This window comes from Melospiza melodia, chromosome 1 (genome assembly GCF_035770615.1).
Source record: "Melospiza melodia melodia isolate bMelMel2 chromosome 1, bMelMel2.pri, whole genome shotgun sequence".
Classification (NCBI taxonomy): Eukaryota; Metazoa; Chordata; class Aves; order Passeriformes; family Passerellidae; genus Melospiza; species Melospiza melodia.
In genome coordinates, this window is record NC_086194.1 from 8,869,563 (window position 1) to 8,941,651 (window position 72,089).

Sequence of the window (72,089 nt, forward strand, 5' to 3'; positions counted from 1 at the left end):
AGGAATACAGCCTGGTTTTACACCATGGACACCCCAGAGAGGCAGGAGGGTCCCCAGAATCCCTGACAGGGCTGGTGGGGCAGGCAGAGGGTCAGGCTGAGACAGTGAGTCTGGAAGCTCCCATTGCAGAACTCCTCATTTCCATGTGAAGTCCTTCTGAAGTGTGTCTGAGGAATGTCTCAAATAGTGCAGCACTGACCCCAACAAGGGAGCTCATTCCATTGCAGTGGCTGTGGCTCAGCCTCCATGAAAATTACAGGGAATGCAAAATCAGCCCTGGGAACGATTTAAATTGCATTTTGTTCTGGAGAGCTGACAGCAGGGAGAGAGAGCAAGACAGAAGTAGCGTTCCTATCATCTTTTCTGCAGATATCACACCTCATGGTCTTTAATGGACATAGAGATAGGGCAGGAAAGAATAGAGGTCAGAGATTAATTCTTCAAAACATGAAGGAAACCAAAGCAGCTCAGTGGGTTTTCTTCTGGTAGGAATAGGGTCCTGGTTTTCACCCAGCTCTGATTCAGAGATTGACACATCTGATCTATGAAAAGCTTGTTTTTTAAATATCTATATTCTGAGTCCCAGCAGAGCTCAGCATCTCCTGAGCATCTCCTTTGTGCCCATCCCAATCTCCTGTGCCAGAGGAATCAATGATTTTTTCTGCCTTCCCCAACCCTGAGATATCCCTGGGGAATGCAGGGACAGAGCTCACAGCCGTCTTGCTGCTGACAGATCTTCTCCTGCATTGCCTCTGAATGATGACATCCCATTTCTAACCCCCTTTGGTATTGATTTTCGTGGTAAACTGACATAATTTGGCTGATACACAATTTTCATTTCCCCCACCGCTGATGAATTGTAACATCCTCTCTCTCTATGCTCTTTTTTTTTTTTAAAAAAAAACCCCTTATTAGTCTGGGAGAGGGAAGATGACCTTGCAGAGGTGATAATCTCTGGTTGAACCTGGGGATGGGGATGGCTTAGCCCCACAGCAACACTCCCTACACAACTGGTAATAATTTTGTGATCAGCCTGTGACTGTTCCAAAAAATAGGAACAAATGAGTTAAATCACAAATCTAATGCACTTCCTATCCTGTCTATTCCTACAGAACAGCACGTCAGCACTGCCAGAAGACACATGGATGATAAGTTACTAATAAATTCATTGTGTTGCTGATTTTTAAGCCGACTGATAAAAACACTCCTTTTAACAATGCACAGCTTGCATGGAAAGGAACGGTAGAGATTGGGAAAACATTCTACACTTGAATTGTAAGAATTGCTATTGTAAAGGCTGTTAATTGCCGTAATTTTGCATTAATCAGGTATTGATTGCATTTTTACCAGCTGAGAGAGCAGCACACATCCCCTCTCAGCCCTGAGCTCAGCGCAGGCAGCTGCCAAGCTGCACGGTTAGCAGGGAATCACTAGAGGTCACTTCGATTCCACCTAATGCAACAAAGCCTGAAAGGTCTGAGGGTTTGTTTCTGCCTTTTTTTCTTCTTGTTGTTGTGAGACGCTTTTTAAAAGCAGACTCTTTTTGCACATGTGGATAAGTGTTCATAGAAACTCCCTGAGCTGAATTTTATTCTGGTGCAAAGAGTGAAACTTTGAAGAAGTTTATAAAGCTGTGTCTGTATTCATCAAGAGGAAATTTGGCCATGGGTTTCTATTTTAATGTGAAACATCTTCTACTGGATTTGATATTCCTGATAGCAGATGTCATTATTTAACTCTCAATAAAGAGTTCTGTCCTGTCAAGATCCATATAAATAGGAAAAAAATAGCTCCAATGTATAATCTGCAGGAAGATATTCCATTTTTCCTGCATATTCAGTTGCACCCAAATGAGAAGAAACGTTTAGGTGTATTTCATTCCTTGCTTCAGTTGATAAACAATGTTCAGGTATTGATAAACAATGTTCAGGTATTTCCTTGCTAAGAGAATAAAACACCCCTAAAAAGGAACATCTTGTGATCAGACAAAACACTTCCCTGGTGCAAGGAGCAACTCAAAGGGGAGTCCTGACTTGGCCTTTTTTACATTTGTAAAGCAGCAATTTGAGGACCTATAGGATGAAATATGACTTTTCTCTCATTTTGAACATTTGGAACACTCTGGTCCTACCCTGCAAGCTTCTTTAGTCACAGGTTCACAGGAGCCTGAGGCCCAGGTGAGGAACCCACGGCACATCTCCCTCAGGAGTGGCACCACTGCTGTCCAGATGTCTCCATGCTGAGTCCCTGGTGGGGCAGGGGCTGCACAGAGACATCCCCCTGCCCTGAGGAGTGGCAGCCTGTTTCCTGCCTGTTTCTAAATGCAGTTGGTTTAATCCTGGTTTGGGAAAGGCACAAACACTTGGCATGCCCAGAACCTTGGTGGTGCACGTAGGTCAACTTTGGCTGCAGCCAGCAGATCCCACAAAGCTGCAGCTTTTCTTCTGCCCCTCGTGTTGTTCAGCACCTGCTGGAAGGCACCAGAGCTCCCGAGGCATCTGCACTTGCTCCCTGGGAGCCCTTGCACATCCACACACCGCTGAGGCAGGCCCCAGTGACTCCTGGAGTGTCCATGAGTGACTCCTGGTATGTCCCCAGTGTCTCCTGGTGTGTCCATCAGTGACTCCTGGTATGTCCATCAGTGACTCCTGGTGTGTCTGTGAGTGACTGCTGGTGTGTCCATGAGTGACTCCTGAAGTGTCCCCAGTGACTCCTGGTATGTCCATCAGTGACTCCTGGTGTGTCTGTGAGTGACTGCTGGTGTGTCCATGAGTGACTCCTGAAGTGTCCCCAGTGACTCCTGGTGTGTCCATCAGTGACTCCCATGAGTGACTTGGGAGCAGAGGGTGGAGAGCTGTGGCTGTGGCTGTTCTGTGTCTGGTGCCCAGGACAGCTCCTGGTGGCAGAGTTGAGCCACTCAGACACACCAGAGCACAGACCAGGCCGTGACCTGCCCACACTCAGGTGCTGGGGATTTCTGCTCTCCTTTCCATGAGCTGCCCAAAAACTGGGAACTTGGGAGGTTCCCAAGACCCCCAAAAGTCCCAAGCAAGAATCCTGTGTTGGGTAAGTGTCAGGGCAAGCCTCCATCCGTGCCTCCTTGCCTTGGGGAGCAGGTTTTTGGTCTCCTGCTCTCTCTGCTGGAAACACATCACTCCTTCCCTTCCACACTGCAGAGATTAAGGGAAATTTCTCTCCAGGGACAGCTCTCCATGGTGCTCCCTCAGCCCCCCACAGCACAGCATGTCCCACTCCAAATCACATTAAGCAATGTGATGAGCACCCCTCCCATGAGCATCTATCTTCTCCCTTCCTTCCCCTCTGGGAGAATTGAGTGGGAATAGTTTTTAATTAACTGGGCTGTATGTGCACAGTGTTTATACCTACACAGGCAAGGCTGAACAAGTGTGCCCTGCTCTTGGAAAGAGAGGCACTGAGGTTTGTGGCCTCTCTGAAGTTCTAATCCCTCAGTGGAGAGCCAGATCCAGAGAAAGCTCTGGGTTTGGGCTGCATTGGGCTTACCCCAGCCCAGAACAGAGAGGGGTGAAGATGTGGGCCCAGAGCTTGGTCACTGTGCAGAGCTAAGGAAAATCCATATCCACTCCACATGGGAACCACTGGATGAAACAGGGATGCTCCCAATGTAGCCTGGACTCCATGGGGAGCCTCTGCAGAAGGCTGACATGACATTTTAGGCAGGATTCAGAAGTAAGGTTAGGACACCTACATTCAGACATATTTGCATCTCTCTCTGGGAGCTCTTGGTGTCTCAGCTCACTCATCAGTCCAGGGAGATCCTGTCCAGTCAGCAGGAATCTCCTCTCCATGGCGGAGACACAATCAGAAGCCAAAATTATTTCTTACTCTTGATCTGACTAAAGACTTGTTGGTCCTCCTTGTGATGTATGTGTGTAATGCAGAGTTTAGCATCATGTATAAAATCATCTGTCCTCTTTTCCAAAGGTATTTAGAATGGAATTAAAAATCTGGCAGGAAGCACACTGGCAAGAAGCACACCACCATAGAGGAGAACCCTCAGAGTGCCACATGGGCAGTAGATATCTGATATCGGATCCACTGTGTTTCCCATCATGTTGGCCCCACAGACTGTGGAAAAATATCCTCAGAAATGTTTTTTCTGCCCATCTCTGGTAAAGCCAAGGGGACAACAAGCTACTTGCTCAAAATCAGAAGAAACCCCATCAAAGGGACAAGGACCAAACCTGCTTCACTCAAAGTCTGGAATTGTTGGCAACATGTTTGTCTGCAATGAGGAATTTTTTTTACTGTTTTCTCCTTCCTGCAGCTATTTATAGTTTCAGTTCATAAGCAGTGGTTAATATTTTCAAAGTAGTCAAGCACGTGGTCACCCACACAGAAGATGTAACTGATTCTCTGCTGCCTAAGAGGTGTTGCCCGTGATATTCAGGATCTTTCTGCAGGGTTCAAGGGGAGCTGTTGGCAGAGGGCAGGAAAGATGCACTGCTGCCTTGGGAAGCAGCTCTTGCTGAGTCTGCTACACTCTGCAAGGCTCTGGGTGAGTTTGCAAAGCTGTTACCTTCTCCTGAAGATTCCCCATTTTGGATTTTCATGGATCTAATAATATTTTTACTGAATTTAACCCTCCCTTTTTGAAGTGCAGCTGAAAGTTCCTGAACACACGGGTTAAAACTCACTGCACTCTGCATCAAAGACTGGCATTTCGTGCCTCCTCCTGCACAGTTGTGCAGTGACAAAGTTCCTGGTGACTTAAGTGGGAGAGAGGCTGTGTCCTGGGAGACAAAACTTAATTGAGTGTAATACCACAGGGCACATAAAGTAGGGCAACAGAGTCTGACCTCATTTTGCCCATACATAACCCTGCTGACATCAGTGGGAGCTGCACATTCTCAGTCAGGAGGTGAAATGTGCCCACTCTTGGCTGCTCTAGGAAATACTTACTGGCCTGATAAATCCTATTATTTGATGGTGCAATATGAGAGTGTTGGATACACCAGGTAAAGCTGAGCAAACACAGCTCAGCTCCCTGCTTGTTTGAAGTTGTGGAAAAACTTCTTTTGACGCTGGTGGTTGTTGGATTGAGCCCACAGTACACAGTGATTCATAATCATTTTCCTCAATGAAAGCAACCAGCTTGGTTTGTTGTTATTTGTGGGATCACATATTCATTATTTGCAAATATTTGAATGGCAGTTGGACTTTCTGATGCCTGTGAACCCCACAGCTTCCATTGGTGTTAGCACAAAATGGTTGTTCACAAATACTCTGCCAGAACAGACTTGTTTGATACTGAACATTTATTACACTCCTGTGTCCAGAACTTTGCTGAGTAGAAAGGACATCATTTGGCAAAGCCAACAAAGCTTACACCCAACCAGTGACTATTCCAAGAGAATTGTCCATGAGCAATCCCGAGACTAATATTTATTTGCATTCATTACTGTCTAATAATTAAAACCAGTTCTCACTGCTGTAGAAAACAGGATGGGGCTGACTTACAAGGAAGAGGTGAGCTGGGTGAGTGAGGTTTCAGCTCTGTGCTCAGGGCAGGCTGCAGGAGCAGCAGCAGAGCTTGGCAGAGCTCTGAATGTCCCAGATTCTGAGTCTGGGATTTCTTAAAACCAATCTTGTTTTAACTCTTTGCTCTCCTTCCTCACAGAATAAATGCAAGAAGATTGTAAAGGAAGATTCTTGGTGGATGGGATGCAAGGCTGCTCTATTTAGGAAAACTGCTAGCTTTTTTAACAATACCAGTTGATCAGAGGGATGGAGCCCCTCCATCCTTGCAGACATGTGGCACCTGACAGAGGGTGGCCTCCAGCAGATTGCTCAGGATGGGCTGAGGTGAGACCTGGAACCACCAGGGGCTGCTTACAGCCTGAACTGCTAAAAAAAAAAAAAAAAAAAAAAAAAAAGAAAAAGGAAAAAGGCCCATGAAATGCACTAGCCAAAGCCTGATCTGTATCCTGCCTGTAAATAAGTTTCCTCCACCCAGGGAAAGCCTGTGACAGGTCTGTGACACAGTGTCTGTCTGTCATGAGACCAAAAGGAAGTCGCTGTAATTGCACACAGATGGATCATCCACTCCCTTGCAGACAATGCCATCAAAAGTCTCAAAACTTGGAATGATCCAGCATTCCCAAGTATGGTTTCCCTGTGAGCACATCTCCTTTCCAAGGGAGCCATCATGATGTCCCACAGGTCTGGTCCAGGCAAGCTTTGCCCCATGTCCAACCCCTCCTGCCCCTGGGCAGCAGCCAGATGTGAGTTTGGTGGCCAAGGAACCCTCCACAGTCCCATCCCTTGTCACCTCTCCTCCCCAGTAATACAAACAGACATTTGTTCACACCAAACTGAGCAAATCTAATATTTATTTCACATTTAGGTCACAGGACATCAAAACAAATATTTTTACCCCAAACAGATTTCCTGACCTTGTGGTTTCATTCGTGATTTGCAGTAATATTTGTCCAAAGAGATGTCTTGCTCTCACTTAAAAATGAAAGGAAAAGAAGTTATATGGGGTCCTGCACTCAGCTTTAAGGTGCACAATTGCTTGTGCACCCAAATCACGTCTGGATTCCACTCCTGATTTCACTGGAATCAGGACAAGATCATTAAAGTCATATTTCCTGCATTTGTTCACTCCTTTTCATCCCTGAAAACCAAAATTATTTAAATATGTAAGTCCAAACACCCCAAACGCAAAGCATTAAAAATTATATTTAACAATCTTGGCCCCAACAGTGGCTGTGGGGCCCCTATCAAATCTGAGACAATCCCATTGCTTGTAAAGATGCTTTTTTTACAGATTATTTTTTCCCCTTTCAGCCCTCCTGGGCCAAGGATCACATTAACACTGCTCCTTTGAAAGCTCTGAAGGGCTCTGCACACGGAAAATTGACCTTTTTTTCAGTTAAGTTTGAACTAGTTTTAAGGCAGAAACTGCTGAAGAGAGAATTTCAAAAGCTTAAGAAATCTAATGGTCCCTTATGGCTTGCAGTAATGAGTAAGATAAAATGCTCTTTCTGGTTTCCTTCCCCTTGTAATTGAAATAGTTGCTGTACTGGGGCTGCAAAACTGCTGCCCAATTATCACCCAGCTAGGCTGATTTACATCTCCTGCTCAGCCTCAGCATGGTGGGAAATGCTCAGGAGGGCCAGAGTAAACATATTTATGTCCTGATGGGATGTGCTGAGCTCTTAATATCAGGATAATAATATTATATATGTAGACATATATGTGCATATATGTCTAAAGATCCAGCTAGGCAAACTTTCCCTGTGAGGGCACAAAGAGCTGAGGCACAGCACAGCTACAGGCTGGGAAACACCTGGTTCACCCCAGTGCTTGGATTTTAGTTGTGGATGTGATCCTCTTTTACTGGCACATCCCAGCTTCCCTTTGGAGGGTTTGAGCACCAGGGCACTGCCTGAACTATTGGTCAAGTAAACACAGACTAGCCCCAGTCTCATTAGGGTAATTTCTCACATTGGCTGGGCTGGGGGAGGTGGACACGACAGGCAGCTGCTGGTGGCTGCCCTTCAGGGCACCTCTGCCACCCCACAGAACCCTCCCAAATGAGTTGGCTTTGCAGAGCCACGCAATATTTCACAGGTAAATGACAGACTGCCCACGTGGCTGTGGGTGGGAGGAGAAGGAGGCTGTGGCCACCACATGAAGCCCCACTGGCACAATTCCTGGTGTGTTTGAAGAGTCCAATACCAAATCCCACAGGATCCCCTCTGCATTTCAATTTCATCAGGGTAAACTCCTCAGAGGTGTGCAATAGGAATGCCATCACATATCAGACATTTCAGGAAGTCTCTGTAATTTCTTTAATTATTCAGACAACAGAGCACAAGGATAATAGCTTCAAGTACATTCTTATACATTATTTTGACAGTAATAGATATGTATTTAGTCATAAACTATTCTGTAGCCACCACTATGTGTACATTTTATACAAACTATTGCCATACTCGGACCCTGAAAACGGACAGTGACATCTCCTAGATGTTTTGCACAAGGTTATGACAGTACATCCTTCATACAAGAGCTGTGGCTGTGGGTTGGATTGGCCCATCTAAGGAAGCACTTCTAACACACCACAGAGGGGTGATCCCGATGAGAGGAGCCAGAGGGAGAGGTGGAATTCAGACACGGTGAGAGGAAGACGTAAAGCTGCTTGGAGTACGCGCAACAGAGAATGTGGCACAGCATTTCTCTGCTCAGTGAAACAGGCTGATCCTGGTGTAAGAGCATCTAAGCTTCTCTCACACCACAAAGATCTGAGCTCATCTCGGCCTTTGGGTGAAGATTAAATGAGGCAATGTCTGGTGTGGTCCCATCCAGGCATGTGCCCTGCCCTGACACAAGTGTGGGCTCTGGTCTGATGGCTCTTAAACTTCTCAGTTGCAATTTAGATTTAAGCCCTCCAGCCAGTGGCTTTCAGTTTGATCATTGACATCCCTAAACACCTCCACCACCCGACCTCTGGAGAAGGCACCTTCCAACACGGTCATTTCTTTGAGTGTAGAGGCCTTAAAAAATGGCAACCACCTCTCAGAGACAGGGTAAGAGAGCTCAGACACCCAGACGCTGCCAAACTAAGGCCAGACTCTTACAGCAGAGACTCATTTGTTCCATGATCACATTCTCACATGCCCCAAATCATCTGGGTTTGCAGCCCTCAGCACACCCCAAAGACAGGGAGGTGGCAGAGTCCAAGCTGGGGTGGGCAGCAGGTCCTCAGCACCCACCAGGCAGTCCACAGTCCCCCGTGATGCCTCTCATTGGGTAGACATGAGGGTGGCTTTGTTCCTCTCCTGGTGCTGCAGCACACTGTGGTCACTCCAAAGTCTCATCACCTTGGCCATGTCCAAGCTTTGGAGGTTGGAAGTGGGGCTGGACTAGAAGTTGACAGGAAGGAGAAACCACATCCATCTGTCGGGGCTTCACACAGCAGTGCTCGTGTGGGGAACTCGGCCTCCAGCTCCTGACTGCGCTCCAGAAGCTCCTGGGATTTCAGCGTGGAAGGGCATGGTCGACACTCTCTGGAGATGGCCCCAGCAGGGACGTTCTGGGAGGCTGTGGAGCTGCCATCCATCCCAGCAGAGAACATGGCTGTGTCTGGAGCAAAAGGCCTGGTGGGTGAACATCCTAGACTGGCAAGTAATGGAAACCAAAGAAAAGGTGAGAAGACATTCAAGGCAAGCTCCCTTCCGGCATGGTCCCGTCGCAGACGCGCACACACATGCACACACAATGTTTTGCAAAATTTTTAAAGGGATCCTGGAAACCCTCAATGGAGGAGCACGTGGTGCAGCAGAACCTCACTGATCAGCACCTGTCAAGGATGATCCCCTCAGGGTGGGTTGGGGCTGGGACCAGGCAGGGGATGCAGCACTGGCCCCACCACTCAGCTCCTAAAACACATCTCCAGCACATTCACCCATGGGTGGGTGGGGACAGACTCCTGCATTACAGCTAAGGAATGTCTCTCAGCATAAATGAACAAATCTTTATCCTTTTGTTTGTTTTGCAAAGGGTGCTTTGCTCTGTTGTCAGTGGCCACAAACTCTGTGCTGTTACTCAAAGCAGCCAGTGAAATCTGGTGGATCTCATGATCCTTCTTCCAGCATCAGCCACATGAACCCCTCTAACTCACCAAAGCCAATGTCTCTCCCTCAGATTTCCATCTTCTGGGCACCCAGATTGAACCCCACTGAAACCCCGGGGTTGCCACAAGGCAAAGGCAGCTGCCTCCCTTACATTAATGCACTTCAAAGAGAAAACTTGATTTAGCATCCTCAGAAATCAATTCTCAGAGCCATCTACAGTCTCCATTCCAGACTGGGAAGTGAGCATGGAGTCAGGGCTGCAGCTGGAAGAGAGGAGCATTGTCTGAGCAGGGGTGGGGAGCCAGGGCTCTGGCAAAGGGAAACCCATCTGCTGGTCACTCGTGCAAATAAGTGAGGTTCTACTGTCAGTACAAGAGATTCCAGGTTATGCACAGATGTGATGGATTTGTTTCCTTAATTAAAGTACCAAAATTAAATGTTATAAGCAACAATCTAAATAAAATAAAGGGCACTCATTTAGGTATCATGTTTCCTAAACCAACAAGCAAAAAGGAAAAAAAAATGGGATGCACCAGGAACTCTTAGTTATTATATACTAACCAAACTGTGCATGGCACATTTTATTTCTATAAAACTATTAAAACTATTACAAAATATTCAAAAATACATTTTAGTAAATTTACAGCAGTTATTTCTCAATTTATTAATGCAAAACATCCTTTTCCCCCCTCTGTACAAACTACCATCTCCATCGTCACAGAATTGCCGCCATGTGCGCTTTTTAAAAAATATTATTTTCTAATAAACTTTTTCTGAAGTTAAAAATAACAAAGTTTCTTACGGTTTTTGCAAATAAAAAGTTTGTGTAACAGTCTCGACTTCCATGAACTTCCATGAACGTGGCCAAATGATGTTTTTACAAAGCAAAACATGGAAAACAATACAGGAAATGATGTTACATTTGCAACTATTTAAATTAAAATAATATATTCTCATATTTTACACTATTTCAAAAAACGAAATGTGATTCAGTTAAGTATTGATCTCTCAAAAAAATCTAATTTACAATTCTGTGTATAAAAATATAATTTACGGACCCCCATGAAGTTTGTCTTTTGTGTGTGTGTGTGTTTGTTTGTTTGTTTGCTTGTTTTTTAGACTTGCTGAAATGAAAGAGCAATGTAATGGAGAGATGGGAAAGTACAGAATTTTGCTTTCTGAAAGTCAGGACACACGTGACATGTAGAAAAATAGACTCTGCGCAGTTTTGCTTGGCCTCACAAAATAATTTTTTCTCCTGTGAGTACAGTTCACATGATAATAAATTATCAAAGAAACTATTTAAGGCTCTTGAAGGTCCGGTTCATATCATTTAAAACATCTATTCAAAATACCAAAGAAATAAATATCCAGGAGAGGAGGAAAAAAAAAAAAAAACAAACAACAAACAAAACAAAAGAACAAATAAAAATATATATATATTTATAAACTAAACAGAACAGAACTTCCAGGGGTCTTTGTTTCCCTTTAAGTCTACTTTGGACTGTCCTACTTAATTATTATTATTTTATTATTATTATTTTTAAGTCTTAATCCGTGCTCTCTTTTAAAAATATGTATTTTTTCCTTTTTTTTTTTTGTTTTCTTTTAGCGTATTCTTTTCTTTTTTTTTCTCTCTTTTTTTTCTCTCCTTTCTCTCTCTCTCTCTCTCTCTCTCCCTCGGTGTCTCTGTCTCTCCGTTGGAGCCTGGCGGGCTGGCGCGGGGTGCCCTCAGCTGGACGACACCATCATGCCCAGCGGGTGCAGAGAGTCACTATCCAGCACCCAGCTGCCGATGCGGTAGAGGAGCCGCGAGTACCAGTGGATGCCGGGGGCCGTGGGGTCTCCCATGGGGGACCCCATCCCGGCGGGACAGAGGGCGGCCAGCAGGGCCTGCAGCAGGCGGAAGGGAGCGAAGGCCCAGTGCGCCCAGCTGTGCTCCTCGATGACGGCGTAGCACGAGGCCAGCACGCGGTCGATGAGGATGGTGCCCTGGGCGGTGAGCGGCGCGTAGGCTCCCGACGCCTCCTCCCGCAGCGACACGCGGTGCACGGCCGCCGGCAGCAGCCGCCGCCCGCCCTCGCCCAGCACGAAGACGCGCTGGCCCGGCCGCACGCGGCTGGCGAACAGCGCCCGGCCGCCGGCGCTCCCCGCCTCCGACTGGTTCTGCTGGGGGGCCACGAACAGGAGGTGGGCGGCCGTCAGCAGCAGCCGGGCCCGGGGCTGCCGCGTCTCGATGACGTAGAAGAGCTTGTGGGAGCCGTCCTCGCGGTCCAGGAAGGTGAGGAAGTCGCTGTAGAGCAGACGGCCTTCGGTGTCGGCCACCAGCACCCGGTCTCCAGGCCTCAGGTCCTTCACCAGCTTGGTCCCACCTTTCTCCAGGTGCACCGTGGCCGAGCCAGGGAAGCAACCACCGGATTTGGCTGCCACTGAGTTTTCTGTAAAAGGAGAGAGGCAGAGTAGGGTTAGAGGAGGCACATATGTATTTTTTTTCCTTTTTTTTTTCTTGCCCAGGATGGGGCATGGGAGCATGCAGGAACTTATTCCTTCCCCAGCCACCCCAACCCACAAAGAAAGCTCAGGACACAGCCTCTGAAATTCCTCCACCCTCATCTATGAGCACTTTCCATTTGCACTAAGTGGGTCAAGTGAAAATCCCCTTCCTGCCAGATTTGAGCCAGTGCAAAATCTCCTCTAGGTTAGGAGTTACAAGAGTGATTTGTCTCGTAAGGGAAATGAGCCAAAATATTTCCACTGAGAAAACTGTTCCAGAACAAAATCTCTCCTGGAAGAGCTTCCCATTTGGCTACTGTTTACCCTGCACTGACACCTGATGCCAGATAACTTGCAGGCTTTTAAAGCCGAGTCATTTTGCTGGCATGAAGTTTCTTCTCTATTCTATTCTCTAATTCTTCTTCTTGCCTGTGCTCTTGATGCTCAGGGTCCCCATTCAGCTCTTACTCAGGGAGCACATCTAGGGCAGCAAACCGCAAAGAACAGGAGGAGACTTTGCCCCAGGTTGCACACAAATTTTGCCACTGCAAAGCCACAACCCAAATTTCCCAAATCCCCCTGCATAGTGCTGCACAAGCCCCCATGCTGCCTCCAGCCTTCCTGCTCAGCATGGTGGCTACTGGGGCACATCTCACACTCACAGCACCTTGCCTGGCATCTCCAGCACTTTGCTTCAATCCTCTCCCAAAAAAGAAAGAAACCTCCCCTCCCTTCTAGGAGAAGCATGCTCTTCCCTGCCTCATAGCATGTGATCCCAGAGCAGCCCAACACTGTGCCAGGCCCAGGCAAATGCCTCCTCCTGAGTAACTCTTGGGAGTTACCCAGAGTTTAGAGCAGCTTTTGCTGCTTTCCTGTGCTACTGAGAGGAACAATCTCAGACTTAAAGAAAGCAAGAGTAGCAATGAGACTCTGTCTCTCTTGTAAATCACTTTTTGGAAGTTCAGCCACCTGTGGGGTGGTGGGAAAAGAAGTCTGCTGTGCTCCAGGCTGATCTGTCTTAACAGAGGGACTTGCAGTGCTCCTAACCAGTCTTTTTTTTTTTTTTTAATATTGGTTAATATCCCACAGTATGTCATGGTAGCAAGTGTTGAGATTCCTCATCCCTCCCTTGCCTTTCCCTGCTTTCTCTCAGTTACTCCCTATACCAGTCAAGACACCTGCTGATTTAGATCCTAAAGATGGACAGATTTTATATTTTGTCTCTGTGACTGCTACTGAAATTCCTATGATTTAAACAAATCCTTGGAGTGTCCCCTAATGACTTTCTCAGGAAGGACAGGAAGGGTGAAAATTAGACCGTTATTGATTTGCTAATGACTTTATCACTTCTCCTTCAGAAATGAAGCAGCAAGATCTCCAAGGCCTCCCTCTTCAGGGAGGACATGGCAACAAACAAGCTATGTGCTTTATGTGGAGGCCTCTGCTAGTAAACTACACCTTCCTACAAGCTGGCAGTAAAGGTCTGGCTAGAGCTTTGTTTGCATATTCAGGGACTTGATGAATAGATGTAGTAGTGTAGCAGCTCTACAAACATGCCAGTGAATTGGCAGAGGTGTGAAAATCTGCTTCTTTGAGCGGCGCTTGTTTGGGTTCTCTAATTAAAATCCAATAAAGGATCAGCATTGTCATTCTGATTCATGTAATAAATGCAGACACTCTTGGAAGAGAGGACACTTCCATTTTTTTCCCAGCTTCTTCCCCCCCTTTTCTCCCCCTCCCTATTTGTTCAGGTGCAGAAACCCTATGTGCCAATTCACACACATACTCTCCAAAAACCCAGGACCTTCCAAGCACTATTTGCACAGCAGAGCCACTTTTCCAAGGCACTCAAGATCTGTATTTGAATTTTAAATGTAGAAGCTTGCTCTAAATACTTGCTGTAGCGCATTATCAATGTCCCTTTTACCACCCCTGCCTCTCCCTCCTCTGTTCTGGTGACAATAATTCAGGCCTTGGGGGAACTCTTCTTTGCATTCCAGTCTCCTGGATCATACTTTTTGCAAACAGAGATCTAGATAAAGAATCTTCCTGCTGGCATTATGGGATTTAATCTTCTCATGAGATGCTCTGTCATGAAATGAGGTTTGGACAGTTTAAGATCAGGCTGAGAGAGTGGAATTCAAGCCTGCTCCCTTCAGCCTGCCTCGTACAGTCACACGACCCTGCCTGACACCCTCCAAATATTGCCCCCGAGTCCTTGTGTGCCGAATCTCAATGAGCAGCTTGGGGTGGCTCCCGTCCTGTGAAACACCCCTGGGGTGGATTAGGAGGTGCTCCTGGGCTAAGGTCACCACACACCACAATCGGACACCTTGCGCTACAAAGCCCATCTCGGCTATTGAAAGGGGAGTTTCAGATCTCCACACAGCTGACAGCTTTGCAGGGCCTCTTTTCGCCTAGAAAGGACCCAGGAGCTGAACAAAAGCAGTAGCAGGCTCTCAGGACAAAGCCCACATGGGCCAGGAGAGGTGCTCAGCCCCTGGGGAGCTCTGGGATGGAGTGAGGGACGTGAACCCCTCCTGCAGGTGGGCACGGCTGCTTCCCTGCCATGGGTTCGAAGCAAACAGCTATATTTAAAGAAAGCCCATTATTTTCTTTTGCAGCCAAGTGTCTCCTGACACATCCAGCAGGTTGCTGGGCTAGGGTATGCTCTTAAAAAGAGCTTTCGATGTCATACAGCTGGACGGAGGGAGGCGGTGGAGCTGGGGGCTGTCACTCGCTGACAGATTTTCTCCACCAAAAAACGTGTCAAGTGTCAGGAAAAGAAACTCTGCGAGTCGGGGATTTCTTGCGAGCTGTTCCCGGGTTGAGACAGCGTGTGGCGTTGTAAGCACAGGGGAGGGGAGGGGAAAAAAATTATGTGTATGTGCATCCCTATCTGGGAATTTCCTAGCGGCTACAGCTGAAGGAGGCTGGGGACCACGTTATTTATTTTCCTGGCCGGCTCCCACTCGGAGATTAGCGCTCGCGAGTAAGGCGTGCAGCCAGCGGGGCGGCTGGAGACGGCCACGAGTGTTTGTGTTGAACACGCTCCTTGGATGGGGAAAGCAACAGACCCCACTGGGGGAGGAGAAGGGTGTGTGGCTGCGGCGCAGCTCTCGTGGGGAGGCTGGCCAAGCAAATCACCCAAATAAAAGTGCTGTGAAAAACTGCTGCAGCTGGCTGGGCTTTGTTTCTTCCTTCCCCCTCGCTCTTTCCTTTCCCCCACCTCTGCTCCGACGGGGTCGCTAAGAGGCGGGGGAAGGCCCCCGGGGCTCCGCTCCCATCCCCTATGGGGACCCTGCAGGGACGGAGGAGGGAGCCCGGCGGCAGACACAGGCCACAAAAGGCTCTAGGGCGCTGAGTCGCTGCCCTGGGATGTCTCCCCACCTCGGCACGACCCTTACCTGCTTTGACGGAGCAGTGGATGTGCGCCTTGGACTCGTAGTAGACCCAGTCGAAGCCAGCCTCGACGGCCAGGCGGGCCAGCATGCCGTACTTGCTGCGGTCCCGGTCCGACGTGGTGATGTCCACGGCGCGGCCCTCGTAGTGCAGGGACTCCTCGGAGTGGTGGCCGTCCTCGTCCCAGCCCTCGGTCACCCGCAGCTTTACCCCGGGCCACTGGTTCATCACCGAGATCGCCAGAGCGTTCAGCTTGTCCTTGCAGCGCTGCGGGGACACGGCGGATAGGCAAGGGTCATTGTGGGGGTGCTGCAGCCAGGGGAACACCCCCCCTTCGTTATCGATACCCTCCTGGGCCGCATCCCGCTTCCCTCTCCCGCCAAAGAGGCGGCATTCCTGCCCCCCCTGCCAAAGAGGCGGCATTCCTGCCCCCCCTGCCAAACGCGCCCCAGGATGGGCTCAGCCAGGGCTGAGCATCTTCACCTCCGCTGCCAGGGAAGGACGGGGAGGTGGGCGAGGAGGGGGAGAGTGAATCTGGGCACACGGGATGAACAGAGACTCAAACACCCCGAATACCCACAGGGACGGACCTTCTCCCTGCCCTGGCACCTGCTGCGGGGACAGGGGGACCCCCCTCTGCCGGAGCTGGCGATTCAAAGGCACCTGCACGGAGCAAATTCCTGCCGCCAAGTGCCCTGTCCCTTCCCGAGAGCAAAGTTTCTGCCCAGAACAAACACTCGCCATATATCTCAGAGTCACGGATTCCCCCCCGGAATGTCTCTGCGGGTCTTTTCAGCTTAATTCTGTGTTGAAAAGGGTATCAATACATGTTAACAGCCTTTATGTGCTGGAGGGAGGGGTGTTTTTTTTCTTCTCTCCCTTCGCCCATCACTCATTAGAGCCCTCAAAGCTGCATGGGCTGGGAGCATTCACTCCGCTTCAAACATACATCGGCGCTCGCCTACAAAGCCGAGCAAATCCATACAATAATATAGCTCTTAGTGGGAAGATGAAAAGCAAGGGAGGGCCAAGGAGGGAAGTTAAGCGGAGCAGGGATGCTATGCAAGCTAGGAGCCCCTTTGTGTGGAGTGAAACCCTTCCAGCTCCGTGGAGAAAGTACTGCAGGGTTTTTCATTGACCATCCAGAGCCACCAGTCTTCCCTGGGCTGAACTGGGCCCAGCAGCACCGGGAGCACGTAGGGATCGAGTAATGAGGGACACAGGACAGGGGAAAGTGAGGAAAAGAGGTGAGCTGAAACCCTGAAAGTTTTAGGGAGATTCCCATCTTAGCCAGGCGGGGAATAGACACAGTGGCGACAGGGGAAAAGGACTCTCAGCCCGGCAGAAACAGGAAATCAGCACCGAAAGCATTGAAAAGCACTTGACTAAAGGCACAGAGTTAGAAACAGACACGCTGCCAGCTTTCCCCCTCCTCCTTTTTGAGAGGAGAACAACTCAGGTGCATGTACCCGACCTTGCTCTCTTGATGCAAATAGCGATGTGGCTGTAAGCCACGGCGGGATGCAGTAAGCTGCTCTCCCCACACTTTTGCTGGCCTGACTGCTGTGCTTGGCCTTCTGCAGGACCATTCTCCCCAGTATGCTCAATAAAAGACCACAGAGTCCCCTTTCACAGCTCCCAGGAACGCAAACCCCTCCATTACTCGGACGACGCTACTTTTAGGGACGTGACAAGGTTGCTTAGCAAGGAAGTTTCCATGTGTTCACCAACAGCCATAAAAGTGATTCCCGCAACACACAGGTTGATATAAAGAGATATAAAAGTCCCCGAGAGATATAAAACACAGTCACGAGCTCACTTTGGACTCTCTGGCCTACCGTTTTATGGAGAGAGACGGGTGTTAGGGTTTCGGCGCCGTTCCCGGCAGCAAAGTGCAGCGGGACAAGGAAGTTGAGTTTGATTTATTTTATTTTTTCCCCTCTCTCCCTCTCACACCTGAGTGGATAGATACGCTCCATCACTGATTTACAGGGGAAAGGGGGAGAAGGATCAAACGTCCCAGCTGCCGATAAGGCGACAGCGCTGCGCGACACGGCGATGGCGATGGCGATGCCGTGCCCCGCACGGGCGCTCCGCGGGCAGAGCCGGGGGGCTCCTCTGGCCGCTCCGGCCCTGCCAGCACCGCTCCCCGGCTCCGGGCTAAATAAAGAAGGAGAAACGACCTCCTAAAGGACTTTTCTCCCTTTTATACTGCCTGAGCTGGATTGTCAGAGTCAAAAGCCGTGAAGCCCAGACTATTTATTAATTCATCGGGTCGTGTGCCACAAATCAAGCCCAATTCTGTTCAGCCACCGTGAAGCTCAGCAGGGCTGCCTCCACTAACGCTTTGTGTGGAGGCAAAGTTGTTCAACAAGCCCTCTCCTGCCAGCTCCTAATCTCTTCACAAATGAATTGCTTGAAGGAAACACTTAACAGGTACCTGTCAGTGTAAACAACCTGGTGGGCTTCCTAAATGCCAAGTTGATCTCTAAATTCCTCACATCACGCACTGGTTGTGTGGCTGCATTACACGAGATTGCTATTTTATTTCATACAAATTCCAGCTTTATCATACTGACCTGGCCTCCTTATCTCTCTCCCCAATCCAGCCAATGGCCGGGGTGGGGGGGGGGAGGAAAGGGAGGAAGGGGGGAGCCCTTAGCAAACTGCTGGTGTCACCTGCAAAGTTGAGAACCTGACTTACCTACCTCTGTTTGCGTTCCCCCCCACCCTTCTGGAGTTAATATTAACTAGCGACTAATGCATTCGGCAACCACTCTGCAAGTTTAACGATTCTGTCCATGAAAGATCTCTCCATGGTTGAAGGACTCCCGAAGCCGGCGTTTAAAGGCTGGGATTTAACGAGAGGTTGCCGGCCGAGCGGGAGAGGGAAGGAGAGGAAAGCAAGGCAGGGAGGCCAGGGGCAGGACCGCACCCCGGGCCGCCGAGGACCCTGCCGTGCCCGGGAGCGAGGGCAGGCAGCGCTCGCTGCCCGGCCCCGCTCCGCTTCCCGCTCCCTGCCCGGCCCGGGGTGCCGGAGCCCCGCTCGCTCCCCGACCTCGCTCCCCTCTCTGCCCGCGGGTACCCGGCCCTGCGGCCTCCCCGGCCCCGCCGCTCTCAGCCCACCTCCCCCCTTTGTGTCTAAGGCACGGGAACAAGCACTGAAGGAGAGGGGGGGGGGAAAGTATTTGTTTTCGTTTCGTTCGTCTGAGGGAAGTTGACAGAAGGTCAGGAGTTCAGACGCTGCCAGCTAATGCAGCGGGAGCGGCCAGCCGCGTAGCCGGCGCGGCGTGCCCCGGGAGAGCCGCGGGGCCGGGGTCAGCCCGCAGTGCGCCCCCGGCCCGCAGCGCCCCGCTCCCGAGCGTGCCCGGCTCCCCCCGCGCCCGCCGCCCCGCTCCGCTCCGCTCCGCTCCGCCGCGCACACGCACCGGCGCAGCCGCGCACGGAGGGATGCGCCGAGCCCCGGCGGGAGCCCGTCTCCCGCGGAGCCGCCGCCGCCGCCGCTGCCGCCGGGCTGCGGAGGGAAGGGTGAAACCCGAGCCGCCGCGATCGATATGCGAGGGGAGTAAGTGGAGCTGAAAATGCGAGAGATGCGGCTCCGGAGGCAGCGGGGGCGGAGGAGCGCGGGTGCGCGGAGGGGCGCGGGCCGCGCCCGAGCGGGCACCGGCACCCGCTCCGCTCCGCTCCGCAGCCCTGCGCGGGGCGGCGGCGGCGGCGGGCGGAGGCGCCGCCGCGCTCCGAGGTGCGGTGCGATTTAAGGTGGTCGGGAGGAGATGGTGGCGGCCGCCGGTCCCTCGCCCCGAGAGACCCGGCAACGTGCGGAAAATCAGGCCGAGGAACGGGGAGAGTTTGGGAAATTCCACCCCCCACCCCCCCTTCCCCGCGTCCACTCCCCGCCTAGTCCTTCCAGGCGAGTCCTGCTCTAGCACTGAAGGTGGGGCTTAAATGTATTAATATTAAAAAAGCGCTGTTGACCTATATTTGGAGGAAACCCATTTCCAGTGTCTAGATTGCATGTAGTTTCTGAAACTCCGGGATTAGCAGAGCAATTGACTTCGCTGAGCTCTCTGTTGAGCATGAATTATAATTACGAGGTGACTCGGAGCGGTTCTCTTTCTCTCTCTCTTTCTCTCACCTTTATCTTTTTTTCCCTTTCTTTCTTTTTGTTCATAAAATAGTTCCGCAATCCGATTCCACCCGAAATCCAATATTTACCCAGTTGTAAACCTTGTGCCATCAGATTTTTTAAAACAGAAGGTGATGCAATGCCGATAAGTTGCAAGTCCCTCCCCTATGGAAGTACCAGAGCATTGGCGGCGAGCATCCTTAAAGAAATATCAATATATTTACGCTCTGATGGGCACAATTGCAAATGATGGTATTGCAATACGAGCTATATAATACGGAATCAGATGAGGAATGGTCGATCCGGCTTCAGCTGCCTTTTGTGAGTGCACGACTGCATGCCTACTAAATTTAGAATACGCTCGCGACAACAATAATAATAATGAAGGTTAAAATGAAATGAAAAGGAAAAAAAAAAGAGAAATTAAATAAAATAAATAGAGAAAAAAATCAAGTCAGCCGGCGCAGCAACCGCGGACTACGTTTGTAATAATGAGTGGGTGGCCTGGCGGTCACTATACACTTGGGGTCCTCTGAGCTGTATGCAATTCGTTTGATCAAAGTGCATCCTTGGGGACAAATGCAAACAGCAATCTAACCAAGTTACAGGGAACGCCATGGCACGGTAATGACTGTAAGTATCACACAGATTCCCCCACCAAATATCGAAACAGCTCCGGCTCCAGCCCCGGCTAACTTGGCCGGATAGATGCTATTTACATTCAATGGGGAAACTAGTCGAGTTTGGAGGGGCGGGGGGAGAGGGGGAGAGGGAAAGGGGGGGGCTTTCAAAAATACTAAGACAGATGCGTCCTTTAGGATTGCTCAGAGAGGTTAACAAACACAAATACAGGTATCTCTGTGGCTCTACCTGAGTCATCAGTCTGTCAGCTCCCGTGTTCTCTTCATCCTTAAAAATAATGTCAGGGTTGTAATTTGGGGTTAGTTCTTTAAATCTCTCGGAGTTTCTTGTGATCTTCCCTTCATATCTTCCACTGGCCCCTAGGGTCTTCTCTGCCACATTGGGAATAAACTGCTTATAGGCTAAAGGGGTCAGCTTTTTGGGGTGTCTCCTTTTTCCAATGCCCCTGCCTGGTCCACAAGTCAGCCCAGAGGAGACTAAAAGAGCGCAGATGAAGCCCACCAAGAGAATTCTTGTCAACAGCAGCATTTCGTCCATTGAATCCAATTACTTCAAAGCTCTCTGTGCCTATCCCTGGCTGTCTCTCTAGAGCTCTCTCTCCTCCTATGTCCTTGTCTGCTTTCTGAATCGTATACTATCCACCGATCCCTAGCAAGACAGGTGCTGGAATGGCAGGCTTTAGGTCGCTGATAACGGAACACATCGGAGTTTGGTCGGGAGACAGCAATCGAGAGACAAAAAAAGGGTCTGATTTTAATGGTAGCAAAGCAAGACGCTAGTGAGAGGAGTCTGCCTTTAGTTCTATATTATAGCTGCCAGGGCCGAGAGCTGATTGGCCAAGGCGAGGCAAGCTTGTCTTCTGATGTTAACCCTCAAAAAGGCAACAAATTCTTGAAAGATTTTTTTTTTCCTTTTACCTGAAGGGCTTGGAGCTGAGAGGGGTGGAGATCGCGCTTTCTTGGGATAACATCAATTACATGCCTTTTTTTTTTTTTCTTTTTTTCTTGCTTTTTTTTTTTTTTTTTTTCTTCTCCTGTTTTTTTTTTTTTTTTTTTTTCCTCCAAAAACTTTCTTGGCAGAATGGTACATTTGTCAGCAAGAGGAACAGATGCCTCTCTGAAAAAGGGGAAAAAATTAAGATTAGCAGGCTGCTTCAGTGCAAATCAAGTTTCTAAGGGCAGTTGTGGTTAAATAAAATGCCGAATTATCGGGGAGCCGTGCAAATAGGAACATACTTGGGTAATATTAACGCCCCGGGGGGGAATAATGCCATTTCAGAGCGCACCCACCTAAATGGCTTTGTAACAGGTTTCTTGCCCCTGAAAAGGGAGATTGCTCTCCCTCCCAAAGACATACATTTTTAAACACACTCGCCTTTTAGCTGATAAATGACCATTTAACAGCAGAAACAGGTCTGATGCGAAGCGGCAGTTAAATGAAGTTAGTGTGTCTGACCTGTGTATCACACAACTGCAATGTGGCACTTTTTTTTTTTTTTATTTTTAATAAAATCAGGACTATCACCCAGTTTAAAATAACGTTGTATCTTCGGAAGTGCACGAATAGTCAACTGATTAAAAATAGATGGTCTCCTAAGCACGCTGGGGCTATATTCTTTGTTTCTTTGGTCGAAGTCGGAGAGGAGCGTTTTAGACTCTTACACCTCCTTGCGGGGTGTCATTAAGTTTTTAAGAAAAGCATAGTGTTGAAAGCATCCGCAAACACAATTAACAGAGATCGATCCAAGCAAAGTGAATGGAAAGGGGATAAGTTTAATGTTAAATTAATTGTTATCTCATGCAGCGTGGCAAGTGATGTCTTTATCCCGATCTCCAAAAGCTACTAATCAGACAAAGGTGTTGAGAGACGAGCAAAATTGCAGAGATGAGGCTGATAGAGCAGGTTAGACAGAACAGTAGAGTTCCATATGAACAAACACTTCTCTGCCTGCAAAGTGTTCATTTGCTTTTCCTCCTGAGAAAATACAATTTGTCCTAGGATCTAGAAAGTTTCAGGAGTTTTTTAGGAGTTCTTAAAAATTCCAGGATGGTGTGCTAAAGTAATTCAAAGTCCACTTTCTCAGAAAAACAAAACACATTCAAAGAAATAAACTTTATTTAAGTTGTGGGGTTTAAAAAGAAAAAAGAGACAGAAAAAGAAAAAAAAGAAATAAAAAGAGCTCTTTGGGGTGAAAAACTAGATGGAAGTTTTCTGGTCTGTGACATTGAGCTGAATAGTAATCAACTTAAACCTTGAAAATGGATTTTAAAATCAGTTTTTAAGTGGTAACAAAGTTGTATATCCGTAAACTGCAACAAACAGGTCAGCACGGACTTTTCAAGGGACAAAGTAGTCTTTTCAGGTAAACTTCAGAAAAGAGGCGAAAGAAGTGGTCCGAAGTGGTCTCATGCCGACTCTAACTGGTGCTCTTTCATCTTTTTTAGCCTATGCTTTTCTTCTGCTATTTATGTTTCTTTGTGGAGTTTCAGTGAGTCGTCAATTTCTCTTTCCGACCTTTAAATTGAGGAGTTTTGACTTGGAAATGGGTAAAAAGTGAGAAAGTCAGTAGCTTGGTTCCTGAGTTGTTATCAACCAACTTAGTTGCTGAAACAAGTTGTATAACAGCTAAATACCTGCTTCATGCTATTAAAAAACAAACTTAAGTTTTATCTCCCCGTCTGCGTGCATGCGAGAAGACAGATACAAGGAATATATAATTTATACAAAAGAGGGTATGTTCTTTTGATGTGGTTGCCTAAACAGCATGACTTGATATAACAGTTGATTAAACAGCGCCAAGGAATAAAAGCTCTTCTTAATGGTGTGGAATACTGCAAAACTTTTATCACCCCTCTTACCTTATCCCCCTCCCCATGGAAAGAAGATCGATATCCCAGGCACTGGATGGGTGGACATCGCAGTGAAGAAGTCTAGAGAATAAGGACAAACTCCCTCATTATCAGATTGCCATATGTACAAAGCAGTCACCCAAAGATTAACAGGGAAAGGAAACGCAAAGAAGGAATTAATTAAATGCAAGTAATAAATGCGCGGGGAGGGGGGGGGGAAGGGAGAAATCAAGAAAAGTTGTAACTGTGGGAAGCTCGAAATCCCCCTCCTATCAAATTAGATGTGAAAGAAAGCAGAGCTGGGGGAGCGGGGAGGCTCTGCTCAGCCTCAGCGCAGGCTGGAGCTGGCGGCGGCCCCGCCGGGAGCCGGGCGGGGGGAGCCGGGGGTGCGAGGGGGACGCCGGGGGAAGCCGGGGGGAACCGGGCCGGCGCTCCCGTCCGCCCCGCCGAGCCTCCGGGATGCGCCCTGCCTCTCCTCCCCACCAGGAGCTTTTCTTCTTTCTTTTTAATTATTATTTAAATGCCACAGCTTCTGAGAAAACAACAGCCCCCGAGTCCCCGCTCCGCGCTGCCGGCAGCACGGGGGGCGGGGGTCCCGGCCCTGCTCCCGGCCCGCCGGCCCAGCCCCGGCCCCGGGCTGCAGGGAGCCCCGAGCCGAGCCCTGCCCGCCCCACGCCTCCCACAGCAAACACCCCAGAGCAGCAGCAGCCCCCGGCCGGCACCGACGCCCTCTTTGGAGGGTCCAGAGCCCACAGCCACCGCGGTCCCCATGGGCCCCGGGTCCCACAGGGCTGCCCAGCGTGAGGGAGCCGGGGAGGCCCCTGAGCGAGGCCCCTCAGTGGAAGTGCCCGGCTCCGCTGCCCTGCCCACAGCACCAGGTCCATCTTGGAGCTCCTCACAGCCCCCAAAGCCCTGCAGCAGTGCTGGGGTCCCTGGGTCATCCAGACCCTGATCCACACCACAGTCTCAGGAGCTTCCCTTACGGACCCCACTGAGTCCCAGTGCCGGTACCCAGCACAGCCCCATGGCCCTGCACTCCTCGCTGACACATAGGCTCTTCCAGGGGCCCAGCCAAACCCACTGGGAGCTCCCACCGTGATGGAGCATCCACTATGGAGCCCACTGAGTCCCAGTGCCGGTACCCAGCACAGCCCCATGGCCCTGCACTCCTCGCTGACGCACAGGCTCTTCCAGGGTCTCAGCCAAACCCATTGAAGCTCCCACTGTGGTGAGCATCCCCTATGGACCCCAGTGAGTCCCAGTGCAGGCACCCAGCACAGCCCCATGGCCCTGCACTCCTCGCTGACACACAGGCTCTTCCAGGGTCTCAGCCAAACCCATTGAAGCTCCCACTGTGGTGAGCATCCCCTATGGACCCCAGTGAGTCCCAGTGCAGGCACCCAGCACAGCTCCATGGCCCCCCACTCCTCGCTGACACACAGGCTCTTCCAGGGGCTCAGCCAAACCCATTGAAGCTCCCACTGGGCTGGCATGGATGGGGCCATTGCCAGCGCTGTCCTGGGCCGTCCCCACCCAGCCTGGGCTGCAGAGGGGCACTGATGGATGCACCCAACCCCCAGACAAGTTCTTTGAGAATCAGACATTATTTACCTTCTTTTTTATGAAATCTAGTTTTGCTGATGGCTGCGGGCTCTGCATAAAGCTAAGGAAGGGCTCAGACTGTGCAAGAGAAGTTGCTCATTGACCATTTGAAGTTTCCAGATTTTCCTTGTACTGATACATTTTGTTGGATGAATCTCAAAATACAGAAAACTACACAAGCAAATGCTGTGTGACTTTTAACTGGATCTCAGCTATTTATCATCCTTAATAGCCAACATTTGTCCTCATGTATAATTTTTAAAATAAATTATCTATTTTTAGAGCATGAAACCTTATAGCCTCTTTGCACCTGTGGCGCTTACCAAGAAATTTGGGATCACAGCAATCACGAAGCAGATCATGAATAACTTCAATGAAAACAGAAGTTATACTAGAGTCAAACTAGTGTAAATAGAAGGACACTCAGACAGGATTTTCACCTGAAGTTTTGTTTGATTCTTTTATATACCCCACCCTCCTTCATGGCAGTGTTAACCCATTTTCTTTAAAGGAATTGGTGCACATCCTTGTTGCCCATCCTTGTGGTATTGCAATACCTATCTTGAAAGTCAACTTGGAAATTTCAGTTCAGAATTACTGGCTAGCTGTCACCTCTATCATGGCAAGCAGAACAAGTCTTGTTCTTTGGTGTTTTCTTCCAAAAATGCCAAAACCCTGGCACCAACAAGAAAAATTAAGCTTGTAGTTTTCCACACATTTTGCTTTGATGGTAAAATTCAGGATGCCATGCAGATGAAACCTGGTATTACTTTACTGTGCCCTTAGTCTGCCATTAGTCTGTGAGCATTTCGGCTACAAGAAAAAAAAACATTTTGTGTATATCGAGAAGTAGAAAATATTTGCTTTCCAGAATAACTGTGCATTGATTTTGCAGTTTTTATATCCATTTGCTAGTGGATTAATGCTGATCATTGTCTTGGATATGGTCAATAGAGCCTTTCATCATACATGCAAAAATTTTTGTAGGCAGAATGATTCATAAGACATTGTTATCTAGGTTTTGTTGTGTATTTGCTGTTGAACCAAACTTTAAAGCAGAATTTCCCACAGGTTTCCTTATATCTTCATCAGGGCAATATGTAATGTCTGATTATAGGTTTATAGAGAAACCCTTATATTTCTCTTTTAGGTCTTTTCATTTCTCCTTGAATAACCCAACAGTTTCTCATTCCAAAAGTCCTAGGTGGGAGTGAGTATAATTTTTTTTTCCTTCTTGGATTGTATCCGCATCCCTTTTGCAGCCACTTCCTTCTGGTCATGAATGGGGAAAATCCCAAGCGAGGTGTTTCTGTCCACGGGGACGGTGGGAGGGAAGCAGCCACTAGGGGAGCTCGATGTTGGGAGCAACCCCTGAGCACCTTCCTCACGGCTTATGCAGCTTTTCTGCAGCAGACATTTGAAAGCAGGTGTTAAAAAAAAAAAAAAAAAAAAAAAAAAACAGCAAAGAAAAAAAGCAGCAACATACCAAATGGGCAAGTTTGGGAGCTTTATTTTTCAATTTTCTTAAATAACAGCTTAATAGCCAAATATCCCAATATTATTTTTCATGTTGTTCTGTCTATTGAATTGTGAGGTGAGAAATGGCCACAACACATATTTCTTAGCTTCTGATAGCCCATAAAATGAGGACATACTGAGATGAAGCAGCAGCCATGAGTACAAGAATATCTAATGTTTAGTCCCAGTTATAAAGTTGACTTTCTTTCCTGGTTGTTGGCAGGTGACTTGGATTCAAAGTTCACATCACATAAACATTGCTAAGAATAAACCTTCAAAAGAAATCGTATCTTTTTCTTGTTGTCATTGTTATAAAAATTGTTGACTGGATTATAAATGGTTTGTATGTTAATTTGGGTTTTGGTTGTTTATCTAAGGAATTTATCTGGGCAACGGAGTCAATGATCGTTAGAGGTTGTGGGTGTATGAGGAGCCAAAATAGATCTTTTTCTCCATGCAGATCAATACCAGCAGGTTCTTACTTGGCTGTCTTTGGGTCCCACCTATCCACAAATGTACCTCAGTATGAAGAAGCTATTTATTCCAAGAGACTTGCTCTCATCTTTTTCAGTATCAATGACTCTGGAAGCTAATAAAATGTTTAGTGTAAATAAAGAGCCTGTATTTAATATATATTAATACTCCCCACAAATGGTTAATGAAATTATTAGCTTTTAGCAAGATCTACATTTTAATTTTTTCTTTTCAGAAAAGAAAGAAAAAAAACCCCATGGATACATAAAAAGAATTGGGAAATGCAAGTAATTCTTGGCTGTCTCATTTGCACAGTTGTGTTTTAGGGAAAAAGTGCAGAGTCATATTTTGGAATATCGAGTGATAGCGCATCTCCCCCTCTGTGTGATATGACAGCCAGACAGGGGATGCTAAGAGAAACCTGAAGGCATGAGATAAATTCAAACTTAACTTGCTGGCTCTTGCAGTGTGAGGTTGGCTCGTTCAAAGTACACAAACCAACAGACTGGATCAAGGCTCTCTGTTTGGGCAGAGATCAGAAACAAAGCTTGCCCTCTAAAGTCCACCTCATAGCCAGATCCAGCCATGGTAACCACTGTATTCACTGGGCCATGGTAGCAGGAGAGGTATGTGCATGATTGTCTTAGTTTTTCTTGTTTCCTTACATTTGCAGACTATTTTTGAGCATAGTTTACATGTTTTCTTTCTTTTTCCCTGGCATATTTACACCCCAGCTTTTTAAAACGCTTTGTTCATGCCAGTCAGTTTAGCAATGCGCTTGTTAAAACAGTTCCTAATATATTGTATATGACTGAAAATGACTTAATTGTTCTATTTCTTTCTGACCCCAATAAAAAGTGTCCCCGATATTGTTTGAGTCACTCCCTGTTCACAAGAGCCTACATGTATGTCACCGGGTGACTTTGAAACATTTCTCAGCTGCATCAGTTCAACTGCTCTTATTTATTTATTTAGATTTGTAATAATGACAGTAAATGGCCATCTGAATCAATCTGGGCACTTTGCAGTCATTAATACTGCAGCATCGATATCACATAACACAATTATAGTGCAATAAATTATCCACATGCCTCATCTGTTGCCCAACCAAAATAAGAACTCCCCGTATCTATCACATTGCTCATTTATGCCCTTTCCCTCTAAAACACCTTGATAGCAGAAAACAGGGCTTTGAAATGTTCCTGAAAGCTTAACAAAACCCTGTCCTTTCCAAGGGAACATGCAGATATTAGAGCTGAGGAAATGGCATGTGGGATGCTCCATCAGCTGTCCTTATAAGCAGAGAAGGGCCCAATCCTCTGCACAGACTACTCATAAAGTTACTTAAATTAACATCAGAAAACCTCAGAACATCTTTCACTGATCACATCTGCAACTGGATTGTGTGGCAGTTCAGGAAGACTTCTGCTCTCTCATCGCAAACCATGTGGGGCTTCCAATGACAGAACCAAAACCTTGATTTTTGCAGAAACCCTAAGTCATTGACACAGCTCTGAGTCCTGTATGAAGCCAGAACTAGGAGCAGTCTATCACACTGTACATCATTCTGAGCTTCCATGTTGGTTTGAGAAATAGTTTAGCAGTGCCCAATTCAGCATCTTAACCTTCAAGTGTGGAAGGACTTGGGTAACTGCAGGAAGATCAGCACCTCAACCCCACTGTCCTCTGACAGCTGATGATGCAAGGACCTCTTTCATGCAGCCTCCTTCTGAGTAGCAGCAATGATTGTTTCTACCTTGGATGGATTCTGGAGCAGCTTTACTGGAGGAACAGAGGAAGGGAGGGACAGAGGGAGGGAGGGAAAGAGGAAGGGAGGGTGGGAAGTTTCTTAAATGCAAAGAATCCTTTGTGCAACCATGAAGCTCAGAGCTCGTGTGCTGTTTTGTCACGGGCTGGAAGAGGAAAGAAGCTGAACCAATGATTTTGCAGATGGAGTAGCTTGAAGCAGCAGTAATCCTTGGATTCAAGAAACTGGAATCCTTTTTCCAATTTCCCACAGGATCCCCTTAGAAAACCCATTAGAACAGCAGACTTGACCCTGGTAGGCCTTGATTCAAAGTCCTCTGGATTCAATAGGAGCCTTTCTGTTGTTCTCGGTGGATTTTGCATCACTTTGATGTTAAGTCCATCACATTTGTGTTGCTTAGAGCAAACTGCTTGTGTTGCTGTTAACAATTCCTGAGATTCATACATAAAAGCAGGGAGGTAACACTATGGTTTTATAGCATCAAAGCAGCGTGCCCTGCTCAGTTCCCAGTGAGTAATTCAACAAGCAGCTCCACCGGGTAACAAACTGTGTTAACTATTCATGCTGGATGTTTGTGTCTCCTTCACAACTGCAGCAGTACTGCCCAAATCTGCTGTAACGTGACAAATAATCTATTGGTCAAATTTGTTTGTAGAATGAATCAATTCCAATCAGTAATTGCCTTTGGGCAACAGTTCAATTATGGCCTTATCTTTTCTCCTTGCTGTTGTAAAAACATCTAAGTAAGTTTTGAAGAGCAATTTGCTTCATTAGTGCTCAGAATCAGGCAATGTTGATGTTGATGCTTTTTTTATTCATATAACCATGTTTTCTGTGCATGGCTTCTTTGTGGGCATGGAGTAACAATGCAGTGGCAATACCATAGCACACAGTGAACCATGCTAAATGCAAATTAACATTGATAACCAAGGAGTATGATGCATCTCTCACCCCAGTGCTGGAGTTGTGAGATCTCTGCATCTCTCAAGGTTCAAACAAGGGATGCTGTTTTTATTTCAGCTCTTCTCTGTGTTTATTTTTCTGTATAGAAAAAAAAACTGCACTTGCTGGATGTGCAGAGTTTTCTTCAGAAGGAAAAAGCACACTCTTGAAATATTCATCATAAAAAAAAAAAAACAAAACTAAAAAACCCCACACTATTACTTCACTCAGCCTTTCTTTCAGAAAGCAAAATAAATCATAATTTATGCATAGAGACTTGAAAATCGTCACAGAGTAGCATAAGGGCAGCCTGACAAAATAAGGCACAGACCGTAGGCTAGAAAATTACCCACCATGTAAACAAGGTGGCACAGACAATTGGGCACTGAGAGCTTAGTGATTTTTGAGGCAGGGGAAAGCATTTTGCTGATATAACCTAAGGGAATTTGAAATCACTCCAAAATGCACTACCTGAAGACAGGCAATTTCTTGGAATGTGTGCATATTATGTCATTATATCTAAATATGCTGAGCAAAGAGCAGGATAATATTTCCCTTTCCTTTATGCTGTTAAAATGAATTCAATTTGGGGCAAAACTGCTCAGCTTTAATCAGTATTTTTGTGCATTAGTATCCAGTTGAATCCCAGGGCAAGCCAAACAAGCTGCAGACATTGGTGCAGCTTGATATTGCTATTTTTATTCATTTCTGTTTATTGCAGCAAAGCTTAGAAGCCAAGAGAGAAGCACCTTACTCTGCTTTACCCAAACATATATAAGAACATCTCTTCTTCACAGCACCTACCCTTTTATTTGTACTTTTTGTACTTCACCTTATCTGTGTGAAGGCCCATTGAAGTAAGTGGAACAATTTACAGAATGAGGCATATTATGATTTCCACTCTGATGTGGCAAAATGAAACTTTTATTAAGTCCTCAGCTGTTCCTGATAGGATGCAATGGGAGAAATGCCTCTCTTGTCTTAGCTAAAGGTGTCATCCACACATTTTAAAGCTTTCTGGCCAAAGTCATCTCTAGATATTGCTGCAGCAATTATATTCAGAGTGATTCAAACAAGACTGGATACTTACATAATTGGAATATCTATGCTGAGTAGACAGTTTTAAATGATGTGTGAGCTTCAGTAATTTTTAAAGAATTAATTATTTGGAGCCAACAGGAAACTCTCCCTTTAAACACCTTTTTGTGTAAATAACCATTTTGAGGTTTGGCCAGCAGTATTCTCTTAACTTGGCTGGAGCCAAGGGGGAAAAGGTTTTAAGGACTCCTGGTGATTTGGCAGCACAGTGATCCTTTTTAAGCAATGAGCTGTGCATCTGCAATCTCTGGAACAGAACTGAATTGTGACAGCTTCACAAGTCACTGTGAGAGGGCATCCTCACTTGTGGCAAATGTACAGGATAGGTTTATCACAGAATCACAGAATGGTTTGAGTTAGTAGAGACCTTGGAGATCATCCAGTTCTGACTCTCCTGCCCTGGGCAGGGACACCTTCCACTAGAACAGTGCTCAAAGCCTCATCCAGCCTGGCCTTGGGCACTGCCAGGGATGGGGCCTCTGCAACCTCTCAGGGCCTCGCCATGCTCACAGGAAAGAATTTCCTCCTGGGATCTCAACCTCCCTTCTCTCAGTTTGAAGCCATTCCCCCTTGTCCTATCCCTCCATGCCCCTGTAAAAGTCCCTCTCCAGCTCTCGTGTGGTCCCTTGAGGTAATGGAAGGTGCTCTAAGGTGTCCCTGGAGCCTTCAAGTCTCCAGACTGGATAACCTCAACTCTCTCACTCTGTCTTCATGGTCCAGCCTTCTGAGCATCTTTGTGGCCTCCTCTGGACTTGCTTCAGCAGATTCATGTCTTTCTAATGTTGGAGACCCCAGAGCTGGAGACAGCTGGTGGGCTGGTGGGCTCTCGTGAGGGCAGAACAGATGGGCAGAATCACCACCCTCAACTTTCCTCAGCCAGCTGGACATCCTTCTTTTCCATAGAATCATGGAATGTTCTGAGTTCAAAGAGAACCACAAGGATTATCAGAGTCCAGTCTCTGTCCCTGCACTGGGCAGCCCCAAGAATCCCACCATGTGCCTGAGAGCATTGTCCAAATGCTCCTTGAGCTCTGCCAGGCTGATGCTGTGACCCCTGCCCTGGAGAGCCTGTTCCAGTGCCCAACCATTCTCTGGGTGAGGAACCTTTTCTAACATCCAACCTAAAAATTTTAGAACACAATTGGCTTTCTGGGCTGCGAGGGCAAAGTGCCGGGTCATGTCCAGCCTCTCATCCACCAGCCCAGCTGGATGCTGTGGATCAGTCTAGGCAAGCTCGTGTTGCTTGTAGGGGCAGGAAGCTGGGAGAGCCTGAGTGGCTCGTTATGGTTGGTGAGATGCAGTGTGGTGACTAATTCAGCCTTGCCACCACAGTGCTTCCTTGAATCCATAAGTGGCTTTTGAAAATGTCACTCAGGTAACGTAATGTTGCCCAAGTTGTTTGGTGAATCAAGAATCAGGCTGTGAATGGCAAGTCCTGCAGAGGAAAGAAGCAAAAGAACTCCACATCTTTCATTTTTCAAGTCACAAACACAATGAAGATAATGGATATCTTTAATTTGTATTCACATTTTCGAATCTGATGTTAAAAGCTTACTATTATTTTCCCTAGAAATAAGGATTATTTCAGTCTATGCTTAGATTATCAGCCTCCAAGAAACCTCTTCTAAGATCTTAATGTTCTGTACGACAGCCACTTAGAAAAACAAATTTTTTTTGTTCTTGCACTGTGCAGTTTTTATTTCCTGTTGAATGCATTTATTATACATTAACATAATTACTTTAATTTATTACCTTAGTAATTGTCAGGCCCATGAGATGTCAGCGTATTCTGTGTGTTACACTGCACTCGTTCTCTTTAACAAAGAACCTCCAACAAATGATCAAACTCAGCCTCACGGTTCTACTTCACATGGGCATTTTTGAAAGATCATTGTGCAATAAAAAAATGTGCACTTGTAATTAAATTCTGCCTTTGTTTATACCTATTGTGTATTCCTGTTGTGATCCACACAGACTGAGACCAGTGAAGCCATGTCCATCTGGCTGGGATGCTGAAAAGCCCTGTGTTGCTGGTTCTAATCCTAGTCCTTTTAATGTATTAAATCACTCTCACACCCTGAATTTAAGATAGAGGTTTTGATCTTTTTTCCCCCTAAAGTTTAAAAATGTTAGAATCCTCAAATTTGCTCTTTAAAAACCTCTTAGATTCTGCTTAACACATGGGGCAGAATGAGAAATGATCCCAAAAAATTTATCTAACTTTGGTTCCTGATCCCAGATCAGGATCATGTTCATTTTTCCCTATGATCCTATCAAGATCACAGCATATTTACACTTCTTCAGAGCTTCACTATTAAAAATGCAGATTTTGGAGCAAGTACATATTAGAGGCACTGGCTACAACGCTGTACATCATCTGCTGTGCTTCATCAAGAGGGAAATGCAGCTCTCCCTTTCTGCCCTTGGCGGATTCTCCTGCAGCAGGTATTTCACAGGTAACTGCTGACCACACAGTCCTCTTAGGGCAGGGTTGAAGAATCCTTCTCAGACTCTTGGAGTTTCTGAACAATCTTTTTCTTCCCCAAGGAAGGCACGCAACTTCCTGTTGAGGGTTATAGGCCCATGTTTTTCAAAAGAAATTATTACAAACCCAACTGATCTGTATTGGCAGAATGCACTGGAATGACTCCATAAGAGTCATATTTGGTTCATATACTGTCAATAATTATAGGAGTAATATCCTAATCTGGCATATTCACATATTACATGATTTCAAATATTTGCCTCTGATTATGTCAGTGCAATGCATTGACAAGCTCAAAGAGGGCAGATCTTATTTTGACAAAGCATCTGTACTCTCTTTTTCTGTAAAACGTCCCCTTGACTTTGGAGAGGCCTTCTTAAAACACTGCATGGTTTCTGAGATCTATGCTACAATATTTAAAATCTAAGTTATTCATGATTTTCTACAGAACAAAAAAGCTTCATGGGCTGAGAACAAGAGAGATGAAAACAAAAAAAAAAAAATATCAGGGAACCTGTTTCTCTCCAGATTGGAAAGAAAATCCAATGTTTTCTTTAAACCCCTCATCTCACTGTGAGCAGGCCACTCTATGGGAATATATACAGAAGGAGTAGACACCTCTCTGAACAAACCTGTTTGAGTAGGACTCTCTTAGACCAGGTTTTCTATATGTGTGCAGGCCAAAGAATGCCTTAAGAGAGTTGTTGAAGTCTGATATAGTTTATGGGAGATCATAAATATCTCCTCTCCAAAGAACTTAATTTATTTTCAAATTTGATAGAGTTCCCAGAACAAATAGATAATCCTTCTAAAATGCAGACATAAACTATAAAGAGATGTTTCTAAGAAGCAAAACCATTGACATTTTTGATCAAAATTTACATTTTTTTTGTCTTGACATAGAAATCTAACAACTTTTCTCTGATTATTTTTTAAAAAACAAGATTAAAAATTATTGTGCTGGGAAATTTTTCATTCTAGATTAAATGAAGAAGTGTATCTTCAGTCCTTCTTCTCTGAAATTGTTATGGGAATGACTGAAATATTCCAATCATCATATTTTAGGCAAGAAAATTTGCACCTAGGTCCCAACTAGAAGCCATCTTCTTGCCAGTGCTGGACGTGCCACCAGTACTCTCAGCTCTGATTATAACTGGGCTTCTCTCCTTCCCCATTGCTCCTGGGGAAAGAGAGATCTGCAGGCAACAACCTTTGCAATGAGCACCATTATGGATGATTTCTCATGGATCTATGAATGAAAATCTACTGTCCAGCTTGGCCAGCTTTTTTTTTCCTCCTGAGAACACTGTTCCATTCTTCCTTGCTAAGAAATGCAAAGAATTTCAACTTAAGACATTTTAAAAAGTAACATGATCAAAAATGTCTGTTTTTTTTTTTTTTTTTCAGAATGGTACACTTTACTTGCTCATTCTCTGTTGAAGTGTGAGAAGGAACATTTACCCCTGCTGCATAACAACATTTTCTTTATTTTTATATGGTCAAGTACCAGATTGAGAAGGATCTCAGCTGGGACTGTGCTTGGTGTGAAGGTGCAGATCTTTGGACTTGATGATCTTAGAGGTATTTTCCAACCTTAATGATTTTATTATCTTATTTTATGTTGGGGTCCTGTATCTACTTTTGATAAGAGGTTAAACCTGTGAAAGTTCAACCTTGCAAATGTCTGTTGCATGATCTAAGTAGTGTGGAGGACATGGCTTGGCTTGGATGAGGCTTCCTTCCCTCCATGGACAGCCAGCCAGGCACAGTGTCAGTGACCCCAGGAATCTTTCCCCAGGCCGGTAAGTTGGACTCTTGGCCTGATGACAGCAGCTACAAGTATAATTTCGTGTTCACAAGCTCATTTTGAGGGCAATCATGAAACAAGAGACTATCCCTGTGAATGTGCTGTGGAGTAAGCTGTTTTCACACTTTGATCTCCTTTCTGCTGGAATCTCTTTATTCATGCTGGATCCAAGGAGGAGATGAGCTGGAATATGGCTCTGTCACTTGTGCAATTTGTGAGTTTAATTATATAAAGTAGTGTGCCGTGGGCTTTCCTCAGCACATTTTTGAGGGAAAAGAGAATCTCACAAGAATTATTAAAGCATCCCTTAAGATGAATGCCCACCACACTTCTGGAAACCTGTGCTTAGTTAAGTCCTTCTTGTGAGGGTTTCAAGCACCTTCAAGGTGAATGCTAAGACAAAGAAGATTGTCATCTTGAAGCTCTGTCTCTTGAATGAAGTACAGCAGAATTTCTCTGTGCATGAGCTTTCCAGCAGAGCTGGCTCATTAGATTTCAGTCATGAGTGGCCAGCAGCTACAAGGTTTTTCTCAGTGCAGAGACTGTCAGTCACATCAGATCTGATTCATTTTGTGATGTGGCTAAGCATCCAAAATGTAACAGGCTGAGACTAATAAACTAATTTCATTTTCAATCTATGGAAGATTTGTGGCTTTTATGCTGAAATACCAGGGTTCAAAGCAGCTGGTTTCACCACATTCTTGGGGCTGCCCCCTCCTTTAACCCACAGTAGCAGAATCACATGCAACAATTTATGAGCTCATGTTCATCCAAGACCTTGTGTTTCTTTGCTTACTGTACCTTTCTATCTATAAAAAAATTTAAATAAATATGCTTAAATGAGTCAGTGATTATTGAACTGGGAAGCAGATCTGAATTTGACAATTAAACAGAACACATCCATATCGGGGTACAGGAAGTAAAGAAAAAAAATAAAAAACCAAGAAAACCTTAACATTTTCACATGCCAGAAAAACTAGCTTTCATGTACTCTAAATAAAAGAAAGGTAAGTTGTGTTTGGGAATAAAGACACAGCCTTCAAATTCACTCTGCAAGTATACTCTGTTACAGCAGCATGATTCCTTTTATGATTGTATCCATCATGCTGTCAAAAAAAGAAATCTTATCTTCACTCATTACTAAATATACAAAGAGCTGGGATTTCCACTTGGCAAATGCTCCTGTTTACCTGAAGGCTTGATTTTCCCTGCACTTTGATAAAGTTCATTTGCTGAGATAGACTATACTTTTTAATCCTTAAACTGCTTGAGTTTGTAAACCAACTTTTGCTCTGAAGTAAGCAGCATGTGCATAGAGTTGTTATTTTCTTTAGGAAAATTAAAGATTTTGTTATGGAAGGAAGCCAAAGGGCCCATCTGGATCTGTCCTGTCTGGGTTGTGAGTTATAGCTCCTGTTTACAACTGCTCTGCAAAATGAAGTCTAGGTGAGGATGCCTTCACTAGTCACTGTCAGCCTTGTCTTCTCCAGTTTTTTGTTTTCAAGAAAGGTCTATCAATAATGGAGACAGGGTCTTGGCATCTGTCATTCCCAGTATGCTTAGACCTTTCTAATATTCTCTCTCATCATCAAAACCTTACATTAAATATACCAAAAGAAAGTAGCCAGTTTAAAAGACCCAGAACCAGGCTCTCATGCGCCATAGGTGTACTTTTTGTTATAATGAATGTGAATAATCCTCTCTGAACATGTTGATGCAGACAAACTTCCTAAATGCAAGTGTTGCTCTGAGTGCCCTGGATTGCACCCTTTCAAATATAAAATAATAATAATAATAATAATAATAATAATAATAATAATAATAATAATAATAATAATAATAATAATAATAATAATAATAATAATAATAATAATAATAATAATAATAATTATTATTATTATTATTATTATTATTATTATTATTATTATTATTATTATTATTATTATTATTTCTATTATAATGGCAACCACAAACCATTACTGAAATCATGGTCCCAGTTTTTTGAGCTGTATTTAAATGTGAAATCACAAACAGCTCTCTACCTTGTTATTGAAACAAACACAACGGGGAAAGGGTGTATGGAACTTAAGTGCAGGAGTGATTTGCACAATAGATATGACAACTTTCCCTTTGGTTTGAGGCTTTATCATCCACTTCAGTGGTCACTACTGTGTCTGTGTCTCCAGAAACTCTATTATTGTAGATCATTTGTTCTGTCTGAAACTTGTGTCCTTTGATTTGCAGTCTTGGAGTTACATCTATTTCTTTCCCCCGCTCCATTCTTTTCTCACTTTCCTTTTCAGCATTATCCAGTTTCCTGTAGGATTCAGTCTCTAAATGTTACTCTGGAGACACCAATCACCACAGCAACCTAGTTCTGCTTTGTCTAAGATGGGATTGCTCCAACAGGTGCTGTTGGAGCAATCCAGCACTAAAATTCACCTGGGATAAAGAATTCTCCTTCTCTTTAATACTTCTTGCTTGTTCTTAGTATTACTTTCTATTATTTAGTCTGTACCATCTGCAGTGTTCAGTCTCATTCATCACATGTTCTTAATCCAGTGAATTAAGCCCAGCTTAATTAATGACTCCTCATTAATGTACCTCTGCGCAGGTACAACCTGGTTAATTTAATCTCCTGGTTCATTGTTTCTTTCAGTTCACTGGCATAACAATATGAGCAATGATCACCCATACACTAATCCTTTTGAGTTTTCCTGTCCTATCCTGACCTGATTTCACATTAACTTAAACTACAGACAGTTCCTCATGAACAGAGTCACCTGCCCTTCAACCCTTTGTGTATGAGTTTATGCTTTTGCATGGTGCTATATCCAGAAGTTGAGAATTCTGATTTCCTTATGTGATTTCTCTGTAGTTATGACTATCTTTAATTAAACAATAGCTTTCTAGGTGTTCCCCTGCTGTGTTCCTGATTAATGTTTCCAGTAACTTCCCAGTTTATGAATCAAAATCTGCAATCTGTTATCATTTTTATGCCACTCCACCATTTACTGAAATTCTTTATCTGTGTTAAAGATGAACTTGCCAAACCCTATGAGATTTTGCTGTGTAATGTGTGTAGATGCACACATACACACAGGGTTCAAATCTGCAACTCACTCCCAGCTTGTCCCCAACTTCTTGGTGATGTTCACACACCTTTATTTTCTTAATGACCTGCAGAATATTGGGTGAATGCTGCAAAACACAGGAAGGTTAAAATAGAAGAAGAGCTATTTGTGTTCCATTTACGTTTACTAACAATCATCTGGTTGATTTTCAGTGAAGGTTATTTCATATATGAAGTGGAAAGCTGTTTTTTTCCGACACCTGGCTATTTCCACATTGAAAGATCTATTTCACAGGGGACAGAGGCTGTTAGAATGATGATATTCAGCAAACTTCCTTTAAGAACCCTGACATCTTAACCTAGGGAAGCATTAGAGGGTACCTTTGTAGAGCTCTCCCACAGACTTGCATCATTCTCTTTGGGAGCCAGTGTGGTTTTTGGTGTGTGCAGTGGTGCAATCAGGCAGTGATCAGATTCAAAGCAGTCCCAGCATTTCCAGGCATTTCCTGGAGTTGTGCACTTCTGTCCTTTCCCCACCCCATGACCCAGAGTGGGTATTGCTCACTCCTGGGCCCTGCTTCTACCTGCCCTGGTGAAGGTTTAAATGAGGAATTGTCTTTATGTAGATGAGTTTAGAGCTGTGGGCTTTTTTTGGGGTTTTATTTTTGGTGTTTTTTTTTTTTTTTTTTTTTTTTTTTTTTTGGGAGGAATGATACTAAAAGTTTCCTGATTTCCTTCCAAAATTCAGTAATTTTGCTGGCTCCCTGAACAGATGTGAACCCAAATACCTGAATGATGGGAGTCCTCAGTGGCAGGACTTGGACTGGATTTTTCTCACCATTAAATGTAAAAAGAACTTGAATCCCTTTAAGCATAAGGGTGAAATAAAGAGCCAGCAGATTTTCCACAAATACAAAACAAAACAAAAAATTCAGCAGAAAAATATACTTGACATCAGTCTTCCCTTGCACCTGAGATGCAGAACACTACAGGATGGTCTTTGCTTGCTGGAGAGTGGGGACTGAGGGTGGGGTTTCCCATGTTTCCAGTATGTGTCCTAATCACTGTACCCTGCAGGGAGTGAATTTTCCCAGTCGTTCCTATGAGAACTTGATCATTTGAATAAATAATTCATCACCATAGGGACAGTATCTGCTTTTTTTTTTTTTTTAATAATCCCTCATTATGTCTTAGCCATTGGGGTATTAAGACTTTTACTGTCTCTTTCTCATACACGCAAACATGTTTTCTTCTGGCCAGAACCTCCTCTCTGGCCTTGTGTTATCACTAAATAAGTGGGACTTTTTCACAATCACTGTTTTCATGTAACTGGAGGTTTTCAATGGAAAAATATTGAGCTCAAAACCATTTCTCCCTAGGTTTATGCCATCAAGAAAGAGAATAATGCCATGTCATGTGACCTAACCAGACTGTGTAATTCATATTTTCAAATTGGAAAGCAAACTGAAGGGGAAGTTTACAATGGAGATATGTGTCCATTTATATGGTTGCTAATAATAGTGTTTGTATAAATTTTGATTGTGTTTTTCCCCACAAATTCTGCACATTTCTTTTTCTTTCATTGGGAATGACAAATGTAGCATCAAGCAGATGGATGATGTGTACTCCTTTGCCTATACTTTGGGTCAAATATGGGTCTTTGAAATTAATTGTTTTGTTTTGTTTTCTTTACTCCTGTCTGTAATAGGACCAAGTATTTAATTCAAATTATTTGCTCTTGCAAGGTCCTCAGGGTAAACCAAATTTGGTTCTATTCCCATTGAGTAACACATTCCTTGAGCAATCCCATCGGCTTCTGTGAGGCTATTTGGGATTATCCAATGGGATCAAAACTACATGAGTCTGGCCCCAGGGTATTTACAAACTCCCTGGCTCAATGGCACCTCAGTTTCAGTCAGTGCCTTTGGGTGATGCTGCATTTCAGCCTTTAATAATCAGTTTGTTTCACTTCTCAGAGTCACATTTTAATGAATAATCTCTTCATGTAGAAACCCAATCTGTGACAGTGTAAAAGTATTCAAGAAAATGTTTTCCTATGGATGTCTCACAGAAGAAGAAAGGATGAACTCACCCCAGCAACTATTTGCTTAGTTCTTGGGGAATTTACGCTTCTACGTCAATGGTTCAAAGGTTGTCTGAACTTGCAGTGAACTCAAATGTTCAGCATTTACATCCAGGAGTTATTTTCCATTGGAGACAGTTGTGGGTACCCTACTGCCTGCTTTGGAATGGTGATGGGCTCATCCTTTTTAGAAGGTTTCTCTGCTTCTGCTCTGTTCAATGCAAGTGGTCACCATTCTAGACTGAAGCTAGGAACAACTTTTTTTTTTTTTTAAAGAAGAACATGTTTAAACAAGAGTAACAGCAGGGCCTCATAATGGAGAAGTCAAATCATAAGAGATTCATCTCACCTAATTTTATCCCTTTTACACTTAGTTATCTAATCTAAAAGGGCTATCTGGAGTCTCCTGTTGCCAGTGAAAAGAGATAGACAGCAATGAATGGCTTTCTGGAGGTATTTATGTCTCTCCGTGCTGACTATAGGTGGAGTCCAGACATGTGGTTTATAGTAAATGTTGAACTTCTCATGGGCTACAGAGAGAGATGTGATAAGTGGATCCCGCCCCTGATTTCCCAAAGCCTCATCTTCTTCCATCAGTGACTCAGGAGAAAAATAATAACCATGTCTACAAGCAAGGAGTGTCTACACTAAAGGAAAATATCAATTTGTTATAAATCTGGCTTGGGCTGAGGGTGTCTCAATGGAAGGGAGCAGGAGCTGGTCACTGGGTTCACTAGAGGGAGCTCAGAAGAAACCTGTCAGTCTCACCATGATCATGGTGTTCCTGCTGCAGAATTATTCTAGAGAAAGTACTTCTGGTGAAAAGGCCTCTGAGGTCTTTTCTCCTGTTCACAGACATAATGCTGGATTTGTCAAACCTGGTTTTTCAAGCCAGATTATAACTTCTTGTCCATTTGATCTTATTCTAATTACCTTACCTGGACAAGACTTGACTTGTGTATTGAGAAAAATGTGGTCCAAGATAAGAAAATATTTGTCTACAGAGAGAAACAACAACAACAACAGTAGTCACAACAATAAATCTATCTTCAAGGACAGATCTTTCTGTCTTGGAAAGACTTTGGACACACGAGCACCTCTAGACGCATTTCGCCTGTGTGTGCACACGTGTATATAGCAATAAACATGCCCTCTTCTAAGATTTATAGTTCTGAGGTATAAAAAAAGGCTGACCATTCTCTTTTCTTTCTAAATCACCCATGCCAGCTGATACTTTGAATCAGTGCTTCCCCAGATTGACAATATTTTCCATTTTGGTGGATTGAGACAAGACAATCTTGCTACTGAGGTCAGTGCTTTAGCAGCCTCTGTTCTGGATTGCTGGACTCAGATGAGCATGAATTTTCCAGAAGCAGTCCCAGCTCTGTGGGATGCAGCTGATTTCTGTGAAAGTGCATGTCTGCCTGCACCACTGATATCCCAAATATTTCTATTTTTATGCTGTGAGTTGCTGTGTTGAGATCTAAAATGTTCAGAATTATTTTTATTGGACAAACACAAGCACTGAAATCATGAGGTTCTGGCAGGCTCCAAGCTCTGCCAGCTTAACACTTCTTTGTGCTTGGCAGACAAAACAGTTTTTAATATTTTAGTTTTACTTTGCCGGTCCCTGCACAATGGGGGTAGTTCTTAGTGACTTTAATCAAAAGGTAGGAAATATGCAAGGACTGTTATGAGACTTTTAAATGAATTGAATTGAATAAAGTGTTATCCGATCAATTTTAACAGCAATAATGCAAATTTAATTTTGGACCCAAACCTGTATAATTTACTGCAGCTCGTCAGCCAGCTGAATTACCCAATGTGCTGGGTGTCTCACTGTACAGCCCAATGATTCAGATTTGTTTGTGGTGCTGACTGGGGACAGAAACTTGCTCTCTGTAAGCCAATGGAAAGGCCCAAACAATTCCATTGTTTTGAAGGAAGTTGTGTTCTGTTGACCTTGGACCTTCAGCCCCTTTCCTGCAAAACACAGGCTCAGCAAGGCAGGTTTAGTATTTACTTCGTGAGATGAGAAGGGGGGTGGTAAGGAAGGAAAGGAAAACCTGGATCATCTCCAGCAGTAAAAAGCTCCAGGTAGATCATTGCCAGGTTCTTTTCTGCAGATAAGCTTAAATAGGTGTTACACCCAGTGACTGCTACTGTGACCTGCAAATGTCACAGTACGACAGAGCCCCATAAAAGAGGCACAAATCAGAGGGAAAACAGAGAGAAAGATTGTGACCTGCAAAGAATCAGTTCCTCTCTTTTCTTCAAAACCATGGCATGAGTTTGGATTAATATTACCGACATTAACATGAGACTGCAGCAGGACTGCTGAGCCAGGAGTGCACTGTAAAGACAAAGTAATGCATCCTTTCAGAAGCCGCTCTTGCTCAATATTTTCTTTTTCTGTGATGTGCTTCTCTGCCTCCTGACTATTATTTCCTGTGTGCACCTGACACAGTTGCATAAAAAGCACACAGAGCAGCCTGGTGAGCTCACCATGGCTCAGCAGCCAGGCAGGACTATGGGCTGTAATTTACAGCAGAGCCCAAGCTCTGAGCAGCAGATTCAATTTTATAAGTGCCTGTCTAGTTCAGCTTAGGTAAGAGTCTCTGGAACAGACAGCCTTTCCATGTGCTATAAATAGTGAGTGGTTAAATGTGCTCCCTCAGTACACATCATTGATTGCCATGCAAAGCACATTCTCAGGAATAGCCAGCCTCACCTCCCTCATCACGTACCGGGGTATTTATTTATTCCTTATTGTCATTACAGGCAAATAAGAGGTTTGACCCGATGTAGCAGAGAGGTGGAAGGCTGATTATTTTATTTCCACAGCTGTTGCATTGCTGTGTTTTACAATATGTTTGTAAATCATCAGCATAATGGCACGTTATTATAGCTGGCAAGTTATATCTTCAAGGAAATATATTTTAATTTTCTGGAAAGGAATACGAATAGCTAACTATCTTATCAGAAGGCCTATCTTAAGTACAAGGACAAGGTCCACCCAAGATACTGATTAATATCAACTGTATTGATTTTATTACTCATACTTTATAAACGACGCTGATATTCTTGAAGAGTGCAAACATTTGCTTTCTTGTGCTATTGTCTCAGTTGGAGTGTAAATCTCTCACTTTTGTGATTATTGTTCTGGTCATTGTTTCGTGACTGGAGGCATTTTAATGACGATTTATGGGGTTATATATAGTTGTACTATAAACTCCTGATTGCAATTCAAAACAAGTTAAATGAAAACTTCCAGCTTGAAGGCAGTAACTGCTTATCACTGAAAACTATAAAAGACTAAAATGTGATATTTTTGAAAAAAAAACCCAATAAATATTTTGGTGGGTTTTTTTCCCTTGTCATGCCACAAAGCAAAAGAAACATCTAGAAATCTATATTTTCATCATATTTTCCAGGAGGAGAATTTTAAAATATACTATCCTAGCACTCCTGAACAACTACAGATTGCTTTTCCCATTATTTATATGCCCAGAGTGTGCTCAGCTGAAGGAAAGAGACTTTTTTCTTGTGTTTTTTCAGAAGAACTGTGGACCAACAGAAGAACCTGGGGCGCTTCAGAGTGCTTCTTGCTGAAGTAGCAATGTAAATCCTGCGGGTCCTCATGAAGGGGAGAGTAACTGATAACACAATGAAAACATCTCCTTCCATTTTAATGTTCTTCAAGCTACTTTCCTCAAATATTCTATTTCCATTTTTTCCATTTAGCAGCATTTCCCAGTATGGCATTGGCCTGAGATGTTGCTGCCTCCACGTGAAAAATATTGCCTTCAAAATGCCCCTGATTTTTTTGGTATTGTTATAGATTAGATTGGTCAACATAGGAACAATTTTAGTTTCATTTGCAAGGTGTGAGCAAAGCAAGCAGCTGCAAACAGCCCAGGGATGACATTTGAACCTTTGTGTTTGCCCAGTGGCGTTACACCATCACACCTCTCTGGCTCATGAGGGTGTTTGGATTCACACTGTTCACTGTTCCACTGTCAGTGAAATGAAGCTGTGTGCAGCTCTTCATATAATTACCTGTTACACACTTCAAAAGTGAAATAATTTAGAATTTTCTGAGTTTAAAGAGACCCATCATCTTACTCATCACTTTTCCTTCTGTCTCATGGGTCCAGCTGTGTTGGCCATTGAACAATTTTGACACTGATGGAGAGGAGCACAGGACAGAGGGTGAATTCAGATTTTGCTTAATCCTTTATTTAACTTAGTTAAGTCCTGATAGGCTGCTGCCACCACCCAGTCCCATATTGTTCACCCACCATTATTGCAGCCTTGTCATCTAGAGGGGTCAATTTTTAGCCCTGGCAGTTACAGCAGCTAGTGATGTGCTATTTCTAGGGCATATGGACATTTCTGATCTGCAGACAGACCAAAAAGGCACAAACAGCCTGAGTTTTCCATTAGCTGACTGCTGCTGAAATCTCATCATTCTACATTTTCCCTTGCAATAGGGATTTCACACAGGTTGGTGTAATTTGTTATATCCCTGCCAAATACTAATGTCCTGTCCAAACAGTGGAGATGCTGGAGTCATGTCTCTTTCCTTTCTGTTTTTAGAGGACCACTAGAAGGAGCTTTATATAGCCAAAAATACATACATGATTCTTCCACTTTATTTACAAGGTAAGAAAATCAAAACCAAGCAACTCTGCTTTTAAAGATGCATTAGAATCCCTGATTCCTATGTAGGTGCTATATTAAGCATTCCCTGTGTCATATTTATGCTGTATTTCTATAATCCATTCTCAGAAGCCTTTTTAATTTGTGGAAGAATAGGCCTGAATGGGAAGGATCTATGAAGTTAATGGTATCTCAGCTCCTCTGAAACTGTTGGCAACCTGTGCTCTCTTTCTTCCAAAGAACAAAATTTGACAGTTGTTGGTGTCTCCTCTTGACCCTTCTGAACCAGTTTCAGCACTGGACATGACTTTGAAAGGAAATGTTGTGAGATGATTATAAGATCAAACAAGATGGTTTTCAGTGGTAATATTACATATAATTATATATAATGTATATTATATATAATTATATATGACATATAATATTATCCTAATATAGTCTATAATGAACCAATTTCCACTGAGGGGGAGTATTTTGCAATGAGGATATTTTTGGAGAATGCTGCTTTCCATAATTCTGGTACCTGCCTCATGTACCTGAGGCACTCAGATCAACTGTGTGTACTTGGATATTGACCAAGTGTTCAAGGACTTTCCCAGTCCTGTGCACATGCAGAAATCTGAATTTCCTTGAGTGTGTAATTATTACCAAAATTGGCAGCATTAACACGTGGCTGAAACTCCTGCCATCACAGCTTTATTCCAGCTGTCTTCTTCACCTTGGTAGGGTGTTTTAGTGATCAAATAATTCAGCAGATTGTCTCTTTTTTCCTGTCCTTATGATCACTGAACCAGGAGGGATCCATGCTTTCTGCACTCTGCTCATGTAGAAGTCACCAGAGAATATGCAGAGTGTGCTGTTGAGACCTCCCATTCCTTATACTTAAAGGTGAACAGTTGTTTCATCTCCCAGAGCTGTGGGATTTCTTCTTTTCTGTTTGTCCTTACAATATATTTCTTTCTAAATTTCTGCCACCTCCAGAAAAATCAGAGTGTGCTCCGTTGTGTGGATTTCTGCTTCATCTGGCCAGAGGATCAAGGGCAGATTGTGAAGAACTCCATTACTTGCAATTTTAGTAAGTTTATCATTATACAATCAGGTGTATTTGAAGGTGCTTGAAGTCAAAGCACCTGAGGGAATGAACACAAGAGTTGGGAGATAATTATAGGTAGAATATACATGAAGGTAATACCTCTGTACCCCTCACTGATTTTGGAGGGACCTCTTGATCATGGTGTTTTCCCACTTCATATTGCTCTATTGCTCTCTGTGAAGTGAAGCTCTTTCAGATATTGTGGGAGAAGGACATCAAAATGAACTGATCTAGTTCTTCACAGGTTTTAATGTAAGAGCTAAAATCCTCCTAGGACATAAAACCAGTTGATCTTACCAACTGCCCTGACTTTACCAAGTATTTGGGACAAACTCCTGGTTCTATTGTGGTCAAAACAGTGAAACTGCTCTGGGGTTTGATGGTGTTTTAAATATCAGCTAAGACAGTCATCCAAGTAAGCATTTCATAATTTCCTACCCTCATAAGGCAGAAATAATATTAGAATCATAGAATGATACTGGCTGGAAAACACCTTAAAGATCATTGAGCTCCACCTAGCCTGACATGGGCAGGGACACCTTCCATCATCCCAGGATGCTCCAAGCTCCATCCACCAGGCCTGGAATACTTCCAGGGATGGGGCATCCCCATCTTCTCTGAGCAACCTGTGCCAGGGCCTCACCACCCTCACAGCAGAGAATTTCATCCCAATATCTAATCTAAACCTTCCTTCCTTGAGTTTAAAGCCATTATCCCTTGTCCTAAATAAACTTTGATGATCCAAAGGAAAACCAGACTAGAATGAAACCTAAGAGAAAAAGCATTAGATTGCAAAGAAAAACAAATTTTTCTTTACCTTCTGAGGTTTGCAATCTACACTTGTGTTTTCTGTAGCCTGACAGATGAATTTTAAACTGTCAAAGCTGCTTGTACAGTAGGATAATCCCACAGGTGATAGTTATGAAAGCTGACATTGAAGTTTCAGGATCTGTGGATGTTGCACAACCACCTTAGGGCTTTCCAGTGACACCAAAGTGTGGAGCCCAACATTTGGGCAGTTACATCCTTAGACCCAGTGGCAATCAGATACAGGAAGAGTAGTCAGGGGCTGGGGCTTAGCACTGTGTTAATTGTTAACCCAGGACCAGGACAAATTATATTCTTCTCTTACACCATGGGATGAATTGGTGGTGCTGTGGGTCTGCATCTGCACAGGTTTTTTTCTGATGGGATATTGTATAGGCTTGGGCTGCTTTGTAACAGGTATTTTTAGGAAAACTTGAGAGATAGGCTTCCAGGTCTGTGATGGGTTTGTAAAATGCAGGCAATTAGCAGAATGCAATTTGTCTGGTGCTCTTCCTCCTTCAACCCAGCATAAATGCAATAGTTCCTTCTGACTCCATGGTGGTGAATCTCTGCTTCATCTGCTCTGTTTTGGAGTGCCTGGATTTAATGAATTGTTGCTGCCTTCTGGACATTTAGCAACAAATACTCTGAACTGACACAATAAATGAAGGACTAGATGAAACCTGCTGTACAGCTGTGAAAAGCTGAAAATTCCTTTTTACTGTGGCTATGAAGTCACATTAACTTTTCTTAAATAATTGCTCTATATTATTATTTTGTGATTAGTCATAGGCTCCTGTATAAGCCAGCATAAATGAATAAGCAATAAATACCTACAAAAGAATAGTTTTCATAAAAATGCTAAAAGAGCAATATTGTAAAGAAAGTCTCTCTCTACACAAATCCAACAGGAAATAATATTGGAAAAATCTGAAAATGAGTACAAGCCCTACTGACTGTTACTCAGAGCAAAGAATTATTGATCCTTGCCTCCTTCTATTGATTTTATGTCACTTCTGTGATTTAATCATGTTTTCCTTGTTATCTCTTTGCAGTCTTTCTTCTATTGTCTGCTATGAAATCTCAGCCAAGGCCTTTCAGCCTGTGGTGAATCAAAATAACTTTGCCTTCCATTTGCATTGTTTTAAAGAAATGATTAAACAATCACGCTGGAGTGATCCTTGCCCAGGATTATACAGCATAAATGCATCTCTGAAAAATGAAAATGCCTCCTTCTTTTCCTTCCTCAGGGAGTCAGAAAGGTTGAGTAATGCTTCTGCAGAGAATCCAGTGTGCAAGCCCGTGCAAAAGCATCTGAGCACTTCACTTTTGCATTAATCCATCTATTAGTTTCTTTTCAAAATACTCAGAATTGTGTTATAGTTTCTGGCCACTGAAATCTATGGGAAAAAAATTTGCATGTGGGAGAGACAAAACTTGCATTTTATTAAGGCAGTGTGGCTGCTGCCATGCAAACTTCTTTCCAAGATAGCACTGTGCTTTTACTACAAAGTGCTCAAATTTCAGGGTAATGGCTGCAGTGAAGAGCAAGATTTGGCCTTGATGTATGTTTAGAAATACATATCTGTGTTTTCATTATTGTTTTGAAGTTAAAAAAAAACCCTAGAAAATACAATTTCTTTGAAAGAACAAAAATAAGACACATACTGACATATGCAATGAGGCAGATATTAATAGGGCATCATGGAGATATCCACTGCTCCACAGTTCACTGTTTTCAGAATATAGGTATTGATTTCTCTCCCAATTTCATTAGAATATGCTTTGCACACATAGTTGCACACAACTGGCAAAACATTGCTCTTCTCTCGCATGCGCTTGAAATTGTTAATGTTGGATGTTTCCTGATACCTGGGTCTATTTCCATAATGGAGTTCCTTTCTCACCCTTTGTATTAAGATTCCACTTAGAAAGGGTTCAGAGAGGTTTAATATAGAGTCAGTGGATTTACGAGTGTGTTACATACATAATTATTATGGATGGTTATAAGCATGTCAAAAGGAAATGTAATAGATGTTTGTGAGCTCTGGTTAAATGAAACCTGTTGGACTCTAACAACTGAATCACCATGTATTAAACCTACCTTAAGAATAGATTATAGTCTTATTATAGCTTTTAAAATAATGCTCAATTATTTATTCTTCCATTTGAATCTGGACTTTTTAACCTAATCTGCAAAGGCCATAGTAAATTCCCCACTGGGAGAGGACTGTGTTGCCAGTGAATGGGAATTACAGAATGTTATTCAGGTTTACAGCACCCAAAGGTGCAGTCAGTGCAAATTCATATTTTGACAGTTTAATTCTTTGTAGATCAAAATATTGAAAGAATCCCTGGGATCTTTTTGAATGCAATGCATCATGCAAACCTTTCAGCTCCCTTTTGAGCTGCGGTAGAAAATATGTAGAAAAGTGTCCTGGGGACCATCAAAATGTTTGGTCTTTCATGGTGTGATGACCCAGTTGCCTTTTCAGTGGACATCTCTGGCAAACAAAAGGTCAAATTGGAGGCGGAAATCAGAGTGGGTGGGGAAAAAAATCAACACATAAAATGCCACTGTGCTACTTGTTGCCCTATGACAAAGATAGTGTGGGAGGACAGATTGGAAATGCAAGTGAGACCTTCCCTGGGCATCCACAAGTTGTTCTCTGCATCAGCCCAGCACAACTTCTGTGTTCTGGTTAACAGCAAGTGCTCTAAGCCCTCAAATATAAATAGTTACTGGTGACTCATCCAATGTAATTCTTCAGCTATGTCAGTGGGACGTGAGGGTGGCCTGATGGGTAAAGGCATGGCTTTCAGGCAGGAAGTGCACATTTTATTCCTGCCACTAGCCACAAGATAAGTCATAAGGAATTCCTTCAATCTTTCCATTTGTAATTTTGTGAAAAAATTTTACCCTCTTCAGAGCAGTATTGTGAATTCATCTGGGGTCAACAAAGCATCCACTTGCCTATGGCAGGGCTGCCAGGGGCTGCCAGGGCCCCACTGTCCCAAAGTGCTGGACTGGGTGCTGCTGTTCCTGGCAGGATGGAGCTGTAGCAGCTTTCCTGTGGGAAAGAGAAAACTTCTTCTCTTAGGAAGAAGAAGGCACAACTACCCCATCTCCTTTCACCATTGCAGATCATCAAACCTGGATCTGCCCCCATCCCTGGTGCATCCACCTTTTTTGGAGCATTATTTACCATGCAAAAGCATCCCTGCCTACCTCATGCTCCTGACTACCTCATGCTCCTGCCCTTCATCCTGGTTCCAGGAATATATGATTTTACATGTGGTGCTGTGGAACCTTGTGCTAATTCAGGTCAAACTCTTTTGCATTGTGACCTCTTAAGACTTCAGACTTCCTTGGGTATTTCAGGGATTGTTGCATTCTGGAAAAGCAGGTGCCATATAAAGTTATCCAGTGCAGACAGGAGCTATAGACTATAACTCTTCTTTTCAAACACATCTGGAAAAGTGTAAATTAAATAGCACTGTAGAACTGTTCCTCATTTGCTGGGAAAAGAGGCTTAATTTGTTAGGATTTTACAGCTGCTCATTATATGTGCCTATGATTACTTAAAATTGTGTATACCACAGGGCAGAATTTGCTTTTAAACCTCAATCTCCTTTTCAGAAGGAGAACAGGGTCACTCAGATGTTGAAGTTAGAAGGGTTTTCACTCAGTCTTTGCTGCTCTTTGTGTTTCAAAGCCTGCATAACGTGGGCCTGAGCGAGCAGAGAGAGCCTACGGTCTGCAAGATGATTACACTGTGAAACCTGAATCAAAAGTTTGAATCAAATAATCAACTGCATCCTTGTCCATTTGCTCTGGGGAAAGTAGGATTTAATGTATAAGAATATGGAAATTATAAAAACTACCACATTCAGAGCCTTTTAGGTACAGTCAGGTTTTGGTTAAATGCAGAGAATAATGACGGCTGATTTAATTTGCACTTTATTCAAGCTGAGACTCCTTTATGACTGAAATTTGCTTTCATTTTAGGTGTGTGTAGTGCACGTCCCCTGCATGTGTCCTCTCCTCATGCCTCACTACTCCTGAGGGGTAAATTCTGAGCTCAGAGTCACATAAGCAGAAAACCATGAACCAAGGAGGAACTTTGCCCTGTTCCAAAGCAGGGCTCAAACTCCCTCTTGTTTCTTGCATGTTTGATATCAGATCTTCAGGGGAAGCATTTCAATAGCAACCCACAGCTTACTCCCATATATTCAACAATTAGGTTATTGACAGTGTTAGACTGGGGTAACAGATAAAAAAAGGGCAAATATTTTCACAGTGCAATAGAGAGTGCATTTCCATTCTGAAGCTGAACTTCTCTCATGCAGAGGAAAGATGTGATATATAGCAAGAAAGGCTCACAGTGCATGTATCTCTCTGCCTTCCCTAAAAGGCTCCTCACTTGATGTAATGTCTATAGAGTTGCTATTTTTTGCAAGTTCATTTCAGCAGCTACATCCTGGTATTGAGTTCTGTTATATTATACTGCTGCACTAACACTTACACGTTTGTTTTTGCTGATGAATGTCTCCTAATATTGAGTTATGTATCAGGTTATTGCAGGAAATCTGAGTGAAGATGTAATATTTCACATGCTTGCCTTAAGAGGAAAGGACTGCTAATATCATGAATAATTTCTCACAATAGAGATCCAAGCTGTCAGCTCCAACTATAATATCTGGGCCCCTAGGGAACTCAGGTTTTCATCTGGAGGTGTACAGATCCAAAGGAAAATTTGGCAGTGTTATCTTGACAGTGGTGGAGAGTTCCACTTCCTTACTCCAGAGTTCCGTTAAATACATCAATAGACACACCGTATTATGAATTTTTAAGCACCTCTCCAGAGACAGTACTTAATACAGAATATTTGAGGACTCAGGCACTGCAGGGTTTGTTTGGTGCTTTAGAAATGTTTCTGCTGGGTAAATTTCTGTGGGAGTAGAGCTCGCCCCTTTATTTTAATCTGTCTTCTTTCAAGATGGATGTGTTTGTTCTTGAGGTCCAGGTGACATTGGCAGATTCTTTAGGCATCTCCAGACACCATGGTTGGAAGATACTACAAATTTGTTTTAAAGGGTAAGATTTTTTTTTGAGCACTGACCAAGATAAAATGAAATTTTCTACTGTTTTCACTGTTCTTACCGTTCTCCTTGAAAAAAAAAAAACAAAGTTACAAAAAGAAAATATTTCCCTTGTGACAACAAATAGATTTCTCTGAAACAACTCAGATGTGAACAACCCAAAACTTCTTTCTGCCCCACTTCTTAACAAGAGGCAAGAGAAACCTTCAGCAAGAAATGGGGTTGATTTTGCCTGGTGGAGTTCACAGCTGAACCTAACAGCTCCCTCAAAGCCCACAGAAGACAAGGGGGCTCTGCAGAATGTTTTGTGCTTAGAGATTTTTGTGCTCAGAAAGTTTCAGAGGTAGGGTGGAAGAGCCCAACAGTTGTCATTTGACAGTCCAAAAGATACTGAAACATTCCTACCCTGTGTACATACAGAGACCTCTATCATTCAAAGAGATTGAGATTGAAAATAATTTTCTTCACTTGCCCTGGCAAAAATTATCCTGGCATCTGGGTAGGGAAAGGGATTTTTTTAAAATGTCTGACTTAATTGTGTATAAATTCAGCCCCAGCATTAAGTTTAATATATGATATTAATTATGTCAGAATTCCTTAAAACAATGACATTCTTCCCAGTGTTAAGGTTGAATTAGGAGACCTAGTTGTTAAGGCCGGAGAAAAAGGCCATTTCAAAAGCCAATGTCTTATCTTGGTGTTGGGCATTGCTCTGCTTTCAGCCTGTGGGTCTGCTGCACAGCTGATGTAAATGTGGGAGATTTTTCATTTGCTTGCACCAGCTTGCTCTGGAACTAGCTGCTGTATTTAAAAACAAAACAAAGCACTGATGATTGTATTTTCGGTGCATGTACAGAAAGCATGTGAAAATAAGCAAAGAAAATGAGCTTGCAGCTAAATTTAAAGAAAATAAAATGGTAAGCAGGAAAACACAGCACTTCTGTGAGGAAAAAGCTTTGCACTCTGATGTAAAGAGCAGCCAAGGAGAAAATGGTTAAAGAGGCAGCCAGGCTCATTGGAGAGGCCATTGACCTGATGGCAGGCTCAGAGGCGTCTCACATATCCACATGACATTTCTTGAGCTAGCAAACACAGCAAGGGCAAAACCATGTTTGCAATTTGCAGGTAAATAACGGCTGTATTTAAGGCAATTTCTTACCTCAGGTATTTCTGTGTGTCAATATAAGCTTTCAAGCTACACTTAAATTGCAAAATCAGATCAGTAGAGCTGGTCTGTTAGAACTGAAATTATAGTGCAAATTATGGTTCTGTCCACTCACACCAGGCTCCCTGCCTGAGTTACTATGAAAAGCTGTTTATAGGCTCAGAGAGTCCAATTTGGGCATCTTAAGCATCTCTGCATAATGATGTCTGGTGGATATTTTCACTCTGTGCCTAGTTGGTCTGAGTGGTGGCATGAACCTGTGTCCAAGTTTGCATGGGTTCATATCAAACATTTGGCCACTTCCTTGGGTATGCCCACACCGTCCTCAGGGTGTCTGGCCAAGAAGATGCCTTCGAGCCATATGTTCTGGCTCTTCTTGTCAATCCAGAAATGCACATCTCTGAAAGATTCAGGGTTTTAGATTTGGCCCATCAAAATGTGTTTGGTACGATAGCATTGTGTGTTTAGAGTTGCTTACATGTGATAACTGCATGTATTTGCTTTCAAATTAAACCTTGTTTCAGGAGATTTGCTAGCAGTTGTGATGTTTTCTCTTTCACATCATCAGGAGGCTGCTCATGTGCTGGAACAAGAAAGATGGTCTATGCAAATAGTGGCTCCCTTATGCAGGGAAGGGTAGTCCCTCAGGAACAGCAAACAGAAGCGTTGGAAACAGGAAACACCTACCTCTTATTCATAAAACATAGAAGTTGTCCTAAAATGTAAAATCCAGATTCACAGTGGGGAGTTAGGCTTCTAAGCACTATTGATTTAACAGGAAAGAAGGGCTGGTACCTGGATAGATTTAGCATTATGGCTTACATTAAGCAAAACATGCCTAATTGAAAGCAAGTGCCTTATCCCATTGCAATCAGCGGGATGTAAGTACATGCTTGTGCTAGACACAGAGGAAGAGACTGCTGAATTGGTGCCTGAGCAGGGGACAAAACTGGTTTATTTATAAGCACTCTATTTATAGCTTTTGCTGTGTTGGAATACACTAATTCATTTTAAGTGCTCTATCTCTGCGAATGAGCTCATAGCTCTGGAGAAGGTGAAGTTTTCTGTCTGCGCTGCCTTTTCTGATGTGGTCCTGCCCTCACTGAATAGGTCTGAACTCCTCACCATGGCAAATCCACCTGGGAGGTAAGCAAAGAAACAGTCAGGTTGTGTAACAACCTGTTAAATTGAGAATATGCACTGGAAGGACACCAGGATGCTTTCTTGCTGTGGGAGAGCAGGGCCAGCCAGGCAGATGTGGGAAGGCTTCACTGAAGAGATCTTGGTGCAAGAGGAGCAGCTCATGATGCAGGAGCCATCCATGGAAATACACTGAAGGACTGCAGGGTCAGAGTGAGCCCAGGCACCCAATACAGAGCACATTTCCACACTGTCAATCACCACAGGTTTGCTGGGTTTGGGCTGAGGCAGCAGAAACTACTCCCTGCCTGTGGCCAGGCAGCAACTGGGAAACAGGATGGAGGAGGATGCTGTCCTGACAGCCCCAAGGCCCAGAATCATTCCCAAAAGCCTGTTTGCTGAAGCCCTTCCATGCACTCGATGATTTGGCCCCCAGACAGCAAGATGTGCAGTCTACAGCACAGTTCTGCTGAGCACACCTTGCCTGTCGAGCCAGCCCAGAGCAGGCTCAGCCCTGGGAGGAGAGCAGCACCTCAGTGTGAGGCTGGCTGCATGGAGGAGGCCATAAGGCCTTCAGAGAGAAGCCCTTCACCTTCAAACAGCAGAAAATGTAAAGCCAGCTGAAGCTGAGGCTGGAGGACGTACAGGGGGTTTCAGGATTTCTCTTCCTCCCCTTTAAACAAGAGCTGCAGTCGAGCCATTGTTCACATCCCTGGGGATCTACACATGAATTTCAGGACATCTACTTCAAAGGACACATCCCTGGAAGCAGGAGGAGGTGTGTTTGTGTGGGGCAGGCTCCTGACTTGCATCTCTTTCAGGGGGCTCTGAGTCATTATTTGATCCTGGTGTGTGTGGCAGAGGCGGTTCTGGGTTGCCCCCATGTTTCAGGCTTAACTCGTTCTTCGTTTGTGGTCCTCTCCTAACAGCATCTTGAATTTCCAGTTTGGCCCTTGTCTAAATTTGAAACTGGACCAACCTGTCAAATCTCATCCCCAAGCCAGACAACCCCTAAGAAAGCCCCACAGTCCTGCTTTATCTGTGGACACGTTTTTAGGAAAGTCCTTGTGGACATGCTGCCAGAGATGCCCCCAGACGCTCCAGGAGAGGACAGGCAAGTGGAAACAGGTGAGAGAATTATATGCAGATTTCATGATACAACCACCATCCTGGGTTTACAAATCACTCAGCTTCACCTTGGATGGTTTTCTTTAAAGACCTGACCCCATAAAAGGGAGTAAACGAGACATGGCAAAACATGTACTTTCCCCATTCTTGCTCTTTTCTAGAAACAGTGAGAAAGCAAAGGTTAAAAAGGGCTCAATATGTATATATATACCTATAAGAGTTTGTTATTTATTTTTAAAAAAATATTATTACAAGTTTAGCTAAAGTGGCCTTCTCTTGTGTTTTTCTCTTGAACACAAAGGAAATATCTTCAGGAGCACAGGGGATTTTTTCAATGCAGCCTGCTCTTGGCTTTATCTTTATTTTCTATCAAGTAACTGAAAACGAAACAAAGATCTCAGACATGGGTACATCTTTAAGAGAATTTGCTCACTCTTAACTTTGTTTGAATGGGTAAACCTCCTCACTGTTTGCCCTTAGAGCTATTCCAACAGAGAGCTGTTTTATCAACACTGGCTGCTCAGTGAGGAGAGGCATTTTCTTCCACCTTCAGAGCAGTTTTCTATGCCACTGTTGGGGGGTGGGAAGTTGACCTTAGGTGGACCCTCAAGAAAAAACCAGAGGCTTTAAGCAAGTGAAGAATAGGCAAACACTAGCCAGCAGTTGCCATATGCAGAGTACACTGCTGAAAAATCCCAGAAATCTCACTGATAGAGCGTTACCCTGTGACTGGGTAGTGCTTCTGCCCTTGTAATTTATACATGTGTCAATAGGAGATTACGCCTGTAAGTACAGACTTGGCAAACTCACTTCTAGCGTTTATTAGGGAATTTTGGGGGAGAAAACGAAAAGAAGTATTGCAGGTATTTTCACCAATCGTGGTGCCTTGGAATGGTGAAACTGCCCTCTGGAGCTGTTTTGTAAAAACTCTTAAACAATGAGCTTGAAACAACAGACAATTTTCTGAGCTTTGTGGAGAGTGATTGTAGCTAAAAGCTTAATGCTGAGATTCATAGAGAAGCAAATCTGCAAGAAATGGTTTGCTTGTAATTATTAGTTGAATAAAAGTCCCTAAATCTGAGTATTTCTGAATTTTACAAGGTGTGAGAAGCAGATTTGAATTCTTCTGACCCATAACTCAGGGCATGAAAAATCATCAACACTTAAACACTGGGCTTAAAAATAAAGCTAATATCTGCACTGCACAGACATTTTGATTTGTCTTTAGCCTGTTGGGAACAGGTTCAAGGTAAACTGAATTATGCTGCTATTTTAACTGTAGCAAGACTGTCCACAGACCTTTTTGCAGAGATTTAATGGAATAAATGTTTGGGAAAAAAGTTATGGTACACTTCCTGGTCTTTTCCCAGGAATAGGTTTGTGGTTGAGGCACAGGAATGGGTTTTAGGAAATCTTGATTCTATTTCTGGCTCTGCCAAGTCATTTATATTCTCTGTGCTTCTATTCTGTTCCATTCAAGTAGCTGCAATTAATAAATCTCTTCCAGGCATGTAGCAAGGGTGAAACCCCACGTGCTCAAAGGCTACACGACGTGGATGAGAGGAAAAACACAAACATGTAGAGGTGAAGTTTTTCAGCATACTAGGTGTTACCATCTAAAACATTCCAAAACCTGGACATTTACACACTCTGTCAGAAAATGAAGCAGCCAGCTGCATGGATATGTTTAATTCTGCTGTAAGAAAGTGCTGAGAGCTCTGTTGTAGTGCAAATGCCACCTCACAGCAGTCCAGGAAGGACTGGCAGTTTGGTGTTCAGATGCCATAAATCAGGGATGTTCACACACTTTCACATAAAAAAGTAATTCAGATTTCTGTATTTGAAGCTTTCTCATGTACATGAGGATGCCTCAATAAATTCCATTACATTTTCATCTGTATTTCAGTGGTTCAAAAATTAGCTTTAATAAAAGATTACATATAAAAGTAATTACCTCAGCATTCCAAAAAAGGAAATCCTATCAAAGTTGATTTAAACATTAAAAAGTTAAAACCTCTGAGATGCTGAAGTACGTTTTCATCTTCATCCTGCAACCTCAATTTTAAAAATCCTGAAGCCAGATTAATTGTTCCCATCATTTAAATTTTTTCATTACTGAATTCCAGCATACATAATGCAAACATGGCAGTGCTGTGATCTAGAAAGTGCAACTTGCTCTTCATTCAGCTGAGGTGACGTAATGTGCTGCTCAGCCTTGCAGCTGCATTACATAAATATTATTAATGATGAAATGTGGGCTGGGTGCTAAAGTATTCTTTTAGAGTAATCCAAGGCAATATCAGTGACAAGGTTTTTTAGACACTATCTAAAATATGGCAGATGAGTTCCCCATCAGGAAAAATGCTTCTCAGGAGACAGGATCATATATTGGTAGCTCTAATTTTATTCAATCTGCTGGTCAAAAGTATAGAAAGAGATGTCTTGTTATGTGAATCCAGCCATGCCCATTTGGGGATGGGGGTGTGGTTTGCTGCAGTGAATAAAATACTTTCCCCCCCAACTTTGCATAATATTATGGATAGCCATACACACACAGGCTCTACTGCCATCAAAACTCTTCATCAAGGGCCTTATAAAACTCTCCCCAAAGACAAAGGAGTTTAAGAAGCAGTTCATCTCAGCCTGAGCTAGATATTTACAATAAGCCAGATGAACTGGTCCCTTTGCTCCTGGAAGCAGACAGACAACAGGTAAACTGTGCATTGTGTCTGAACTGGTTTGGTGGGAATTTTTAGCTTTCAGGTCTTGTATGTGAACTCTTGCTCCTACAGAAATTGCTTTATGGTCTTTGTTGACTATATGGAGGAAATGGGATCTTAGATCTAAAGGGCTCATTTGAAAGGCATGTATATGCTCAAGTATTCACACATCACACACACAGGCAATAAAATCCATAGTTTGAAAACACATTTTCAGAGCCTTCGCCACCACAGTATCACTGAAAGATGCTGTCAGCTCACGTACTACAAACCTCAGTGTTTTATCTCTCTGGATTTACAAAATGGAAATAATGCCAGAAAAGCATACATTTGCTGTTAGATTATTTTGTATTATTTTGTTTAGTTGGGACAATGATGAATAGCAGAATCCTCTGCCTTTTTGTTCACAATCTTTTTCAGTCACTGCAGATTTGATTTCAGGCAGCACTGGGTGGTGCTCCTTCAGACCCACTGCTTTCAGTGGGATTTTTTTTAAGTCAGATCACATCTATTGATTTAAAAATTTGCTACAGTGGGTTGCTTGTTGTTTTTATTAATATAAATCAAATTGATAATGTCCCTTTAGTGCAGAGTAGGGGAAAAAAGATCTTTGTTTTGAAACCGAGCTAAATCAAACCCAAACCCCACTATGAAAAGAGGAACGAAGGATTACAGCAGCCATATGTTTATAAATGAGTAATAACCTTTACATCAGCAGAGTCCTTCACCAGGAACATCACAGATGGCGATATTTACAGTAGTTCTCTCTGAAGGGCTGACACCTAGGGTGGGTGAGCCTCCCTTAACACAAGAAATCTCAAAATGGCAATTTTTGACCTTCCAGGCCGGACAGTGGAGGAGTTTCATTTTTCCAGAGATTTTTTTGCCTCCCTTCTGTCATCAGTTTTGCCACGTTGCTTAGTGACCTTCCGGCACTTGACCAGTTGGCGATTTTCAGAATGCAGGAAAATGTTCATGGGAAACAATGCCACCCCAAGTGCCAGCTTTCCTCAATACCCTGCTTTTGTATCTGTACAAAAATCCAAAACCTGTAGGAGTGGGAGAGATATAACGCCGCAGCAAGTAGGACTCTAAAACAGCTATTGAAAATTCATATGTTTTGATGAGATAGCACATAAAACAGTGACTGGCATCACGCCACAGCATGATTGCAAATGTTCATATTTGTTGGCAAAAACGAGTCTTCTGTGACCTCCCAAGGTCACCTCTCCAGATTTCTCCCTCTGATTCATCAGTAGCAGTTTTGTCAGTGTGTGCAAGCGCACAACCATGAGCTCTTCTCTTTCTCCTCTCCTGGCCGAGTGCCACTTCTGAGCAATAAAGTTTCCGGAATTGCTGCTGCATATTGCCTGTGACACTTGCCCCACTCTGGCTCCCACAGCTTGCAGAGAGATGGCAAGGGAGTGAGCAAAAGCTCACCCACATGCGGCATCAGAAAGCCGGCCGGCGGCTGGAATGCCACGCAGCCGACAAAAATGCCGCGAATTTGGGCGTCTGAAGATCGAGGAATTCTGTCCCGGAGGAACAGTGTCTTCTGAGGAGGGAAGGGGATCTGGATGTGCTTGAGGCAAACCAAGCTGTCTGGCTTTCTGGGAGATGCCTGAGGTGTTTGGTCTTGTTCTGGTCAGGCTCTGTTGAGGTCCAGTCTCAGTGCCCACCAGGGCTGTGTTTCAGCAGACGGGGCCAGGGGCATTTCTGAAGATTCAGCTCCCCAGCTTACACTTTTGTTGCCTTCATGGGCAGATCCATCTTTCTATTCAGTCCTTGGACTGTCCCTCTTCAGTGCTGGCTACCTTGTGATGAGGGGTTTTTTCAGAGGCACTGGATGCAAATGACAAGGTGGTTCCCAAATCCTGGGTCACCTGGTGGGCACAGACCCTGTCTGGGCAGTAACACTCTCTCGAGTCCAACTTGAACCATCCATTTCCCTGTTGGAGCTGAGCTCTCAGGAAACAAATCCTGCCTCTGTCCTTTTCCCCAGACACTGCAGCATTTTAGGGTCTTCTCTGTTTTAACTCTGTCCATTGGATGCAGTTTACACCTTCCTTTATCAGTGACACACCATTTATCTCCCCTTCACCACGCTGAGGGGATCCGAAAATGCATCTTATGACTCCAGCTGTACATTTCCATGGTCATTTCATCCATGCTTAATCCAGATCTGGGTTCCTCACTCTCCTCTGTGCCTCAAGGTGAAGCACTGGCCCTTTCCAGTGAAATCAGCTAAGTAGAAACACCATCACTGCCACAGGTCCCCTGGCGGTACCTTTGACTCCTCCTGCAGGGTTTCGGATTTAATGACTTGGAATGGGTAGCAGATACTAATGGTTTGCACATCTGTTACACTGCAGCTGGAGAGTGTGTTCCTGTGTTAGAGGCTTGTTTTCATGTCCTGAAAGGAGATGGACAAAAATAAAGGCTCATTAAATATTGAAAAGAAAGGTAATTTTTTTAAAGTCAGATTCTTTATGTCTCTTCTAAAAATCAAAGTTTATAAAAAAATAATCTTATGTCTTCCTTCTGATATGAAATGATTCTCTTTACCAGAGGAATATGTCTGTGATTTTTTAGGTTGTCTGTATTTTGACTTCAGCCACTCATCAAACTATTCCTCATTGTTGATTTTTCTTCTCTCTTTTCTCCCTGCCCATTTTGCTTGAAAAAACAAAGCTACCTTGACTCCTGGTGTATTGGAAAAAATAAGGAGACATGCACAGAAGACAAAGACAGCTGTAAAGGAAATTTCCTTTACAGTTTTTCCAGTCATTTCAATGCAGAGTTCTTATATGATTTCCTCCATCTTGTGGTACTATAAAATACTCTGGAGGACTTCACTGGCGGGAAATTCAAACAAGTGCTGCCCTTTTCTGCTATTGCCATTGATCCAGTTTAAAAATTGCTATCTATCTGTTGAAACCTTTCAGGTCTAGAATGTACCAAACAACAAAATATTTCAAAAAACATCTAAATCACTGCCCAGAAGAAGGGGCCTCATTTTCTCTGCTCCTGTGATGAAAAGAGAAATCACTGGGTTTTGCTTTGTATTTTGAGACCTTGTAGTGTTATCTTCTTTGAACCTTCAGCACTCTTTGTTTTTTGCCATTGAAGTGACACTTCAGGGACAGCTGTCCTCACTAAAGTTCTCATTTTCCTACTATTACATCATTGTGTGCACAGAGAGAACCTAAATATATTTGAGAAAGTGGCCTTTCTTATACTGGGTACGGACAGGAAAGAATGAAAATGAAGTCAGATCCTTGAGAACCTGCACTGGAGTAAACAAGCACAACAAAAATATTACCGTGACAATCAGGGAGGGCAGGCTGAGCTCAGTGGGAGCTATCCCCATCCATCTGAGCACAGGCTTTGACTTGCCTTAGCAGCAAACTTTAGAGGTGAACCTGACCTTGAAAGTTCAAGGGTGCTCTGATTTAAAGTCCTAGTTTGATCTCATCTGCACTCGCAACAGCATGACAACAGCTTCTGTTTTCCCTTCTTTGTTAAAAAGGTCATAACTTGCCTTGGTTTTCAGAAGTTTGTTCTTTTCTAGCAAGAAAATAAGTAGATAAAAATGGGAGAAAAGAGAACTGCAAATGATAGAAAATATTCATTTTATGTGAGAGAAAATAATGCTTTATCACAATAGCCAGTTTTCTTTTGCAGATCTTGTTTTTTTTTCCTTCTGTTTGCACAGCAGACAGAAGATGGAATGGGGCTGGCTGTGAACAGGAATATAAAGGTATGCACAGATGTAGGACTTTGTGAACTGCATGGGGTAGGAGTCTTGATTAGTGTTGCTGAGTAACAGATTAATTCCTTTAGCACTTTCCTGTAAACATGTCTGACTGTTTATGCAGGCAGAGGCTTAAACTGAGTGCGCAACTCGAATTCTGCCTCTCTTGTCCCTGTGAGCCCACATCATGTGCTCCTTCAGCCCAGTGCTTTTTTCTACTGTACCTGCCCCTTCCCTCAGTGGGGATTTGTGCTCCAAAGTGTCTTGCAAGACAAATTTGCAAAGGCTGTGTGATCACAGCAGAGCTGTGCCTGTGTTTGCTCCCACCCAGAGATCCAGGGGCACAGAGGGTCTGGATGGTGAATCGAACGCTGAGGTTTCCAGTACTGAAAGGGTTAGGGCTGCCTCCCCTCTGCCAACAGGAATCCTCCCATTGATTTCCCGCTAGGAGCAAGTTCAGGCCCTTCTTCAGTAAGTTACTGACACAAGTATCAGTGTTGGTAATAGTGGCCCTGCAGCAGATGGAGCGCTTCAATTATCCTGGGCCCGTGATGAATGAGTGCTATTGACAGCTGCTGCAAAATCCATAGCAGACTGAGGATGCACAGACAATTATGATATCGCTGGTAAACATATGGCAGGACTGGATCTCTTAAAAAATGAGAAACTCAGGCTCTGCTGGCCTTGGGTTTGGTCCAGAGCCAAGTTCTATGTTGGACTTCAGCAAAATCCCACAGGGGTGACAAACCAGGGTCTTAGGGCCTTGGTATCCAGAGCTCACTGTGCCTTAGTTGAATATTGTCTCTGGGTGTTATTGGTGTTTATTTGGTGTGAGGAAAAGGAAAATTTGTTTTCCTATACTACTGCTAAAATGTATGGGTGTATTCCTTTCAGCCTATTTAATTCACCTCAATACACACAGTACTGCCTACAGAAAACTCTGGGCAGGTCCTTCAGGAGAATGTATTTCTGCACTGACCAAGCCAAGGAGTCAGTAATATCTGTTATTTTAGTCCAATGCCTGCAGTTCACCTGCCAGCCAGTGAAACAGGAAAACAGAGTTGGTTTTACCAGCTGTTCTCTGGCTGATTCCCATCTCTCCTTTACCATAAAATTATGGTGGCTTTGGGAGAGCTCTGTGGACTTTTGCAACCATCTCCCATTTGCTTCATCTGTGGCCCTTAATGTTTCTGGAAAGGATGCTGAGGTGGCTGCACACCCACCCTGAGCCCCACGGTCCCTTTGGGCACATTTGTAGCTGTGCCCCTGAGTCTGAAGGGTTCAGGACCCCCAAGCCTTCAGAGCCCAGTGCTTCACAGAGCTCTGCCTCACTGCTCCTCCCAGACTCTGAGAAGGTGCCCCACAGACCTGATGAGTTTTTATTTCACTCAATCCAGAATAACAGATATAAAATGGGAGTCTCTTTTCCCATCTTTTTCTTCCTGGAGAGGACGGTTTTTCAGTTGCTTGGTTATACAGTTGCCCTTTTCCTTCAGCATTATTAACTGTATATCATGATTAACAAATAAGTGTCCCATCAGCTCAGGGAATTTAAAAAAAAACCAACAAAACCCACACTGTACAACTGCTTTTTATCTCTATTCGTTTAATCAACAATTTCAGCTGATCCTCCTGCAACAGGCCATATTCAGAAGGCTGCATGTGCATCAGACAGCTGAGAGCAAAATTTGCCCTTCACATACACTTTAATCTCCTATCACTTCACATCTCAGTGCCTCCCTAGAAAATGCACCGATTTTCATTCTTGCTGTATTGTCTGTAACACTTATTTATCTATTGTCAGCTGGCAATGTTATGAGATCAAAGGCTTGAGCAGGCAACTACTACTCTAAAATATTAGAAAAATAGCCTGAGTGATCTTATCCAATTCTCTATTGTTCAGTAATTTGGGAGAGACTTTTGGATCCTATTATCTCTGTTGTCATTTCATTTTTTTTAATGCCAACTTGTTTCTTAAATATTATAAATTATGATACCAGGTGCAAGCATTTCTCTGCACAGACCACTCTCTGAAACACATCTTTAATTGTATCAGATTATGTTTTTATTTTGTTTTTAATAAATAAAAATATGTGAACACACCTACACAGGCAAGGGATGTAGGAGCTTGTTTGCTTACTTTGAAACCTACTGACATGCAGAGAGTTCAAAAGCTTGAGTCAGACATCATGCTCTGCTTGGGAGAGGCTGAATAAAGAGGTGATGAGGGGTCAAAGAGGGAAAAAACTCCAACCAAAATGGCTCTGTAGATGACCACAGTAGATGTGAGGGTGTGTATTTGCACTGGACTCATCAGAGATATCTCTCTTTGTCTGGACTGAGCATTTTATGTTGTTTAAATACTGGTACCTTATCTTGGCTGCTAATATGTGGCATCTCCTTCCCCTTTGTTCATGGCACAAGGCTTTCCTTTGGTTGCAAACAGGAAAGGGATTACTGACACATGAGAACTACATTTAAAGACCAGAGAGAAAGGTCTGTGAATTCAAACAGTGTTTGATAGAAGTGCTTTGCCAGCTCAGACCATCAGCCACGTCACTGTGGAGCTCAAGCCTCAGGACATTTCCCTTTGCCCACAAAATCAGAAGAGTCCTTTTGCCATACAACTGCATGGCCAGGTTTGTTCTCCACTCTCTGTGAGTCTTGTTCTCTCCAGCCTCTTCCAAACAACAGAGGTGTAGGCCCAGCCTGATATAAAGTATTTTACAGACCTTTTTTTAAAAAAAAAGAGTTGGGGAAGAACAGAGGAATAGCTTACTTTTTGTGTCTGAGTCCCGTCTGAGTCCCATCACACTGAAATTCAAGGGAGAGCATAGTATACATTGTTTGGACAATGCAATAAGTAGATGTGCAAATAAGACAACACAATAAAACCCCAATTTAAATCCCCCTGCCAATGTGTTATAAACATATAAAGCTTTTGCTAAAACCAACTCAGAAAGAACCAGAAGAACTGGGGACAAAAGTGGGAAAAGATGCGCCCAGAAGACCACAGCACTGCTTCCTTGCAAGGCAATGCCAGCCTTTTGTTGGCACTGTCCATCATTTCCATGGTGGCTGACGGCTCATCTTCCTCTTAGGAAGCATGTTGGGATTCAGCATTCAGCATAAATGATTTTTTGAGATTTGAGATTGTTTGAGACTGTTTGGGATTTGAGATCCTTACCAAAGCCATATTAGCAAAAACACCAATCTGATGTAAAAAAAATGTTCTGTTCCATCTGGGGTCAGGTTGCATTTGTTATCATTTAAATTTAAAATGAGGCTAGAGAAGATATAAAACCCTGATATTCTAGGAACTGACACAGCCCCAGGTCTGACTTTGAACAATTTATTGCAGAGACTAGAGTTGTCAAGGGATCAGTCATAGCCTGTAGCTGAATAAAACTCATAGACTGAGTGCAAGAGAAATCCAAATATGCAGGAGGAAAAAAGAAAAAAAAATCTATTATACTCTGTTTTTTCTGTAAACATAAGATTCTTGTCCTTCTAGAAGTTTTTGCATTTTACCAAAACTGACTAGGAAAAACCAACAAATCATGCCCAGATAGCAATGTGGGACCAGCAATGCATTTTCCTGATTTTGTGAATTTTTGAAGGATGCTTGTATTTAAGATTGGCATTTGCTACTTAAGATGCATTCTCCTTATGAAAGCTGTTTTTGCCACTCTTTGGTTCTAATGCTCTTATCATTTAAATGGTCACAGAGGAGTTTAGGCATAATATCCCTATAAAGATGTAAGAAAGATGTTCAAACCCCTGCTGGATTTACTTTTTTTCCAGCCTGTCTGGCTGTAGATTCGACCAGATTCAAGCACATTGATTTGCAGAGCACAGAGAATCAGGATAACCAGAAATCATCTGCACTTCAGGGCATATTTTCCCTTTCAAATCCATTAACTTTAGGAAGACTTTCTAGGTGGGTAACTTCAGGGGAATAATAGACCTGTGGAGAGCTGATGTGCACATTGTCCAGCCCCAGGAGAGGAGCTGGTGTCTCTGCAGAGCCCAGGACATCTTCTCAACCCACACTGTGGTCCCTGCACCTCTGAGGGTGCATTTGAGTTTTTAGCAGGACCTGAGCTCCTCCAACATGGGTGGAGTCTGCTGCAGGGCCTTGGTGGATTTATTCCCAGAATTAAGTTGTCTTTTAACACTAGGACATTTGTGCAACTTATCCACTGCACAAATGATTTTTTGCATCACAATAATTTCCTCTGGGGTATGTTTTTTTGCCTCTTGAGCGCTCAGAGGGGCTGGACACAGTTTCTCCTTGGTCTCAGGTGGTCCCCCATGGATGCAGTGGGAAGGGGAGGATCAGAGCTGGTGTGCTGGGCTCAGAGGGTCCCAGCTGGGTGCTCCTGCTTGCCATTCTCCCCATCCACGTGTCTGGACACGGGTGGAGATTCATTAACTCTGTGCTTCTGTTGGAATTCCTCTGCTGTGCCAATCTCCTGCTATCTGATCATTTCCAGCAAATTTATCTGGCCAGTCACGTAAAATTACAACAAACTCTGACAAACTAGGGCAAACCATTTATTAAACTCCCAGATGAAACAATTTACCGTTTCTACCATCATTTAAATACAAATGGCTTTCCTTGGATCCTACTGAAAAACAAGGTAAGCTGCTAGAAATACATCAATGACATATACAACTCCACAGATTGGATTTATGTCTTTTACTAAGTGATGTCTTAGAAAGCATTTCTGTGTGGATTTCATTTCTTATTGTGGTTTATGGCCCCAGAAGCTTCATGAGCCAGGGAGTGTGCAGCCTCCTTTCTACTTGACAGTACAAGACTGATTCCCTTTGCTTTACACTGATCAGCCCATACTAAAACTGATACTTCTTCTATGGCAATATCTTTTTGCCTTATGACTGACAAATCCTCTCTGACTCACTTTTTTTCCAGCAATCACAAATGCTGCTGGATTCAGCTCCTAATTTTTTTCCCTTACCTTTATGAGTAACTGCCTATTCCCGTAGCAGCGGCTGCAGAAATCCCTCCTCATCCCGATGCTGCTGACAAGGGCCTGTAGCAGGAATTTCGGGGAACAATGTAAAAGCAGAGCAACTGTAGAGGGATACTTTATTCTGGCACACCCTCCCAGCAGTCTGTGCCTTAGGGGCACCGGGAGCCAGAGATTGTATCTGCATCTTTGCGTTTTGTAACGCTCCATGAATTTTTCAGCCAGGAATTTGTCTAATTGCTTTTTGAGCCCATTTATGCTTTTGGCCCCTACAACATCCTGTGGCATTGAGTTCTACAGTTTAATTATGCAGCATGTGGGGAAAAAAATAAAATTATTTTGCTTTAAATCTGCATCTTGATATTTTTATGTGATACCCTTCATTGATACCTCCTTTCTCGAATAGTAATAACTAATTTAGAACATGCTATGCTTTTCTTATACTTAGAATGGTTTCTCTTTATATTTACCATCCTGCATTTATCATATACATTTCATTTGACTGTTTTCATCAACTGGTCACTAATTAACATGAAAACCTTCAGCCATATGTCATAATTAGGTTTTGCTTTTAATTTTGTTGGTGGAGTTTTTTTTGTTTGTTGAGTTTTTTTGGTCGTGTTACTTATCAGCTCCTTTCCCAACTTGTTCATTAATATTTTGAAGAGCAGAGGTCCCAGGATAGCTCTCTGTGAAACTCCACTGATAACCCCCACCAAGGTAAAACATGATCATACATTTCAATTCTCCTTTCCTCCTTTTGTCTAGTTAGTGGTTCACATGAGAATTTCTTTACCCACAAGTGTTCACTTTCCCTAAACAGTCACTGCAGGACCTTGTAGGAACATTAGGGACCTAAATGCAATATGGGAATGGCCAGAGTGGGTCTGACTTGGCCACATGCAAAGCCATACTCTTGTTCCACTTCCTAGGTATTCTTGATGCACACCATGCCTTTGGGCTGTTCCTTTTCCTTTTTACCATACTCACATTGCATTCTTGCTTAGAATTTCTGGTTTGCTGGTACAGCCAAGCCTGTTTAGTTCTCACTTCAGAAACAAAATGGATTTTATAATCAAAGCAATGAGTTCTCCTTCATCTCCCAGTAGATTTTGGCCTTTTACAGAAACTGTTTTCAGGTCCAGGCTGTTTGCTGTCTGGGTATTCAGAGTAACTTCCCTGAAAAGACAGTGGGTATGAAAAGGGATTGGTGCTAGGTACATTGTGTATTCATGATGAAGTGACATCCTGGGGTTGAAAGGAGCCTCCTGAAAAGCAGCAATACAGTGTCTGCTCCTCACAGGCTTTGGGATGGTGAAGGAGAATATTCCAGCAGGGAAAAAAGGGAGTGAGGTATGAGGAGAGGAGGAAATCTCTTCAGAGAACAAGGGAAGAGAGTTCTGCAGAGACAACATGGGCCCAAGAAATAGCTTTTTTTGGGGGATGTAGCAGTTACTTCTCTTTATATGTAAGTGGAAATGGTTCCCTGTGTTTCTCTTGCATCCTGGAAGGGAGGACTGGCAGTGAGAGGATGCATTGAACCCTGTGGGACTGGGTCCTGCTGTGCACACACCTCTTGTGGACAGCCTCCAAAGGCGTGGCAGACTGTCAGCTGCAGGGATGCAGGTGGTGGGGGGACGACTTTGGTTTTTCACCTTTTCCTGAGCTTCCAGCATCTTGTGTGAATCTGAGCATCTTCCAGCATCTGAGTGAGTCAAAGGCCATAATTCACCTCAGGTCCAGGGGAGTTCTGGGCTTGTCTAAAATCCTCAGACAGGCCTTGATTATCTGTGCTTGGCTCCATGAGTACAGGGAATTTGCAGCACAGCCACAGTCCAGGGGGATGATTCTGTGATTTTTGTGTCCACACACTCCAGCTATGCATATAATAGACAAAACCTGCATATTGTAGCTCAACAGAGCTCCCTCATCCCAAATATGAGGCAAAACCCCCCTCTAAATTCCTTGCCTTCCTCTGTGTGCCACCATTTACTCATTCTTGCATGGCTTGCTGTCATTTCCAGAGGCCACAGGCAGGTGTGTGGCATCTCACAGCAGCACACACCTTCTGGCAGGCTCAGCATCTCCTGATTCTTCAGGCCTGCCCATTTCTGCACACAGCTCTTGGAAACAGCTGTCTTGATTTTTCATCCCTGAGACCTTCTTAGAGACATTGCTTAAGCTGAAAAAGTAAGGACAGAATTTTAGAAGTAGACAGAAAATCATGAATATTCTGCTTTTCTTCCCCATGGTGCCTATCCAGCTGTGAAAAACATTAGTTTTTCATGCTGCCCATCTGCCCAGGCTACAAACATGATTGTCCTTTGACAATGATCATGAAAATAGCTCTGCTACATTTCTGCATCTCATCCTCTTTTCCCCCCACCCCAATAGACCTGTCCTTTTCTTCTTCAGGCATGGCCATTTTTTGTCCTCCCTTTGACCACACGGTACAAAACTGCTCTATTACTGCAAATTAATCATTCTTTTTTTCAAAAAAATTGGAAACTCTTTGCCAATCTTTTCATCTCTCAAGTTTCAATAAGATGTCTTTAAAATTAACTTCTATTATTTTAATTGAATTGGAATAAATGCCACAAGAGAAATAAAGTAACAGCAGCAACAAAAAGAGCCCTATTGGCATGGTGAGTGAGTCCTTATCTCCAAAGCACATCCAGCACTGCTTCATATCCAGTCCCTGGTTTAAATTCCAGGTGCAAAGCATGGGTAATCAAAAAGTTTTTCTTAACTCACCAGAACATCACATTCCAGACCTTAACTGTATGGTGACTGTGGTGTCACAACAGCTCTTCAGCTTTCAGGCAGAACACTGAAATATGTGGGCCTACAAATTAGCTGAAACCTTCTCTTCGTTGCCTCACAAGCCTGTTCATCAGTGTCATTATTCCTGATTTTCTTATAATTTTCCTGTTTAAAGTTGGTCACCAGCACAGTGAATCCATTCTGCTGAATTTTCAGAGGCCAGCATCCTGGTATTACATCTGGAAGAGGCAGGCTTGGGTTTTCCATTACATGGGAATTTCTCATGATTCAGCACTCAACCTTTGTCACTGGGACATTATTTCATCTTTGTTTTTCTCCTGTGCCAAAGGGCTTTATCAAAGACCTGTAACCAGTTTTTTAACACTATTCAACAACAAAGATCCTGTGTCCTGCTTGTGTGGACCAGTTCAGAGCAGGGATTGGGAGGCTCATGCTTCAAGACCTAACACCAGAGCTGGACAGGGGTAGTGGCTACATCATCTGTGAGGATGAAGAAGAGTTTGAAGAGAGTTTGGAGAGTTTGAAGCAGCAAGTTTAGGTCACATCAAGAACCAGATATTCTGCAGCAGTGAGAATGATTAGCACCTCTTCCTGAGAGGAGTTCCTGCAGTTTCAGGAATGAGATGTCTGCTCTGTGGTCAGAAAGAGGATTCTATATAACCATTTCTGATGAAAGGTAGCAGAAATGGCTCTTATTTTCCTCTTATCTTCCTCCATGGGCCCTTTTATAAGACTTCATTTGTAGATCAAGATAAATAATATATGAGTGCATGAGTGCAGGCATAGATCACACCTTCTCGGAGATGAGATGTTTCTCTTCTTTTAAAGGTTTCAGTCCAGAAATAAAAGACAGCATTGATGATCTTATTGGTCATCATGGAACATGCAATTGTGCCTTGAAAATTAAATACATAATGCCTTTAAAGTGAGGTCAATGAATTAACCTTGCATTAGATAGTTGGATCCAGTGAGCAAAAATTAACCTATTTGTTGTCTTTAATCATAAACCACCTTGATTTCTAACTTTGTTAACACTTAGAGCAGTAAATAAACCTCTGTAGATCTCTGTCTCCCTCTTAGGCCAGCCAATACCATTAACCACATCTTCTACTTTTATGTTAGTATTCATGTGATGCATTTGAAAGATCTTTTTAGCTTTCTGGTGTAACATTTAGGATGAGCCTGTTAGTGCTGGGGAGGCTTATGATATTTGCCACCACTTGATGAGAGGAAATAGAAGTCTCATCTCTTTTTTTAGCAGTGAAGACCTCTTCCCCAATCCGCTGAGCTGTTCCCCTCTGTCACAGACAGCATGGTCAGAAGTATGGAGTGGTTGTGGTGATCTCTGCTGGCCTTGAGTTTATGTAATCTCCTCTTTTCCACCCATGATCCATGCAGAGGACAAGCTTTGGTTGGCCCCCAGTGTTATTTCAGACAAATGAAACTATTTCAAACAACAACAAACACTGGACCTCGGGCTTCAGGCACCAAGGAAGGAATTTCTCTTTGGTAAAGAATTGTGTGCACACACAAAAACCCCACGCAAACACATGTGGAACATAAAGAATACACCCCACAGATAAAGAGAAACATCCAGATGGGACAGCATAGTGTTCCCAGGTGACATGTACAGTCATCGTTGTGTGATCAATGCTGTCCAGGACCAGCATTCCTGGTTCCTGGGCTCAGGCCATGCTGCTTTCCAGATTTTGGGAGTGGGTAGCTACTTTCCATGAGGCCAAAATACAAAAGTCAGGATCATTCTTCTTCCATTGTTCCCTGGAAATTGTGGGGATCATTTGGGCTTATCCCAGTTAATCAGTTCCCTGTCACTGCAGGAGTCTCATGCTCTGTTTTCTGTTCTCCGAGTCTTATGCAGGAGGTCAAATAAGATACTTTGGTGGATTCTTTTGTTCTTGAACCATAAAATAATGTGAAATTGGAATTTGGCACATTTGGCTTGTACCCAGTGAGAGACAGAGCTGTTGCTGCCATAATTTAAAGAGAATGATGATGGAAAACGATGTAATATGCCCTTGAGAATGATGAGAATGATGAGCTTTTAAAGCAAATGACAGAGGTAAGTGCAATGAGCAAAACCAGGATGCAGTGCAGAAATTCTGGGATGTCTGGAAGTATTGTTTGCCCTTGCCCACCTGCAGAGCCCCTGCAGCCTGTAAAGTGGAGCAGCTCTGCTGCAGTTGGCACAGCCCTATCCATCCCCAGCCAGAACACAATTTGGCCCTTGATCCCCACATGTGTACCTGTGCATGACAAATATGATGGTATTCTATGGCCAGGCTTACAGCAATGGTGGGTAAGGGGAGAGTAACAGCTGTCATCTAACTGAGCTTGTGCAAAGCTCTTGAGACTGTCCCACACAACATCCTTGTCTCTAAACTGGAGAGATGTGGATTTGATGGGTGGAGCCCTCGGTGGCTAAGGAATGGCTGAATGGTGGCACTCAAAGAGGGAACCAGGGAAGAGTGCTGGTCCTCAGGACTAGGGATTGGGATGGGCTTGGGTTTACTTCATATTTTTTCAGAGACATGGGCAGTGGGACTGGGGCACCATCAGCAGCTTTGCCAATGACACCAAGCTGAGTGATGCAGCCAGCACCCTGGAGGGAAGGGATGGCATCCAGAGGGACCTGGACAGGCTGGAGAGGTGGGGCTGGGTGAACCTCCTGATGTTCAACAAGGTCCTAAACTGGACTGGGGTGATCCCAAACACAAAAAAAGGCTGGGCAGAGAA

At 43.9% G+C, this 72,089-nt stretch overlaps 1 protein-coding gene across 1 annotated transcript; it reads right to left on the minus strand.

Moving 5' to 3' along the window:
• Window positions 1-6,354: 6,354 nt before the first annotated feature.
• SHH (sonic hedgehog signaling molecule) lies at window positions 6,355-21,074 on the minus strand. The gene is made up of 3 exons (XM_063182382.1): window positions 20,515-21,074; window positions 15,524-15,785; window positions 6,355-12,061 (listed from the first exon to the last, which is right to left on the minus strand). Exons 1-3 carry the CDS (start codon window positions 20,821-20,823, stop codon window positions 11,355-11,357), a joined length of 1,278 nt encoding a protein of 425 aa, XP_063038452.1. The 5' UTR covers window positions 20,824-21,074; the 3' UTR covers window positions 6,355-11,354.
• Window positions 21,075-72,089: the final 51,015 nt, after the last annotated feature.

What these genes read in the sequence shown, in the direction of transcription:
- SHH (XM_063182382.1), bottom strand. Translation starts at nt 20,823, where the DNA reads ATGGACGAAATGCTGCTGTTGACAAGAATTCTCTTGGTGGGCTTCATC. An exon ending in CTGACAGACTGATGACTCAG is followed by an intron (nt 15,786 to 20,514) that starts GTAGAGCCACAG and finishes GTGTCCCCGCAG; the next exon opens with CGCTGCAAGGACAAGCTGAA. An exon ending in CCACTGCTCCGTCAAAGCAG is followed by an intron (nt 12,062 to 15,523) that starts GTAAGGGTCGTG and finishes CTCCTTTTACAG; the next exon opens with AAAACTCAGTGGCAGCCAAA.